This window comes from Cavia porcellus, unplaced genomic scaffold (assembly GCF_034190915.1).
Source record: "Cavia porcellus strain 051 isolate PalLab524CR breed Dunkin Hartley unplaced genomic scaffold, mCavPor4.1 scaffold_30, whole genome shotgun sequence".
NCBI lineage: Eukaryota > Metazoa > Chordata > Mammalia > Rodentia > Caviidae > Cavia > Cavia porcellus.
The window spans coordinates 43,019,529-43,091,617 of NW_026947513.1; the positions used below are offsets into that span (position 1 = coordinate 43,019,529).

Consider the following 72,089-nt stretch of genomic DNA (forward strand, 5'->3'; position numbering starts at 1 on the left):
CTCTGCAAACATTTTGATCATTTAATCTTTGAGTTTTTTTTATCTGTAGCTTCTTATACCTTAATGTCTGCAAAATCAGATTTGGTGGAATTAAGGGTTTTGGGGGCATCTTATTGCCTTACATTCTCATGTTTCTTTTGCTTTTGCGTTGTGGAATTACAATCAGTTAGAGTAGGGAAACTGTCACTGCTGTAGAGATCTCTTTAGTTGGATTCTGCGTCCTGTGATGTGTACTTGAGTTTGGTTGTGTTTTGGTATTTATATTCTTTTGCAACCTATTCAGCACAGCATTTGATGCAACTTTCTTCCAGGGCCTTGATCTCCAGGACCACTCACAGAGTTAAGAATGCACCACAGTAATATTGATGCAAAGACAAACCAGATAACGGCACACAGTAAAAACCAATTCAAAACAACAACTGTGATAACATTAAAAATAGAAAAAAAATTCACAATAATAATAGAGTCAAAGATAAACCAGGTTGTAGAGGATCAGCCTATAAGCTTGTATCAACAAAGATAAAAAAAGACACAGAATTAGGTTAATATGTGTGTAGAAGTTCCAGGGGCTCTTATCTCTCTTCAACACAAAGCCCAAGAGCTGGTGCACCTTGATTTTACTTACTCAGACATGGGCATAAGCAATTAGAATGAAACAGTTCTCCCACTACCCATGGTACATATGCAGGGAAACAAAAGACTCTCAACTGTATTAATTTTCCCTGCAGAGTGTCAGCATCCACTCACATTGCCTTTCCCCCTAGTGCTCACAGAAGAGGTCAATTAGGCCTTAATCTTCCCGTCTGGTCTCTCATACCAGTTATTGACATATTGCAAGAACCAATAATAGCTACAACTATATCATCCTTTATAACAGAAAAGAGATCTGTAGTAATAATGCAGACACAAAGACAAATCAAATATTGACATACAGTAAATATTTATGAAAAGCAGCAATTATTGTTAACAATAGAAAAAACTCAGAAATAACAGTGTAGCGTCACCTAAACAGCTAAACATTAATAAAGCTTAATGTAATAGTAAAAATAGATGCGATGGAGAAGGGAGAAAATAGAAGAAGTAAAATTTGAAGAATGAAAAGGAAGATGAAAAAGAGTAGAGAACAGTCAGATAAAAGTCCAGTAAAAGAATGAAAGAAATTAATGGTGTTAGGTCAAAGTAACATGAAAAGATAAATATAAAAAGATAGAGTAAAAACAGAGAAAAGATAGGAGCAACCAAAAAAAACAAAGAAAAAGAGAAGTCCAAACAGATTCCTCGGCATGTTTGGGTAGGTAGTTTCTTTTGGGGGCTGAGGTACTGGGATGCACCTGATGTGGGTGGGGTATTGTGAGCTCCACTAGGTCCTATTTGTTTCCATGCCTGTTTCTGCCTTTGTGAAGGAGTCCTGCAGCGCCTTTCCCACAGGCTGTCATCAGTGGTGTGTCTGATGACACACCATGGTGTGTCTGCCCTAGGACTTGAGTCATCTGTGGCTCTTATCTCTGAGTAGCTCTATGGCTTGTGGGCTTATGAGGTGTCTCTTTTGTTTAGGAGGCTCCTTTATCCGTCCTTTGCAAGATATGGCCTCTGTGCAAGCTGAGGCTTCTTCCTGATCACACTGGCAGATGGGGACAGTAAACAGACCACTGACATTGTTCTGCAAGGTAACCAAGTAGTCATGCAAATGTGAAGTGTTCATTTTCAGACTCAACCCCTCAGAAAATGGCCAGTCTGGTGTCTTACCACAAAGTATGGGACTCTCTTATCCTTCACAGCCTGAGATCACTACTACTTAAACTTCTCAGGGTATCTGCAACTAGCCTGCTCCTTCTCTGTGACTGTCTCCTGTGGCCATCTCCCGCCCAGTCACTATGGGAGGCTATGGGAGGGTGACCCCAGAGGCCCTAGGTTGTATTTGTTATGTGATATCTGATTCCAGAGCGGCTCAAGTTAAAACCATAAACTGCTTCCCCAAGTGGCTTCTGATTATGTCACTCTCAAGCAGTGCAGATACTGCAGTGAATTTCTTCTTCAGTTCTGTTCTGGCAAATGGGAATCACTGTCAGAGTAAAACTGTACACAGCATTTATGGTGTAAAGCAAAATGCATTTTGGGGATTGGGGCTGATGGCCCCTGTTTCTCCTGAGGGCTGCAGAGCTGTCTGGCTACTTTGTGTTACAGAGCTCGGCGCTGCTCCCAGGAAGCTGGAATCAGTTCTCCGGATGCCTCACTTCTCTTGGTGTTGTACTCAGCTTCTCTGTGCTTTCTAGTTTTCTTGTTGGTTCTTTCCTAATTCCTGGAGCTATATTTTTTCTTCACTAATTTGAAGTTTTCCAGGTGTCTCAATTGTACGTCACAAAGTAATTGCATTTTGATATTAGTCTTTACTCCATCATTTTTCATCTCCTATTCTTTAACTTTTATAATTCTTGGGTTATTTTCTAGAGTTACTCATGAGCTGTTGAATTAAGTTTTCATAATTTCTTGTGAGTGATCTTACTTTTTTGAATCAGTGATCTACTAAATTAATTTTGTCTTCCAGTTCTGAAATTCCATCTTATGATTGCTTGGCTTTAAATAGTGTTTTTTATTTGCAGAATTTCTATTTAATTCATTTGCGTGACTTTTAATTTTTACTAAAATGGTCACATACAGCCTACGTTGTGTTCTTTAATTCAATCAGCTGCTCATGTTTTCTTAAACTCTGTGAACATCTTATTGCATAAATTCTTTTTCGATTATTTGTATCCTCTTTGAGCTCTTTGAACACTTTGTGTATTTTCTTATTTTTGATCTTGTCCACATTTTAAGCCTTTCATTCCTGAGTTCTTTGCCTGAACCATCCTTCACTTCCATATCAAGGAGATCAGCTTTTGGAGAGTCATGAATTTTTTGTAGCATCTTACTGTCCTGTTTTCTTACGATTCTTGTGCTTTCCTGTTGAATGTTGTAATAAAATGGCCTGGAAAACACTGATGCTAAGTGGAGACTCCTGGCATAAAACTGCAAGGAGAGAATAGCCGGCAGAAGTACTGACATCCAAAGAGCTAATCATATTTTAATATGCAGTTCAGAGTTTGTTCAGCAAGATTTACCTTTTCCAGTAACCTAGGAACACAGATTAATGTGGTAGAGAGGCCTGAGAGATCGGCAATGAAAGAAAAAGGAATCTAAAAACTAGCTAAGGAAGGGGATCAAGAAATGGGTGGAGAGAGGGAACCAAGAGGGAATTAGGACGTGGTATGTACAGGCGCCAGCTCCCCACAAACAATGTCAATACTATGTACTACACAAAATACTCAAAAACCAAAAAAATTAAAAATAGATAAAAGAAGAAAAATTGAGAACACAAGGACTAAAAGCAAGCAAAACCAGGCAAAAGAAAGAAAGACATTTCTGAGGATATTCTTTTGTACCCACTAAGCAGGGTGAAGGGGAGGGACTGGAGGGGATATGTGAGCGGGTGGAGGTTACAGCCACACTCGGCTTCTCAGCCGGGAGATGTGAGCCTCCCAAGGCGGCCTGTTCATGAGAGCTGAGCTGAAAGCAGCGCTGCCTCTCACCCTACCCCCAGCTCACCACTGGATTTCATCTGACGGGCTTCTCTTTCAAGTTGCCCCCTCGGATCAGGTCTTTGTTTGCCCCAGTTGTTATCTGATTACGCATGGACTTTGGTGAGCAGATCCTGAGCAAGTCATGAGCCTGCAGCCCACCAAGGTGGTCAGTGCCTAATTTATTCTCTCCAGAACTGTGTATTGAAAACACGTGCTGAACAGTAGCATGTGTACTGAAGGGGTACAGAGGACAAAGGCAGTCTTTGCCTCATGGAAGACATTGAATGTCATGGCTTATTAGATCATATTATACCCTTATTTGGTGTAATATTTTTTTAAAAAAGAGACTATAGTGGAATAAAAATTATTAGATTTCATTGCACGTAGCAAGGGGATGCATGCATTTTACTGAGCACACATGGAACTATGATATTAATTTCTTATTGTGGCTTGTTGTTGAAGTAGAAAAACATCAGAAAGTGTTTTTCATAAAAGTATCTTCACAGTAATTATTAGTGATGCTTTACTGTATTCTGGGCAAAATCAAAATCAGAAGTAAACTTACCTTCATTACTATTATTCTTTGGGATGTGCTGGAGGTGGAACCCAAGGCCTTGGCCATGTCAGAGAGAGAAATTCTATAAGCATGATGTGACTGGGGAGACCAGTCTGTGTTCTGAATTAGAAATAGCTGCTGACGGAAGTATCATTTATTCACTATTTCCTTTAGAAACATGATGGTAAATGTTCAGCAAGTTAGTCTAATTGCTAAATACTCTTTGTCATAATTTTTTAAACAAATGATTAACTGCTTTCAAAATAGTAGTTTTCAATAGGGCATAATAGTAGCCCAAGAAAACTTTTGCCAGTTCCTATGGGTATGTTTAGTTATCATAATTTGGGGGAAGGGTGTGTTAAGGGCCTTCCGTAGGATGCTGCTAAATATGCTACAACAAAGATATCATCCCTTTCACAGAGAATTTCCATGCCGAAATGCCAAAAGCAACAAAGTTATGCAATCTTGCTTCAGAGTGACACAATAGTTGATTTAAAAATTCACACTTCTGACCAAACATGGACTCCATAACGTTGCTTGCAGAATGCTCTGATCACCAACTTTATTAGATTTAAAGCGATATATCTACATTTACTTACACGCGGCCCAAGATTAGATGTTGCATACACAAACCAGTTTGTAAATATGTGTTTTATAACTCTAATGTCATTTCTTGAATCTTAGCACTAAAAGTCAGAATTAAATCCACCTCACATAGCAATTTACATACTCATGTATTTACATGAAGAAGCGACCGTGTCCCGAAGTAAGGTCAGAGAATTGGCAGCCAGCTGCCTGACTGAATCATTTAAAATTACAACCTTAGGCAGTTCCTCATTTAACACCATTTCAATAGCTTTTTCTGAAAACTTCGTAGATCCAATGACTAACTAAATGTAGGCAACCATAAAGATACTTTCTAAGAAAAAAGACATGTTTAATTAGCTCCTGAGCTCAGGATCATTAGGGACGAAAATAACTGTGGCTTCAACAAGCCGTTTATGTTTCCTGGCTTCAATTTTTTTTAAACCACAACATAAGTATATGACTTGTGCAATTCTCTCTAAATTTTAAACTTTTGCAAGGCTAAATTGTGGGTAAATTTTTTGTGAATAAGATATGAATCTCATTTGGATTACTCTAGCATTATTCTGTCTTCTCAACAGGACCTGAGGGAGATGATGAAGCAGTTCCATTGTCCGGTGGTTTGATGTTTACTTGTGCTGTGTGAGTGAGTGATAGTCAGCCCGCAAGCCCTGGTGTGTCACAGGCACTGCCAAGCAGAGAGCAGTGTTTCTATGAGGCCTTTTTTAGTCATAGTGTGGAATATAGACAGCTAACTCTCTTAAGGACTTCAAGAGACACTGAATTTAGAAAGTATGTTTTTTCTTTTTCCAGTTTGTTCCTGCATTTTATGTGGAAAGTACCCAAAATTTTATATTTATTTTTAAATGTAATTTTTTAATACACTAGAGTTCTAGGATTGCAGTAGGCTCAATTGATAGGGGTTAATTGGTAGTAGAAATACAAAGGCTAAACTTTTCCTTTTTATGTAAAAGAAGTGTTCTTTGACTCTTCTGCTATTAGTAAATTTTTAATTATTTCCAGCCATTTAACTTTACAGTAACAGTGGTCAAAAGTTCTGCATACTGATTAAGATATATAAGTGCATCTTGAAATTTTGTACCTTTGTCTTGGACTCATAAAAGTTATCAGCACCTTCCCTCAAATCTTCATAACAGAAATACACTTTATTAAACAATAATTGTGCTGATAACTATGTTTTCTCTGAATAGATCTGTAGTTTGGTGTGTGTGTGTGTATTTTAAAAAAAGATCACAAAAATATTTAGAGGTTTCTTCTTTCAGACTTTGTTTCCTACATATACAGTTCCCTATAAAAATGCCTAAAATGCTTTATAAGTCGCAAATTTACTTCTTGTGGTAGAAAAATAATTTGAAAAACATGGAAGAATAAGGAAAACGAAAAAAATGCATTTGTGGGTTCTAGAGAAAGTACAGAGACTTACTGAGTTTCCTGAACTCTTTGAAAGTTCTCACTGACACCCCGGGCCAAGGCACTACAAGAATTCCACGGACTATCTTCAGACATTTGTACTACATCTTGATTATTCCCCAATTTACTTGTTTTAAAGAGCTGAATATTCCAGCTGTAGCTTCCAAGCTGGGATAAGCTGACCCCTTACCTTACAAATAAAAAAATCTTATAAATTAGCTACGGACTACTGTTTAACCAATGAGACCCTAAAATAAACCACACAATGTGTTTCCTGTTGCCAAGTTGACCCTTAATCTCACTCTGTTTGTTCCACATGCTTGAGTGTGTAGATTCCATACGCGTGTGACCTGCATACAGCTCTTTCTTTTTAACTTGTGTGATGAGTTAGAGGCCTGTTTTTGCAGCAATCCAGCGTCGGTAATACGTCACGTCTGTGTAGACTCCAGGTTTGTTCTTTTGGCCGCAGTTGTCTCCCCAGCTCACAATCCCGATGAGATACCAGGTGTCTGTATTGTCTCTTACAACTAACGGTCCCCCAGAATCGCCCTGATGATGAACAAGAGAAAAGAAACACAGAAGGAGAATCAACAGAAAATAGGATATAATAGATGCCTCAACAAACAACATTCCTTACAATATGAGAAATATGGAAACACACATGATCATTAAGAACCCTGTACTGAGCATTAAAATGATACTGGGCTACCTGAGGTGAGGCTGGATGGTTATATTGCCGTAAGCACCCTGAGGTTTATAGCCTGCATTGGTTTATCAGTGTTTGTCAGGCTTCACTGTGAACAGAAATCCCTGTGTGGTTTCTTAAAGGCAGATCTGGAATGCTCATGTCTAAAGGTCCAGTGGGTGCAGGACACGACCCAGGACCTACATATTAACAAGCACCCCAACTGGCTGCAATACAGGACGTCTGCAGAACGCTGGTAAATCTTGAGTTTAGACAGATTACAGCTCAAGTGGTCTTGCTGCTTCCTTCCCTCCTCTCCACTAATTCTCAGTTCCTCTTAATGGAATAATTAATCACTCAGGAAAAATTCAATGAGCAAGGAGATTTCGAGGCCCTCCTCACTTGGACACATAAGCGCTAGACTGGTGATATCAAGCAGAAAGCCATGAGCGCCAGACATGGGCACAGAGGTGAGAGGAGCAAACACAGCAGGGTGGGCTGAGGAGCACACACATGCACAGAGGAGGGGAGCTCCTTTAATCAGAAACTATGAAATGATAAGTAATATAAATACAAAAAGTATTTAAATATGTAATAAAAACCGAATGACAATAAGATAGTGACCTAAAATATGTGAATATAAAATGCACATGGGTAGGGGATGGGCAACACCGTTCACGGGGGGATTTTGAACGTGGGATTACGTCTCCCTGGCTGTGTCAGGTGGGGTGTCTCCCTCACACCAGCCTCCAGCCCGACGCTGGGCCACGGGGCCAGTTCTGTGTTCACCATGGTCCTCTCTTTAGTTTATCGTTATTATTCCCAAACTTCCTGGTAAACTCCCGCTCTTCTCTAAGTGCTTGTACAACTGCAGGCACTTTTCAGCTGTGTTCCTGTTAATCACATTATTTCTCACAATCACATTTATTTCTCATGATCTTTTTCTTTCAAGCACTCTTTCTTAGGTGTCTCTCATGTTGCCCATGATCTATCTGCAGTGCTGGCACAAAGTGCAGCCCCTCAGGCTTTGTGAACAAATAAATGAGGTGACTTTATGGGATGGACAACACAGTGATCATGGAAGATTGTGGGCTAATTTTCCCTGTGTTATACTCCTAACTACCTGAATTTAAAGTATACGTTCCCTGGAGAAAAAAATGCTCAAAACACACCTACAATTTTCTGGAACGATCTCAAATAACGTTTTAAGCAAGCTCTCCAGTCACTGCTGGATGGTGGTTACAACTAGCGGGTCTTTCCTTTCATCAGCTTTGGACTCAACTAGAAACAGGACCAAAGTCACAAACCTACCCTAAGTGTGAAAACTTTTCATTTCTGGTTTTCATATCTGTAATTCTGTTTCTTTGTGTCTTGTCTGGCTAGACTTCTGGTAGAAGTCCTGTATGTAGGAGAAGGGATTTGTTGACTTCTACATCAGAATTTGGTAAGTGTAAGGATGACATCAGCACACGGATTTATTTCTCATCAGCAGACTAAGGCTCCCTCCTCAGGTACCCACCGGCAGTGCTGTGTTCCTGTTTTTGATCCTTGGGCCTGTCATTGCCCTGACGACTCTCCTATTTTCCTATGACAAGAGCTCATTCCACAGGCAGGCAGGAAGCTTACTTCTACTCCTTAATCCAGGGACGACTTTGTATGTTCTCCAGGCCTTGCTGAGGGATATCCAGAATGTGGCTTTTGGAATTCTCACAGCCCACCTCTTACAAGGCTCCCAAAGACAACGTTCACTAGTTTCTTGCTGAAGTCCTGGTATTCTAGCCACCTCTCTTTACATTCTTGCAATTGAGAATGGACACGTGCCCAATACTGCCTTGCAGAGCTGATTTACTATGAAACGCTCCACTCCTCTGTGACAGGGGCTGCCCTGCTATGGGGGGCTCTAGGTCAAGCTTTGTACTTCCTGATACCAATACCACGTCCAGCATTTCACCAGGTAGAGTCACCTCCTTGGAATTTTTCAAGAATCTCATATTAAAAAGCAAGTGCCTCCAGGAAGAAAACAACTCACACCTTTTTCATGAAACATGCATGCTGGACAGATTCTGGAAGACAGAAAAGTCACTGGGAAGAACTCTAGGATGCTGACAAGATGGCCTGTCCACCTTCTCATAATTACTTAGACTTCTTGCCTCTGTTCCTTGCTATACTGAGACCCAGCAGAGGACTTGGGTTCCCTCAACCATGAATTACAATTTCACATCTTTGTAACAGTGGCTGGTCTTTTTCTTTTTTCTGTAATATTCCTTCCATTTTCTGTAATGGGGTAAGTGCTGTTTTTCTTTATTCCTCATTAAAATACCATTTCTCTGTCTGAGACTCTGAGGTTCCAAAAATATTCCCCTTATGGAAAAAGTATTTGCTCTCCACTGTTTTATTTATGGTGTCACCTCCCAGTTAGCCACTGCATATAGTGGCTCACTGTTTAGAAAGTGAGACCTTGGAGGAAAGAGACTCTCCTTTATTAATCCTTAGATTTCTCATTATTAAGAAATTTTAATGTTGTTGATGAGTCTGTATGATAGCATCAAAGAAACTCTCCTAACTTCATTTTGCTTAATACAACACTGAAAAATATGTTTGTATTGTGAAACTCATAGTTAAAACCTTTGGAGCTGGCATGATATTTGTATTTTGTACTAGAATAAGGAACACAGAATAATTCCAGGGACAGATAAAAATTTTGAGATAATGTATGGGATCACTTCCCCTCTTTCACCTACCCTGCATGCATCATAAATTCCTTCCAGATATCCAGCACAGAACATTCCAAATTTTATATCGTTGCCATACACAAATGGTTGCTTGCACACAGCATTACTGATGGTCTTCACTCTGGCTTCTCGAAGACTGTTTTGGTATTCTCCTTAAAAAAAAGAAAACAGTTTTAGTACTTTTAGTTAGTATCCTTAGTTAATGAAAGCCAGTAACTTTTTTTAGTCTTCTTCATTATAAAAGTGTCAACTCAGTATAAAGTTAATATAACCAGCTTTAGAGAAGAAAATCTAAATAAAGTATGGCACATTTAATGATATCTTATCATATTTTTGTAAATACTATATGCAAGCAAAAAATGTGGTCTCCTTGTTGTAAAATCTTTGTCTCTTTACTTTAAAAATAGTTTATTTTGACAGCATGGCATTCCACTTTTCATGAAGTTTGTACTTATGGTTCACACTGTTCTCATAAACTTTGAATTCTTAGTGTTCTCTCTTGCTCTCAAGAAATGAATATCATACTGTGTCCATTTATTTTATGCTTTACATTTCATAAAGAGCTTTCAGGTATGTAATGGCATTAAATAACAATGGCTTTGTCTCTTGTGTAAGTTTGGACTTCCAGGTTATAAATCAGTTTATGACAAGCATATTCAATAGAAAACTAAGAATAACAAAAGCATTCTGAGGTTATTCAAACCCAACCAAACTCTGGCGAGGAAATCATGACAGTCTCCTTGGCAGAATTCCAAGACATGCCCCAAGATTGCTGTGTGATTCCCATTTCCCCCAGTGTGGGTGGGAATCTGTAAATACGATGGGTATCACTGTCTGTGAGGTGAATTTTCTGGGGCAGAGATGTGGGAATTTTGCACCTGTAATAAGATCCATGGTCTAATTTACTTTGAATTAATCAAGTGGGAGGTTATCCGAGGTGGGTGTGAGCAAATCAGTCAGGTAAGGCTTCCCATCAATTGTCTGGAACTTCCCTACAGTCAAAGAGGCTTTTTAAATGGCATTTAGGAAGCAAGTGCCATGAATGCTATTCCTTCAGCTGAAGGAATGAAATTTTGTCAAAAAGCAGTGATCTCAGAGGGGAGCACAGCCGAGGCCCCTTCCACCAATGCCATGACTGGAGCCTTGTGAGACCCCAAGTAGAGGGTGTACCCAAGCTGTGGCTGAACTGAGGCACAGACACTGTGAGACAGCCGTGAAGAGTGCTGTTCTAAGCTGTGAAATCTGCCGTGCTTTATTTATACAGTGTTGGAACGGGGAGTGAATATTCGCACCATTTCTAGAATCCCAAGAAGATCATTTTGAGATTCATTTCTGGAGAAGTGTTTACAAATACATTTTTATAACTGCTCCAAAAATATAAATGCAAAACCCAGAAATATGCTAAGGAATTTTAAAGCTTATTCTGTTCTTTAAATACACATTTTTTGGGGTCTACTGAATCACCAACTTACCAGCACTTAAGAGGCTGAGGCAGGAAGATCATGAGTTCAAAGCCAACCTGGGCTACATAGTGAGCTCAAGGCCAGCCTGAACTGTTTAGTGTGATCCTGTCTCAAAACAAAACACCAAAAAAAAAAAAAAAAAAAAAAAAAAAAAAAAAAAAAAGCATGTCCTGTGTTGAAAAGGGTAATGTAAATAAAAATTTTCAGATGATGATGTGAATTTTTAACTTTTTCAGCAAATTGGTTAATGATATATATTCCGAATTAGAAAAAACAAAGCTCATAAATTCTGGATGTCCTTGAACTCTTATACATCATGGAAGTGTTTAGTAATGTTTCTTAAAAGTGTTGATTTTGTTGCAGAATAAGCCTTTAAAATTTATTTATGTATTGGAAACAAGGTCCCACAGTAATTCAGAATGACCTTGAGTTCACTATCTAGGCTGACCTAGAGCTCACAACCATCCTCCTGCTTCAGCCTCCTGACTGCTGGGATTTCATGAATGTGCCACCACATCTAGCTCAGAAAATGAAGTTTCTATCCATCAATTTTTCTATTATTTTCAAGTTTATTCATTTCTACTTTCATTATTTCTTACCATTGTTTGCTTTACTTGTCTTTGTTTCTTGAGGGGGGAATTTAGCTATTGATTTGAGATCTTTCTTCTTTTTTAATGTAAGCATTTGCTACTAGTTTCTGCCTTTATTTTACTGTCTCCTGGACAGTAAAATGGAATTTAGTTTTCATTTCAGTCTATGTATTTTAAATTTTTTTCCTTGATACTCGCTTTTTGTTTATGTGTGTGCTATTTAATTACTAAGCCTTTGAAGATATTCCTCTTATCTTTTTGTTACTAGTTTTTGCTTTGAATTCATTAATGCCAGAGTATATACATTGTGTGATTTCAATTCTTTCATGCTTGTTAATGTTCGTTTTATGACTCTGGACATGGTCTGCCTTGGCGAGTGACCCATGGGTGCTTGTAGTTCATGTTTTACTGCTGTTTTGGCTTTGAATGTTTGACAAATGCTAACATTTGGAATGGAATATAAACTCTATTGTTATTAATGAGTTATCATGGCAGATATATCTCTGCACTAATCTTAAAATAATGCCACAAAATGATTTTTCCTACCAAGCCATAGGGAATTTTCCAGGTTCCTCCTATTTCTGTGAAATCGACTGCAAACTCTATCATAAGATGAGTACTTCATAGAAAGTGCAGACAGATGAAGCATTAGGTTTGCCTTTCTATTGTAGTGAAACTGATGTACAATGGGTACTATTTCTGTGATTAGCAATATGACCTTAAAGAGAGTAATGCGTACTCAGCACCTATGAGATGTGTGCAAACCATGCAGGGTATCTGAAGAAAATACAGACCATGACAGCTATTTCTGACTATCTTATTGAAGGGCAATCCTAGTTCTTTAGTGGATACTGAGAGATAGAGGTTTATTCCTTAAAATTTGCTATATAAAAACGAATTATATAAAGTTCTATATGCACATTTTGCCAGTTTCAAAGGCTCCCTTTTCATTTCAAGCTCATAGATCATTTTTTTTTTTTTTTTTTACTATCGGTATGCACGTGCTCCCGGGCACAACTGCGGAATCCAGAGTAAGTCTTAGGAGAATATCTGATAACATTCCTTAAGTACAATATTATTTTTTAGGTGATTAAGTTAGTGTATCAAATTCAATCGTTTTAGAAAGGGTAAAATGTTTTGCTGATTTATCTCTACACTAGTCTTATTTATAAACACCCTTCACCAGCCTTTTCATTATTAAAGCGCATTTTCCTTTTTGGGATCAGAGTAGGAGGGTCACTCCATCGGAATATCGCGGGCCTGCTGTTAGCCACCTTCGCCACTGCGTGGCGCCAGAACTCTGTCCCCTGAAGCAACCTGGCAAGGACCGGACCCAGCAGCGCTGGAGCTCCACCTCCGCTGGTGCTGGCTGTCTGCAGACAGACTCTGGCGTCTATGGATTTCTGAGTTACCAAGATCAAGGGTGGAGCTGGTTTGCCTTTGTTTCTAGTTTGGTTCATCTGAGTCGAGTGGTGTGACTTGCAAGAGAAGAGCGCTAAGGACCTCACAGGCAGGCAGGAAGGAGACACCCACCGCCGTAGTGCAGCGAGCCGAAGCCGGTGATGTACACGGTGGAGTCGGGCGGGAGCGAGGCCGAGGTCCCCGGCAGGCAGATGCGCCGCACGTCGTCCGTGAAGGTCACTTTGGAGGACAGCTGCACCACGGCGATGTCGTACTCTTTGGATGGGGAGCGATACCGCTCGTGGACTACGATCCTTCTGACGTTTCTTTTCATCAGGGGAGGTTTTATTGTTGTTCCAAAACTGACGGTCCACTGCCGCGGATTGGCACCTCTGGAAGAGGTTAGAGATACACAGAAGCCGTGAACTGTGCGTTGGAGAACCGCGGTTCCTGGCTGCCACTTAAACTTAGTCTATTTTTAGTATTTGGAAAGTTTAACTATAGTTGGCAGATTATGGATAACATTATATGCAGTATATGGCACTTTAGAGCTTAGATTTAACACCAAGTTACTGAATTTTAGATCTGTAAAGTACACACAGTAATATTGAGGAGCCCTTCAGCAAATACTCGTGAGTATCCGTGTGGTGAACAGCGCCACCGTGCTGGGGACAGAGAGGTGATCAAGAGGATGGTTTCCAGCGTATAGGACCCATTAGATTCAAGCGTGCAAAAAAAGAACAAAACGAATTAGAAAGGAGACAAACAGCTTCAGCAATAAGGGTTATGAATAAAATATTAGAAAATACAGAATGTACAGAGGAGAAAGGTTTTTGTTTTGCTTTTTTAATGACACATTTAGGCTGAGACTTGGCTGATGAGGCCCCTGCATAAGGAGAACAAATTTCCAGGCAAACACCCTAAAACCTTGTGCCAAGTGGGTGCTTTGATGTAGGACTTAAGGGGAATGAGGTGGGAGAAATAGGCATGGGTCAGAGTGTCTCTAAGACACGATGAAGTGTTTATAGAGTTAATTCAAGCAATAAGGGAACCCTGTCTGTATCTTTGAGCTGGGAGTTGTGAAATCTTTTACATCTCAAGTCAGGTGAGGTTCTTGCCAGATGCTGGTTATCAAAGGTCAAGAGCAGAGGTGGCAAAAACCGTCTGAAGATGCCTGTGATTATCCTCTCAGGATGACCGAGTGTGCTTGACTTCTAGCTTGGGTGCTTGAACGGCTGGGGGATCACAGTACACTCAGGAATTAGATCGTTTAGTAATGATGGAGATCATCTGACACAGATTTTGTTTTCTTCATAAGGAAAATAAGTCCTGGATACATTAAACCACCCAGGTTACATCATGTGTGTCTGTCTCACTCTGCTCTTTTCCCTAGAGGACACACTCTGCCATCAAAATACACTTGATAATGACATTGACATGTTTAACTGATTAATTAGCTAACATCATGAATGAAGGGTGAGCAGAAACAGATACCAGCCATTTGAAACTTCTCCCAATCCCTGCATGTCTTACTGGTTAGCTTTAGCCAGAAAAAGAACATATAAGCGTATTAATAGGGTTAGTCTAATTTTGAAATTGCTAATTGTTCAGAGATTATTATTTAAAAATTTTATCTTCTTATAACCTTTTAGTGTACATAATTAATCCAATGAAAAAAGCTAACTAAAGATGGTTTGTAAAGATAATTGATCACGTAGCATATGAATCATTAGCTTGCAATCATTTTTGTATTTTACAGTTGTAAAACTGTTTCCTCAATGAAATCATGTCTAGACATAAATCAAAACTTGGGGAACTGGAAACATAAAGATTAGACTTTGAATTATATTTACGCAAGTGGGAATGACCGATCTAGAACTTTTGTAAAATAGTCCAATAATATTTAATATTGCTTGTGTTTTATTACATTTGCATAAGGCAAATCTTAAAAAAAACTTTCATAAAAGATCCTAAATCAGGATTAAAAATAAGTTTTCTAAACTTTTAACTTGAGGCTACATCACTGAGATGGAAATTAACGATGACAAACAAAATACACGGGTATTTTGTTTCCAAAGTCAGGTGTAAAAATTCAAATGGTAACAACTGGCCCGAAAGAGGTCCCTTAGAGAATAATTGTGGTAGAACTCCTTATACAGCAGCTTTATGTCTTTTTAGTTTTATGTGTCTATAGGAATATGTTGAGTTCTGTCCTCCTTTGCTCTGTTTCTCCCTCTAATATAGAAAGGATAGGAATACATGTTAAGACTCATGCTTGTGTAAAACCTATAAACAGTTTATGAGAACTGATCTTATGACACATGATGAAATGAACATACTTTGAAGGAAAGAAAGGGGCACTGCAGTACCCAGTGCTGATTCCAGAGTGTTATGATGTGAAATCCAGCAATATTATTAATGTTTGTTCAGAAGGATTTTAATCTAATAAGTTTTGTTAGGTCTCAACATAAATGAAGATATGGATAAATGCATACATGTCTAAGTGTACAGAACTGATAACCATATTACTTAGTTTTCGTTGGATAGCTGAACAGAACTGTTTGCAATCTCCCTGGTTGAATTCCCATTTGTATGTTCCACTTTTGTATCTTGAAAAACTATTTGTGGGAGGACAACATGTATACATCAACTAGTGAACTAGTGATTTATTACTGTTTCTTTCTTTTCTTTGAAAGTATGTACTATTTCTGTCCCCCCTTTTGTCTTGTCTTTCTTTAAATAATAATTAAAAAAAGAATAATCTTGGAATTTTTTGATTATTATTAAAAAATAAATGTCATAAATTGTCTTGTTTAACTCAATAATAGACTGAAGTAATATCAGTCTCAGGGTAGGATAGGTTCAAAAACTTTATGTAATCTCGTGAATCCAATGTTTGAAAGATGAATTTTGGAACCAGAAAGATGTATGTTTTCAATTCCAACATTCTCCTTCACCATATGACTGTGAACATTTTTTTTTGAGTTTTCTTGTCTGTCTCAGTGAAAAAGAGCTTACCAAACTAGGCTTATTTAGGATAATGGATGTAAAAATTATCTGAAGCAAATTTTGAACACTTGGCCAAATGTTTATAGCACAGTGGACTTTGGCTGTTGGTGCTAATGGTTACAAAACTATTCTTAAGGAATGACTGTCCATGCTTGAGGTCTTAGGCAGATGCAAGCGTGTTCTTCATCCTGTAAACTCTTTCATCTTTGAGCAGCTATGCCTGTCCTTTCTTGGTTCCCTAATTCTCTTCCACGAGACGGCACTTCAGATCTACTAATACAATTAATTATGTGTATCATAGCTTTCTCAGGATAATATTTTAATCTCCTGAAATTAAGAGACCCATTATCAATTTTTTCATCAGTCAAAATTCTCTAAGAGAATTTCAGTTCATCAGTTTCTCCAGAAGTGTGTTGTCCAGGATTGAATTTACCGTCTTGGGTAAGATCTTACCCAAAGAGTCTAACATCTCATTTCTTCTTAGCTCTAATTATTTTAAGTGCAATTTAGATCACACTGCAGTCTTGGAGACAATAGATTCCAAGTGAACTGTCTTCTTACAAAGTTTCCTAAGTACTTTATTATACATTCTTGCTTTCTGTACTGCTTTTCTTTTTTTCACCCAACTTTGAGCCTTCCATTTATACTTATTAACTAATCATTCACTAATTAATCATTTTATTCTTGATCATTAATCTGACACAATTAAGAACTTGTTAAAGTTTACATTTTTGTTAATCAACACATCCATTTCCCTACCAAAACTTCCACATCATCTGCCCATTCTGGCATACACACTGTCCAGGGCATACAGAGATGAGATATCTTAGGTGGGCTAGAGAGTGTCACCAGTATTTCAGTAGACATTCCTAACTGTTGATTAGAATTGTTTTGTGAGTAGCTCCAATTTTAAAGGATTTCATATGTCAGTGCTATACATTTGATTGGACCAGTTGTGTGTTAACTGCTAAATTACCAACTTCCCACATCCATTGAAGATACCAGTTTCACTCTGCAAGTAGTATGATTATTTCTCATTAGCACAAGATGGACCTACGTGTTTGGCAGCAACAGACACTAGTAGTGAGTGGACGTATTGTTTGGGAAGGGACTAATTTTACATGTCATTAGACTATAGTTTGTGTTAGGATGACTTCTGCTTTCTTTAATTAAAACTATGAGGACTTGACTGACAAATACTAGAGCAATGATTACTATCTCCTCTATTCCCTCCAGCTTTTCCAAATACGGGTGCAAATATGACGTTATTTTAGAAAAAAATCCTGAAAGTTTTTCTTATTTTACTTCAGTAATATTTGGGACATTGACTATCATGCAGAACTTGATAAAAGTCTGACTTTTTTAGAAGTACAAGGATCCGATTTAGGGCAACACCTTACCTTTTAAAGCAGTGTGCAGCAGTGACAAGCCATGTGTTACTAATCAAGGTGGCCCCACACTGATGGATACCGTCATGCTGAAGAGAAGCTTGCCAAGGCCAGGCACCCTTGGGTGCAAGTTCTCCAGACATTATTCTGTTGACTGCTAGTGGCGCAGCTCGTTTACCACAATCTGAAAGATAGGATATTATTAAGTTATAGGAAATGACCAGTTTTCGATGCAGAGAACCTGAGGACTGTAGTGCAGCATTTAAAGCTACTGTTGTGTAAGCATGCACTCCATCCTGTCCATCTCTGTATTTCCAGATGCACTATTTTGCTTACAGTATGCCTTAGTAGAAGTAGGTGTGTGTTGCAGACTGAAGCTTTCTTAAACTGTGAAGGACTGACACTCTATCGGTAGTAAAGTCAGCCCTGTAGACTCGCAAAGTCAGTTCTCTAGTCATCCTGATGGCAGTTACTAAGATTTTGTTTCCTTCTTCCAGGTGGCTCAGAGGTGTTCTGGTGACATGAAGTCCTCATGGGAAGAACGACTCCCTCTGGCCTGTTTGTCAGAAGTCCACCGTTATAGTTTGAGTTTAAATGCTGCCCTCAATGCCTCATGCAGTCATGGAGGCAGCTGAATCCAGCACTTGTGATTGGCTCATTGTCTAGTGCTGGGACTGGTGGTGTGAGTGCTGTACTCCCCAGGCTTGGGGAAGCAGCGTGCAATGCAAGGGAGGAAGGAGACATGTTCCTCCCTTCACCCTTTTTACTTTTGTTGCTTATGGCTGTCACGAATGATTCCCCTTAGCCGTGCCATCCTGCCTTGGAGCCTCAGTACCAACTAAAACCTTGGAAAACTCTTAGATGAATAAACCTTTCCTTTATTCATTTTCAGTGTCAAGTATTTTGTCTCAGTAATGAGAGATAAATAACCGAGACATCCACTCTTCTGTTTTCTTTCCTAAGGGATGATTTTGTTCTAAGGTGCATGTGGGTTAATGTAACACAACTAGTTTCTCACTCTCCAGGATGAAAGTCTCCAAGTTTACAAGCAAACATCGAGCTGTCTATTGAAGGGAATGTACTCTCTCACACACATCACACTTAGGATGTCTGCTAAGAATCACACCTATTTAGAGCACAATATGAACTAAGAAATGATAGGTTTATTTCTTGCTCCACCTAATTAAATATCAAAAGGAAAATTCATTTGACTGGTATGGATTACACTCCAAACATGGCCTGGCCAGCTAGTTTTGAAGTTGAGTTGCTCTGCCATTACTCTACTTAAAACTACCATTTTTCCTCATCTGCAGGAACAAAAGAACTTCCCACTTCCAGGCTTGCTCAGTTAATTCATTCCCTTTCTGAAATGTTTGAGACCTTCAGTGACAGCTCATTGTTCTCCTGATAAAGCAAAATATTTCACTGTGGTTCTGGTCCTCAATTACTATTAACCACATCCCATCTCATGGCTGCCAGCACTGCATGTCCTGGCAGTGCTGATGCTTTGCCAGTTACAAGAGAAGACTAATTCCTCATTTTCCCAAAGACATTTTTATAGACGATTTCCTATGCCCAGGCACCTGCCACTGGTCACTTGTTATATGGCCTTGCCTCTGCCCTATTTCCAGGATCATGTTTTGTCTTAAGATCAGGTTAACAGACAAAGGACTTTTGTCTAAAACATATAAAGAACTAAAAAAAAAATCAGACCCCCAAAATTCAAAGATCCAGTCCAAAAATGTCCATCTGAGATGAATACACAATTCTTAGATGAAGAAATACAAATGGCAAATAAATACATGAAAAAATGCTCATCATCATTAGTCATTAGAGAAATGCAAATTAAAACCACACTGAGATTTCATATCAGCCCTGAAAGAATGGCCAGGATCAAGAAAACCAACAACAACAAATGCTAGAGAGGCTGTGGGGAAAAAGGAACTCTGCTCCACTATTGGTAGGAGTGTAGACTGGTACAACCATTGTGGAGGTCAGTCTGGAGATTTCTCAAAAAGCTGGGATTGAAGTCCCATTTGTTCCAGCTATTCCACTTCTAGGCATATTCCCAGAAGAACTGAAAACATCATACCACAGTGATATATGTGCACCCATGTTTATAGCAGCACAATTTGTAATAACCAGATCTTGGAAACAACCTAAGTGTCCATAAACTGAGAAATGGATAAAAATTTGTGGTACTTTTATACAATGGAGAACCACTCAACTATAAAAAATGATCACATTGAGATATTTATAAATAAATGAGCACAGCTTGAAACCGTACTCATAAGTAAAATAAATCAAACTCACATGTATACATACCGAGTAGTTTCCCTAGTGTAAGAAATGGTAAGAATACATAAAAGTATGTGGTAAACATGATTACCCATTATATTGTTTTGAAGCCTTATAATGTTTTCATTCATTAATTGGAATGGTTCTATTCTGGGTTGTTTGATTTTATTGTCTGTGATGGTAGAACAGTTATTTTGAAGGAAACAAGACAATATAATAGGTAGTGCTAGTTTAATATCATCTTATTTTGAAGTCCCATCAAGCTTTTGTTCTTCTGTCTCCATCAATTTATCATGTTGTATCTTATTGGATTTTATTATATGTGATAGTATAAACAAAAACTTTTATAGACAAGGAGATAATATAGTAACCATTTTCATCCTCTGTTAGTTGGTTCTGAATACCCTGTAATACTTTCATTCTCTTGAATGATTTTACACTGTCTTGATATGTTTGATGCTATAGTATATGAAGTTATACTCAAGTATTTCAAGGAAAGAGACACTATGGTAGCTATTGTTATGTCGGGTTGTCTTGTGGTGAAACACTATGTTGTTTAAATTGTTCTGACCTGTTTTGTTATGTCCTCTTTTATTTCAGATAGTCTGGTTTTTAAGTTCCCAGATTTACTCATTATTTGCAATTATGCACAGTATAGCATGTAACTTGTTGGAATTTCCACTATTTCACCATCTAGGTTCTTCTGCCTCACCACCTAACAAAGACAGTGGATTAAGCACTTGACAGGTTCCTCCTTCCTGCTTGGGAGAGGTTCAGAGTTTTACTCCCTGAGTAGCTGACTCTGTCACATCAGTAAACTGCTGCCTGTTCTATTACCTTGGAGTTTCACTCCTTGCTGAGGTTTCCTCAAGAGGAATCAATCAGCTTTGAAGCTGGGCACACAAATCACTTGATTTGATTCTCATAAATGTGGTGCACACTGGGATTTGTAAGGGAAATTCATACTTAGCTATTTACTGGAAGCAGATGCAAAGGAGCAGCTTAGTGTCTGAGGGTTAACAGGTTTCTGTCTAAGCAGATTCCTCAGAATTCTCAAAGACTAATGTAAGGGATGGATTTCCTAGAGACCAATATCATAGAATTTATAAAATGGGCTTGAATACAGAGTGCTTTTTAAAAGCCTCTCAAGAAATTAGCGATCTAAGCTATTTTTAATTAGTACATTTCCTAACCTTTTTGGCTTATTGTTACATCTTCGAAGTTGACTTTTTCTACTTCATTGGGATATAGAAATTTATGGACTGTATATAGAGAGCACAGTGATGGTCCCTGGTAAACTTTACTCCTCTGCAGTTGAGGCAGGTGAAGGTGGTGTAAAGAGCTAGAGCAATCAGAAGAGGGAGAAGTGGAATGATGAGTAAGGGGTTCCAGGAACATTCTTCCTAGTTTAGTGACGTTTAAAGCACTATTTATCTGATGGCTTCTGTGGCTCCATAGTTGGTCTACCACTTTCTCAAATCCTCATAGGAAAGAAGCTAACAAAAACTTCATAACATGACCATATGCAAATCTATCCTTTGTGCATATGTGTGTAGGGTTGTGGGTGGAGTAGGAGAGGTCAAATTTGAACTCAGGTCCATGCGTGTGAGGTAGGTACCCTACCAATGAACTCCAGCCATTTTGATGTTAAGGTAAGGTCTCACTTCATTGCCTAGGCAGGTTTCTCACTTACCATCATCTTGCTTCAGCCTCTTGAGTAGCTGGAATTGTATGCCTACACCACCACAATCAGCCGATCCACACTTTGCAAAGGCAATAAGTGTGGTGGGTTTTTTTTGAAAGATCCCCTCCGCAATACAAGTATTGCTCATCCCTTGCTATTTTCACCTGCTTAATCATGGAGGCAGTGAGTGGTTGGGTCAGATTAACCCTCTAGTGGTAATAAAAGCTTGTCTTTATTTTGGGACGAATGAGAAATCACTTCATATGCCAGACCTGTTCTCACTAGAGAATAGGAAAATCTAGAACTATCAATTCCTTAAATTATACTTTTCCATGTTAATTCTATTCAAACATTTTAAATTTTTGTGATGCTGGAACTGTAACTCAGGTTCTTGTGCATATTAGCAAGTGTTCCACCAAACTGAGCTACATTCCTAGCCCTCCTCCATGTGAGTTGTAGTTATTATTTGGAATGAAAACAAGGGCACAAAATATGAACTTAATAGAGAACTTCGCATCCCATAGAAAGCCACCTACTTACCATTAACTTGAACTGATGAGACATTTACTTGCAAGGCTCTTGTATTCCTTATCTTCCGATTCAAGATGCTCTGGATTTCCTTCTCTCTCACTGCCCTTTGCTCAGTGGATGGGAACTGGAATGCCATGATGATGTCAGCTGTCACACTGTCTCCCTCTGGACTATGACACACAAGAGAGAGGTCCATATTCAAAGAGTGACATTCCATGACCTAAGTTTTAGGTCTACTGGTTGGGGACCTACATAAAACAGCAACTCCCTTTTCTACATAAAATACTTAAAGAAAACAATAGTGTCTTCCAAGATTAAATGTGCCATTTCTTGAATTTTTATATAAACAAGGTCACCTTCCTTCACCCGTGGAATGGAGTTTTTGCATACATTTAATATAGAAAAATTGTTATTAGAAGTTCTCATAAATTCTAAATGAATATATGTTTATCTTCCATCTCTTATTTTTATACAATAAAATATCTATGTTAGCTACACAAGGAAATCTTATCAATTCTGAGATATTTTACCTATTGCCATCCATTTAGTCCTGAGATAGGAAGATATACATAATTACAATTGAATGTCATAGTGGCATACAGATAACCTTAAATCACAGTAATTAACACTGGTCACTAGATAGACTTTCTCTGGACCACCACAAGAATTACATAATGATAAGAGCTATAAATCTAAAGTAATTCTTAAAACTGTGATAATGTTGGAATGCTATGATAAATCAGAATTTGAAAACAGAGTGCGTAAAATCTAGAAAGTTTCAGCATTCACACGCTTTTACAGCTCTTAAGTAATCCAAATAATATTTAAAGTCTTGCAGAGTGGTCCAGGAAGATGGTGGGACAATAAGCAGCAGAATAAACAGCCTGTCTGAGAAAAACAGTCCAGATGCTGGAATACAGCATCATGGGGAAGATAAGAAAAAGGAAATGGTACCCTGGACCCAGGAAGAACCTAAAGTGAGAACTGAGGGAAAAGTAAAAAAGAAGAACTTCAATGAAGAAGAAGGTAGCAGCTGGTGGTGCCTTTACTCAGAACTGGACTCACTGTGCCAGAGGAGCTATTGGAATCTGGGGGTGCATGGCTGCTGTGATGGTAGTGGCTGGTGTGCCCAGAGGCCTCTGCAAAAAGACTGGCAGTGGAAGGGAGCAGTGGACATGGCAAACTTTACTGGCTGGCAGTGAGAGCAGAGGGTTCAGGTCTCCCATGGGAGAGAGCAATTGGCTGGAGCCATTTTGGATCTGGCCCAATAAGCTTGGAACCAGAACTGTGGCTGGTTCCCTCCATGAGCTCCTAGCTGGGAGCAGACTGGTAGAAATGAGCCCAGCCCCAGTGCACATTCCAGCAGCCATTGCTGAGGTTTCCCACCATAACCAGCTCAGCCTGGAGGTGGCACCCAGCTCCACTCCTATGATTAAGAAGTTTTCTAATATTATTTCTGCAAATAGACTTGCAATGTTATTTGTCTTGACCTCTGCTTTTTCATTCATACTCATTATTCTTAAGTTATATTTCTTTTGCTTGTCTTGCAACCATTGAATTGTTACTTTCTCATTCCTTGTTAATTTTAAGAGATCTTTCCTTTCATGATTGCAAGCTGCAAGCTTTCAAGGTTTGAAAGTCTATCTTTAGTTTCTTTCAAGCAGGTTTGCCAGCTTTCAATGGAGTTTTTAATTTCCTGGCTATCTCTTTGAATCTATTTCATGTATTCTAAATCTTTTTTATATTATTCATTCCATGTTTTTCTCATTTTCCTATGCTCCTCTATTCTTCCATCTATGTCTTCTTTAGAGGTGCTCAGCAATTCTTTTATTATGTTTGCATTTCTTCTTTTATCTGAGATAGCGTTTCTGTTCTAATTTCTTTTATAGCCTTTACTTCAGTTGCCATCGCTTCAGAAACTTCAGGTGTGCAGCTCCCAATCTCTTCCATGTTTACATCTCCTGCACCAGCTCTGCTAGGGTTGGAGGCCAGAGACTGTCATTTGCTTCTTCATCTTGACATATTCCTGGGATCCTCTGGACAAGCAAGTAGTGGGGTCCTAGGCACTTCCCACATAGGCTACAATTGCTCCAAAGTGTGACTGGCTGCTTCTTCTGGCCAGTGCTGGCTATGGGTATCTGATGGTGGCCATTGGCACTGGTTAGGGTTGTCTTCTGCTTTTCCAGACTGTTCACTAGTGGCTGGTGCATGCAGAGATGAGGCAGGGCATTTTAGCCATAATCACTAATATAGATGGGCTCAATTCACCAATAAAAGAAACACTGGCAGAGTGGATCAGGAGACAGGGTCCATCAATATGCTTTATACAAGAAACATATTTAACCCAAAAGAGGGTTCATAGACTGAAAGTCAAAAGAGAGAGATCAATGTTCCATGTGACAGGGAACCAGAAAGAAGTGGGGGTAGCTTGCCCATCAGCTACAGAGTGGACAAGAGAGTCATGGAACTTTTATACAATGGCAAGCTACTCAACTATAAAGAAAGATAACCTCAAGACTCTTGTAGATAAGTGGATACAACTTGAGATCATGCTGATGGGTGAAATGGTTCAGAGTCATATGGGTGAGCATTGTGGTGTTTCCCTAGTACAAAAAAAAAAAAACTAAAGGAGTTAGTGGGATCCAAAATGCACAACACATACTGTGAAAGTAAAAGGGGAAAAGTGTCTAAAAAGGGAAGGCAGTGGCCATTATTAATCTATTATCCCTATTTGAAACCCATATTGTTCTGATTGTTCTGTTTAATTTGGTTTTATTCTGTTTTGGTTTGGCTAATTTTATTATTATTATTATTATTATTATTATTATTATTATTATTTGTTTAAAGAAAGACTAAAAACAGTAAATTGGTAGATATATATACTTTCAAAGAAAAAAGTAGTAAATCACTAGTTGATGTTTACATATTGTCCTCTTACAAATAATTGTTCAAGATACAAAAGTGGAACATATAAGTGGGAATTCAAACAGTGAGATTGCAAATAGTTCTATTCACTATCTGACAAAAACTTAGTAATATGGTTATCAATCCTGTACACTTAAACATATATGCAGTTATCCATATCTTCATTGATGTTGAGGTTAAACAAACCAAAGTAGACTAAAATCACTCTGGACAAAGAATAATAGTATGCTGGATTTCACATCGTAACACTCTGGGATCAGCACTGGGTACTGTGTAGTGTCTTTTTTCCTTCAAAATATTCATTTTATCACGTGTTGTAAGATCAGTTCTCATAAACTGTTTATAGGTTCTACACATGCATGAGTCTTAACATGTATTTTTATCCTTTCTATATTAGAGGGGGAAACAAAACAAAGTAGGACAGAACAAAACATATTTCTATAGATACATAAGATGAAAGACATATAAAACTGCTGTACAAGGAGTTCTACCGTGGTTACTGTGTTATCTTTTGTTATCTTCAATAGAATTTTCTCTATCATGAGATATAGTATAACTGAATATATCAGTACATAACAGTATTGATAGAAACACAACTTTGTAGATAGTGTAAAACTTCAAAAACAGATAGTAATCAAACCAGAATGGGTATCATAGTGAATCTTATCATTTTCAGTGTAGTTGTCTATACTCTCAGACTTGATACCATCAATTATAATAGTTTTGAATAAAATCTGTCGATAACAAACAGCAATCAAACAAACCAGATTTAATTAAGATCACATGATACAACAGTATAAGTTATACAGGGCTCCAGATCGAGTTAGTAGGAAATTAAAGATGATTACTGTCCTATATTCTGACATTTTTGGGATGGTTTTCTGTGCCCTCAGATCTAGTGCTTGTAGACAAACTGGGACACAATAAGTTCTCTCTAAGCAGAGTGGTGTGAGTAATATGGGTTTTGATTCCTGATACACTATTAATAATATCTTCTGCTGTCTTTTTTAAGACCACTTCTCCCCTTTCACTCCCCCAGGGAATACTATGCGTTTTTGGGTCTCACCAACACCCTCAGTTTTAAATGGCAGGGGCAACCTGCTATTTACCTAAATGGTTCCAAACCTTCTCCCTCCTGGACTTGATCTCTAGTTGTATTCCTTTACCTATTAAAGCCTGTCTTTCCCACCTATCCTCAAATACCAGTCTAGTTGCCTCTATTACTCTCTGGTTCTCCATCACATAGAGCATTGTTTGCTCATATCTGATTTTCAGTCCATATACCCTTTTTCAGGTTAATTATATTTCCTATAAAGAGCATCTTGGTGGACCCTACTTCCTGATCTACTTTGCCTGTGATTCTCTCATTTTTTAAATTTAGTGTATCAATGCCATCTATATTAGAGATTAGAGCCAACCTTCTCTGCCTCATTTCTGTTGTGCTCTTTTTCCATCATTAATTGTCTGTTTGTCTTCTTTATTTTGTTTTCTGCTCCATTCATTGAGGCCTCTCTGCCACTGTTCCTGGAATCCTGGTACTTTTTCTCTCTTTAGAATGTTGTACAGTATTCTCTGTAGAGTTGGATTGTGGTCACAAATTCCCCCAGTTCCTCTTTGTCTTTTTTCTCCATTAATTTCTAGAGATAGTTTTTCAGGGTACAGCAATCTGGGCTGGAAGTTATTTTCTTTCAGGGCTTGGAATACTTCACTCCAGGCACATCTTGATTTGATGATTTGTGTCCAGAAGCCTGCCATAATTCTGATGGGCCTTCCTTTATAGATTATCTGTTTCTTGTCTCTGGCATCTTTTAATATTCTGTTCTTATATTGAATTTCTGGAATCTTGATTATTATATGCCTGGGTGTGGCTCTATTTTGGTTGTAGGTGGTGGGTGGAGTTCTGTATGCCTCATACATCTCAATATCATTTCCTTTTCCTATGCTTGGGAAGTTTTCCTTAATTATTTCTGTGAATAAGCTTTGTAGTTCCTTTGTTTGTACCCCTGCTTCTTCATTCACATTCTTTATTCTTAAATTACAGATCCTCTTGTTGTCTTCTAGCCTTTGTATTGTTACTGCTTGTTTTCTTGTTATTTTAAAGAAATTTTTCCTTTCATGATCCCACATTGCAAACCCGTCCTCCAGTTCAAATAATCTATCCTTAGTTTCTTTCAAGCAGTTTTTCCAGCTTTCGAAGGAGTTTTTATCATTTCTTTGAACCTGCTTCATGTATTCTGCGTTTTCTTTATATTCTTCATGAAACAATTCTTCCCTTTTGTTTTGTTCCTCCATTCTTCCATCTGTGTCTTCCTGAGAGGTGCTTAGCAATTCTTTTATTAATCTACTTATATCTTGCTTTACTTAGTTTAATATTTCACTTTTGAACTCGCCTATGAGGTCTTGAATATATCTCTTTATGTCCACTGGTGCCGTGCTTGATATTGTGTTTGCTGTCCTCAAATCTCTTTTGTATTTACCTTTCCTGGATTAATATTCTCAGGTTTGGGAGCTGGGGACTTTTTCTTGTTGTTTCCTCTTCTCATACTGTTTGTTTCTTTCATAAAGGTGTATATAGAAGGCCCCAGTTTCTTTCTTGGTTGGTTATAATTCTTCTTCTGAAGCGTGCTGTCTAGATGATCCTGCCCACTTCAGGTTGCTATTGAGATGCAAACAGGGGCAGCGTATGCTGGCCCCTCTCCTCTGGGTCAGCGCTGAGTCTGTCACTGCATTTGTGTATGTAGGGTGTAGGGAATTGGTTTGGGCTAACATATTGGATATTGGCCAGGGGTGTGACCCAGGCCAAGCCCATCCCACCAATCCCATTTGAGAAGGGAGTAATTGACTGAAGTCACTGCTGCCCCTTGTTCTTGCCAGTCTGCCCGGTCCCAGAATGTCATCTGTTGGAGCTCCTTTTTCTGTGGAATGGTTTTATTACCAGCACTCACCACAGATCCATGCAGGTTCCCCACCAGCTCAGCTCTCTGTTTGGCTTGCCGGTCCCTGACTTCAGTGTGACTGCATTTCTGGTGATTCCAAGGAGAGTGATTTCAGGTGGCTCCATAAGTTGTGGCCGGGCCAATGTGCGTACCAGTGCTGCATCAGGGACACTGAGCCGTTAGCTGTTCCCAAGAGTACACCGGGAATGTATGTTTGATTGGTTCTTCTCATCTTAGTTTCTTTCTGGATTGAGAATATTCATCTCCCTCTTTTCAGGATTTCCCATATGCTGTGTTATTTTGAAATCTAAGTTGACTATCTCTGGGAGCCTCTGCAGCCTGATGCTATCTATCCACCATCTTTACTGGAACTTGGCTAATTTTATTATATTTGATGGCATGGATAGCTATTTTAAAGATAACAAAATATATTATGGTAGCCAATACTGATTTTCTATTAGCTTGTTTTGAAGCCCTGTATTGCTTTCATTGTTTTATTTTGACTGATTTTATTCCACTTTGTTTTATTTTTTTATTGTATCATGTTTGATGGTACAAGCAATAACTTTGAAGATAACAGGCATTATGGTACACATTGTGGCTTTACTATTATCTTGTTTTGAAGTCCTCACTGCATTCATTGTTTTGTTTTTATTGACTTTATTTTGTACTATTTTGTTTGATTTTATTATGCCTAATGGTATGGGCAACTTGTGTGAAGATAAGAGGCATTATGGTAGCCATTACTGATTTCCTTGTATTTTGTTTTAAAGTCATATACAATGTTCAGTGTTTTATTTCATTTGGTTTTATTCTCTTCAAAATAAAAATCCTAAAAAATAAATAAAAAGTCCTGCTGGACATTATTATAAGTAAAAATGTGAAGAACTTTAAATTCTAAGTAAATCTACCAGAAAGAAGCAGTAGTCTGTGGGGGAAGCAAAGTGATTGCTATTTCCTTCAAATAAAGCCATGTATAAACATGATTTTTTCTTTAAGAAGATGCGTTCAGGTTCATACAAGTTCATGTGCTTGTGTCTATGACATACAGGCTGTGCTATGTGACTTTCAAAATAATGCAAATGAAGACTCTGAGCTATTGCTGCCATTGATAGGAGCCTCTTCGTCTACCACAACCAAAGAATAGTTATTTCAGCAGGATCATCTTCTTGTCTGGGCATGCCTCTTGTCACCAGGGCTTCAGAACATGGAAACTTTTTTTTTTTTTTTGTACCAGGGATTGAACTCAGGCATCAGTGAGCTAAGTCCTTGGCCCAAGAGAATTCTTTTTTTTTTAGAACATGGAAACTTAAGGTCTCATTTTGTGGCTGATTATTGCCTTTTTAATACTTTGGAAATGACAAATCTCTTGAAAAGCATACAACTTTGTGTGCACTGCTGATTTTCTTGGTAGTATGGGCTTGGCAGATTTGAGATCTAAATTCCAAACCTCACAATCAATTCCTAGAATTTAGTTGTGATTGTGTGACTTGGCATAATTGTCCCTTAGGGAATTCAATACATCACTTTCCCTTAGCCTCAAATTATTGAATATTTTTTAAAGTCAAAACTGGTGGTCAGCCCTGTGTCTTGAGACTAAAGTGGAGGTGATGTTGATAAAAATCCAGCCAAGAGCCAAGTCTATAGAGACACATAGTTAGTAAGGGATCCTCTGTCCTCTGACCTTCAGGATCACGACCACCTTTGACCAAACATACGTACGTCAGTCTGACTACTTGATTCTTGACATAGTGCTTGTTTAGAGCAGAATCAATAAATATCTCATCCACCTGTTACAAAAAGAAAGAAACTATGTGTTAAGGAGATATTATATAATAGGGCCATATCATTAAATAAACAAATGTTAAAGCAACAGGAAATGTTTTCAAAGGAGTAACACATTTGAATCAGAGATTTTTCACCTTCACAATACAACAGACTTATCTGCTAAATTAAAAACAAATTACACATTCTGGGGCTCCTGTCTCTGATTTTTGGTTTCAACTGATTGGGTGAGGACTGAAGCACTCATATTTTAAAAAATCTTCTCTGAAACTTCTGATGATTGGTACAGGTATTTGGAATCAAATATGTCATCTGAACATTTTTTAGATTGGGAAGAGGTGAGGAGAACCTTGACTCCATTCTGGATTTGATCCTCTTGTGCTGCTCATGAACTGAACCACCCTGGAAAAAGTATTGAACAAATTTGAGCCTCAGTTTCCTGACTTATAAAAGCAAAGATACTGATATGTCACTGACAAGGCAAAGACTGAACATGTGCAAATGGCTGAGTATGTTTTTACAGGCAATCGCTGGTGGGTCTCTAGCTCTCCTACTGGTGTCGTAAGTCTTAGCTTTCTTAAGTATCTTTAAAGGAGTTCCAACTTGCAAGGAGGAGGCATTAGGAATATAGGAGAGAGAAAGATTTTTAAACTGTGGATTGTGGACTTTTCATTTAATAAGAAAGAAAGAAAGAATGTAAGAAAGAAAAAGTGAGGTCATGTTGGAATATCAGATCAAAGCTATGGCACTCAGGTTACAAGACCCAGGAAGAAGAGGGGAAACAACAGCTCTTGCTGTCAGGCACACTGGGGTGCTGTTATTCACAAGACCTAGAGTTTTCTGTAAAGGATTCCCTCATATCTACTTGGTGGCAACAGCATTATCAGAATGCAGGACTGGTGGTTACTGTTGAATAAATGAGCTAGCTGAATGTGAAAAGTAAATAAATAAATCCTGAAGGAAGGGAAAGAAAACCAACTCTTATTTCAACACACACACACACACACACACACACACACACACACACACACACACACAGAGGGAGGCTGTTTCAGTACCAAAGAACAAGTTAGGACTTCTTTTTAAGTCTATCAGGAATGCATGGATCTTCATTAGGAGCCAAAATATTTGTTACCTAGTTTTACTCTCATGGTTACCCTGTGAAATAAGACTCAGAGTCTTATTTTTACTAAAAGCCTCAGAGACATTTTGTCAGCTTACAGGTTTCATAAATCAACTGAGACTTAAATCCAGGTCTTTGCTCTGTAAGGTCCATTTCTCTTTCCACTCAGTTACACTGTCTCCTTGTTAGTGTAATGCAAATTTTATTTCAGTTTCTTTCCTTGAACAGCAATACATTTTCAAATAATTGACTTAAACAGTATAATATTTATAAAGATATATATTTGGTAACAGTCTTAAACATAAGATTTGGGCAACATTAAAAAATAAATTGTTAGTATCCAAAATATACTTTGATCTGTACTTAAATAAAGAAATCCAACGTTTGATCGTTTATGTGCTAAAAATGAAACTATTTCACAAGACATGTTTTTTTTTCTCAAGAGTAATATTGTTGCATTTAAATGTTACTCTCAAGAGTAACATTTCTTGTCACCTTATTTGTCTCTAGAAAGGACATCCAAAATAAAAGAAAAAAGGGAACCAAAATAAAAGGGGAGAAAAATAGTTTTAAAAAGATGAAAAGTAAACAGTAACTGGCTATAGAAAGAAGTCTGGTCTGTAATTAGCCCCCGGTAAGATCCACGCAGGGTTGAGTGTTGGCCGTTTGTAGCTCATTGGTAAAGGGGTGGGATTAAGGTTTTTGTTGGGCACAGGCGCTCAACATACCATACCCCAGCCGGGACTAAGGACCACGCCAGCTTCCGCAATGCGCTACGTCCCTCTTTAAATTAGCCAACCCATGCGCACCCCGCGCTCCACTCCATACTCAGTGGCAACTCCTGATTGGCCACAGCTGGATATAGTAGCCGGAGCCTGCATCCCATTCCCGCCCTGCTTCCTTGTGGCAGCCTGTGATTGGTCACAGCCAAATATATAAACCAGAGCCCGCGTAAATAAACTAGCAGTTAACTGTCGTCCACAAAAGCGTCTCCTGTGTCCTGTTTCATTGGAGCTGCGCCGGTCAGTTTTCCTCTGCGCGCAACATGGTGCCTACTGAGAAGAGTAGATTCTCTGGGAAAATAGGAGCTGAAACAGATACATAAGCAGTCTATGTGATCATGATAATTGAGAAGCTTCTTCCTAATTCAAATTCCAACCCTTTCACTGAATCAACCACAGTAAGTCTGGGATCAGGCTTAATTAGGGGTCTTGATGAGGGTAACACTTTGAGAAAGGAGGCAGAGGAATTGGTAAACAGGGTTCCTGTGCTAAGGAATACACAACACAAGGAAAAGTGAAGAAAATACGATCATCGACTATTGCCGCCTGGAGTTTATGCATAAATGAATTATTCTGAGGCCCAGAAATTATGTTTCCTAGTATAATAAGGTTAACATAATCAAAATATTTATTTCTGTCACTTTGATAGTATTCTAAGTTCCTAGCAGTTGTAGATAATACTTTAGAAAAAATTCAAATCTGTAAATCACTTTGCCATAAATGCATGATTTGCATCACCTAAGAGGATGAGTGCCATGTGCATCCCTCCTGCTTCACACTGTAAGGCATTTATACCTCAAGAGTGAGTTTCCTTGCGCTGAACAAAGGACCTCTTTTGAGGTCAGCGCCTCTTTCTGCCACTGGGTGGTTTTGAAATGCTGAGAATTGGACTCAGTTTAAGTTCTATGAGGGCAATTGAAGGATAGCTGGGTGTTTAATGAAAGAGTCAGGGAGAGGTTGACAACCCAGGTAAACAGCTAACACCCAGCTGCCCATCGCTGTCCATCCTGAAGCAGCTCTGTGTTCACAGGCTGCTGCCTTTCTCTCTCAGCTGCTTCCTGGTTCTTTTAAAACAGTCTTCCTGTTCCCACCATGGGAGTTTCTTGGCTGAGGCCGTGAACTTCAGATTCCTGTGCTATTAAAGACTGGCAGAGGGAAGATGAAAATTCCTGCTTCCAGCATAAAGACAGAGGAGCTCCTGAGAGCTGACAAATCCAAAACCATGCTGTGGAAACTTCAGATCTATTTACTGTCTCTTAATTGTAATGCGGGTATCACACAAAGGATGGGATGGAAGACACTTTCCAAAAGCGACCAATTTCCTTGACTCAGACTTCACTGAAGTTGCACTGCTGCAAGCCTTGAAACTCAAGGTGGAAACAGAGTGTAGTGAAATTGTATTTGAACCTCTGTTCACAGCCAGCCTGCTAGGTCTTCTGCACACCAGAGCCTTGCAGACCACCAGCATTTTTCTGTGCACATGCCTTTTGTAGGAATTTCTTTACTCTGTGATATCCTCCACTAACCTATTCTATGAGCTCTGCTTTGCTGAACCACATTATCCTTCACAAGCCATTGAAGATAACACCTAACTAATAATCACAGGAGACTTCTGTGTTCTCAGATTAATCTTTCCTCTTCTGAGTTTTTCTTATCCTTCTTGAAGCTTCTACTGCTTAGCATAGTTATTTATGTAAATATGGTATTTCCTTACTAAACTGCAAAGCCTTTGAACATAGAGATAGTGATTTACATTTTCATATTCTACAGAATCAGCATGATTCTTTGCATGTAACAGGCAGCATATCTCTGATTGAATGAATGAATGAAAGAAAATGAAGATGTATTCACAAGAAAGCCTCACATTTGCCAGGAAACTTTTATAATAGTTTGTAAGATATTTTATATTCAAATTGGTAGAAAGAGCGAGAGAGGAAAAAAAAAAAAAGAAAATTGTACGTGAGTTATTCAACGGGAAATTTTTCCTGTTGTGGCCATTTTCAGGAGTGTTTCCTTGTGGAAAGCTCTTATGAAGATACAATCTTCCTAAGAACAAGAATAATTATCACCATTATTTGCCAGCTGTGCACCAAGTATGAACACCTTCGCCTCTGAGCTCATTTACTTTTCACTTTAACCATCTGTAGGGAACTCTGTTATTATCCACATTATGTGGATGAGGAAGTGACTTGCCCAGATTGACAGCAGTGAGCCACGATCCAGGACTGGAGCCAAGCCCTCCAACTCCAGAGCCTCCTGATGGCCTCCTAATGCTGACGTTGAGTGAGCTCAGAGGGAAGGAGCTTCAAGAGCTCTTGCCCACGGCCAGGCAAGGAGAGCTGCCTAAGAGGAATTCTATGCATCGTACATTTTTTACTTCTTTCTTGTGCAGTTCCAAATAGCAGGTCATCTTTAACATCTTTGCCAACCTGAAAGTAACCTTGACCCAGTGGCTTCTTCTCAGTACAACTTTCTGCCACAGTGTTCACCAGAACCAAATCTCTTTGATGTTTGATCACTAGTGTTCCTGAACTATACGGTGGCACCGCGGTTCACCAACACTCTCCTTTGCAAATAATTTGGTTCACAAATGGAAGCATTTGGCAAAACATTGTTTTTGTTTGCAGACTTTGCATTGGGTTCCAACATGACTGTGGTCACCTTTCCCACACAAACACAAGTGTGGGTGGCTACTTTTTCCAAAATCATAGAACAAATTAAGTTTGTGAACAAGGTACCACTACTTACCTTTCTACATTCCTTTTTGTTTCTAAGTTCTTTGTACAATCCTAAATGCATAGCCTGAAAGATATTTTGAGGATAATTTGAGGTTCTTTTTCTGGTGTCTCCCTGAACATAAAATTGCTTGGGTGGTATTTTCTAGGGGGTGGAGGTGGGGGAAGAAAATCTAGTGTAATTTCCAGCTGTTGCTGTTGCTAATGCTGATAGTGGTGGCCACTGAAAGAAAATAATGTATCAGGAAATATGTACCTAATCAGGTATTTTGGGAGATGGCAAATGGGAGTAAAACCATACCCAGGATTCTTTGGCGACAAGGATCATGGGGAAGGAAGTATATTAAGAGCGTGGAATTTCACAGAACATTTATCTTCACAACCTAATCATATCATCAATCAGCTGTTACCTTGAGCACACTAACCTTTTTAACCTTGATTTAGGGGCAGTGGCCTTAGTCTTTCATTGGACAACAGTGGCTGTCACTGAAGCTTAGCTAAGATAATGAATAGAAGGCTCTCAGTGGGGTGAATGGCACTTGATATGGGGTTAGATATCACCATTATTATGGATTACACGTTTATAATTATCACATCTGTAGTGATCTTATGATTTTAAATATTTTTGGTCTTTCTAAAACTTATTCTTCAAGTGAAGCTCTCCCTCTATCAGTGTTACTCATTCAGATTCAAAAAATCAGAATAAAATAAAGTCATCTACCTACTTGGAAGAATCACTGATTATGGAGAATCCTCAAGTTAAAATAGTTCTTTTTTGGGGGGCAGGTACCAGGAATCAAACTCAGGACCTCACACTTGCCAGGCAGGTGTTGTGCCACTGAACTAAATCTCTGGTCCTTTTCTAAAATGATGAATTTTTGACTGTATAATGACATAAAGCCCCACACACCAGTCAAACTCATAGTTTTATTTTTGGATGTTGTTCTTTTCCTGGGCCCAATGTGCTGTATATATGCTCTTGCAATTCTGAGCAATGATACTCCACAACATACTATCTTTTAGCACTTTTTGATTGCAAGTTTTTAATAAATTATATGAGCTATCTAATACTTTATGATGAAAGAAGCTTCATATTAGATGAGTTTGCCCACCTGCAGGCTAATGGAAATTCCCTGACCATGTGTAGGGTAGATCAGGGTGAGTTTAGGCTAAGCTCTGATGTTTTTGACTGATAGTATTTTAATGGATTTATTGAGAGGTGACCTGGCCATAAGCTGAGGAATATCTTCATGGTGTCTGGTTATCGGAGTGTTCTCTGGGGAAGTCTCTGAGAGAGGAACCATGTCTGTCTCTCCAACTCAGGGAACCTGGCTGAGTGTTGGCAGCAGAGGAGCATAAACTCATTTTTGGGTCTCCATTTGCATTCAAATCAGTAAAGCCCAAACTATGAGGAAGAACAGGATATGCAACCTGTCTTTCCTGGTCACTTAATTAGCATCCATAGAGAGGAGAGCAAAATCTGGTTTTATAAGGATTTAGCAACAATAAGCAGGAGTGGCCGGAACCCATCCTGTGTTTCTTTTAAAGCAAACTTGGTGGAAGGTGGGGAGAGAAGAGCACCTGTCTTACTGAGACAAGAATGAGATAACACAAAGCTTTTCCTGATCATGGGAACCTTTAGCGATCTTTTTATTTGAAATTCTTTTGCACTTATTGTCCTAGGCACACAATTTAATCCGTAATGGTAATTATGTCATGCTGTTCCATCCCAGGCATATTACTCACATCTCTGAAAAGTGACCCAGAGTGGGAGCCAAGAAGTTAAATGACTTTAATAGTCACACCATATGCTAAATTATCAAGTGGGTTGTATTTGAAAACTGGGTAATTAAATAGTGTCTGAAATTACCTTAATTTGTTGCAAAGAAATATTAGTGTTATTGTTTCTTTTTTGTAAGGATCCTTTTGGTTTGTCTTATACTCTGAGTAACTACTTTGAAGATAAAAACATAAAGTGTAATAAGTATTATTATTTTCTTATTATTTGATTGTAAAATTTCGGATTTTTTTCATAAAATAAATGGATATTTTGAAAACTAGATCAGTATGTAATGTCACATTCAAAGGTGTTCTTAAGGTACATTAAAGAAAATATAAAAAGAAAAAATATAAAAGTCATAGAAACAATATAGCTATTTCATGAATTATAAGGAGAAAAGGCTTCTTTAAAATCTTTCAAACTAATTATAAGACAAAGAATTGAATATGATTACTTTGGCATTATGAATTAGTTTCATGGTCAATATTATAAGGCACAGATAAGTAAAATGTCTATAAGCAATATGCTATTAATATTGTGAATATATAAGGAGCTCCTACAAAGTGATGAAACAAAATAAAAAATGGCTAATACAAAAACAAGTGAAGAATATGCTCAGGTGATTTATAGAAATGAAAGTTTAAAAGGCTGGTAAATGCAGATAATGAGGTACAAGCTCATTAGTAATTAGAAAAGATGCAAATCCTGTCAGGAGTAAGATGCTACTTTATGTATATTGGGCTGTCAAATAATAGTACGAAAAGAAAAATAAAGCCAAATGCTAGCAATTGCTGTAGGTAGAATGCTTATGCAAACCCCAGAGTTTCTGAAATCCTGTCCAAGGTGATAACATAGGAACTGGGATCTGGGTATGTAATTTGCTCAGGTAGACAGGAAGTGGGTGTCTGTTTTGTGGTCCAGGAAACACCTGATCTGCTAGTGCCTTGTTGCAGGGCTTCTGAGACTCCAGGACTGTTTGAAATAAATGTTTGTTGTGTAAGTCACGCTTTTGTGATACTTTTGTTACAAAGCACCAAAGAAGACCAGAAGTACACAGTGAATTCAGTTATTCTTAAAAGCAATCCTGATCAGTTAGTCAAATTAAGTATCTGCATGCACAGTGACCTAGTCATTTGCTTCCAGAAGTACTTGCACAGGGCCATAGGAGATAAATAGGAGTTTGCTTGTGGCAGAGCCTCTTGGGGCAACAGGCATTTAATGTAGGTAGAATATTACTGATATAAACTATGACTCATCTTGCAGCCGTTAATAGTAACAAGTTAGAAGTACACTTTGCAACATGGAGAGATCTTTACAATGTAATTCTGAGTAAAATGAAAAAAAGGATGTAACAAAAATGATTTATATGTAGGAGGTAAGTTTATAGTGAAGAGACCAAGAAAGCTCGTTCCATCTGCTGCTTCCCCTCCCCTTCTCCCTTCAAATCCAACTAGGTTAAGTTTTAACTTCCTAAAGGCCATAAAACAAAGGCCTGAGGTAATAGCTCCTGACATCCTGGGTCTTCCCTATCCGGTAGCCCCGTCACAAATTGTGTTAATTGCATCAGATTGTATTAGATTGTACATTCTTTACAAAAATAGCTTCGTTTATATCATAGTAATACCTGTAACTGTAAATGTGTGTCTTCCTTTTACTCTGGGTAAAAGATTGATATGTTAATCAATGCTCTCTGTAAAGAATTGTAAAATCTTACCTAATCGATATGCTAACCATTGTTGCCCTCTACAAATAGAACGGTTGTGGTGCTAAAGTATGTGCAGCTCCACCCCCACAGGAACCAGTGTTCTTAAACAGTTAAGACAAACAGTCTTAACCTAAGACAGATCTCTCAGTCATGAGACAAACGCCCATTCCTAAGAAATGCCACCCCTTCTAGGGAGACACTCCCTTGCCCCACTAAAAAACCCAATCCCTTAAGGACAGCTCACCATCAGCTCTGCTCTAATCGCTATGATTGGCTTCTGTAACAACGCTTGCTTGCTTTGCTGTTTTAGGCCTTAAAAGGCACAGCCCTGCTCGAGTAAGGGGTTCTCCATTTCCACCTGTTTGGAGGACCCCGTGTACACGGAATAATAAAAACCCCATTGTTTTTACATGAGAGCGAGGCCCTTGGAGTCTTCCTTGCGACACCGGTCTAACATTTTGGAGGCCCCAGCGAGATCAAAGTGAGATCAGACTTCCTCGCAGAGGGAGACCCCAACGGCACCTCTCTGGGGTAAGTAGTACGGCCGGTTTTTGTTTACTTTCATTTTGGATCAATCCGCCGTTTCCTTTCGCCCCAGGCCGAACTCCGGCTCTGCTTCAGGGGCAAATTCTGTTCTTGGGTGATCGGGGGACGCCCCACACAGTTTTCCATGACTCACCGTCTGCGATAGAATTTTCCTATCGGTCTGGGGAATTTCATTCCCAATCTGTGGTCCTTCTGGGCCAATCTGGGGAATTTCATTCCCAATCTGTGGTCCGTCTGGGCCAATCTGGGGAATTTCATTCCCAATCTGTGGTCCTTCTGGGCCAATCTGGGGAATTTCATTCCCAATCTGTGGTCCGTCTGGGCCAATCTGGGGAATTTCATTCCCAATCTGTGGTCCGTCCGGGCCAATCTAGAGGCACCCCCTAAGGTGACTCGTTTGGTGTGAAACTAATGCGTGAGAGTGAGGTGGCTGGCCTGTTTGTCCTGTCTGTCGTGGCTGTTGTGATTGGTTATTTGTTGTGTCGTGTGTATGCTAACCACTCTTTGTCTTCAAAACACCATGGGACAAACGACACCATCCCCATTGTCCCTCACCCTCGACCATTGGTCGGAGGTTTGAGAGAGGGCTCACAATCTCTCCTTACAGGTTAAAAAAGTAAATGTCAGACTTTCTGCTCGTCTGAGTGGCCTACATTCTCCTTGGGTTGGCCACCAGAGGGAACTTTCCACCATCCCCTCATCTTAGCAGTTAAGAACATCATCTTCCACCCCGGACAAGAGGGCCACCAGGTCGCCTACATCTTGGTATGGCAGGACCTCAGGGAGGAGCCCCCACCGTGGGTAAAACCCTTCCTTCCTCCGCCCTCTCCTTGGTTGCCTGTTTAAACTTGTTAAGCTCCCTTTATTTGTGTCTTTAATGTTGTGACACCTTGTTTAATATGTAAGACTTCAATTGATTGCTTGCAACCTCAGCATGCCTTTTAAAAGGAGTATTTTTTTCTCTCTGGTGAAAATGTAAACATGTGCACATATATATGTATATCTATGGTTGTTAAGAGTCATGTCAACTTTGCCAAGTAAAAACCAGGCGGTACTATATTTGAGCCAGTTAAAAGGTTACAGTTTTGTTTTTAAAATACAGCATTTTTATGTGGTAAAAAGACATAAAATAAGTATGTTTTGGACTACTAGAAGGTGACTTCAAGGGTTTTGTTGAGAGTTTTGATGTTGTCTGAGAAGTGAGAAAAAAGGTAATTGACTGGTAATAGTAAAAAGAGGGACAAAGAGAGTGGTCTTTAAGTAAAGGTGTCTGGCTATGCCAGAATGTAAAAAAAGATTAAAGCTTAGTTTGAGAGGTATTATTGTAAGTTGTAGAAGGCTCAAGAGGATGTGAATTTTATTTGTCTTGGTTTATAGTACTACAAATAACAGGTTTGACAAGAAGTAAATGTGTTCAGAATTTGACAGTATTAGATCAGTTTTGGTAAAAGTATTCATAAGATTGTACTTTGCTGCAAAATGTTTCCATTAAAATGAGATGATAGGTGATACTAGAGATAAGATACAAGTTCTTACATGTACTGTGAACATCTGGGAGATTATGCAGCACAATTTTGTTACCTGTGAAAAAGCCCTTTTTGTTAAGAATATAATTTTAGTAAAATGATGGCCTGCCACGTGACACCCTTGGACAAAAAGCAGTGTGCCATCCAGATAAAGCCGGCTCTCTGACACGGAATGCCAAAACCATGTTCTCCTTTTGTGCCACCCTGACTGGACATCCAGAGGTAAGGAGGTTTCCCAGTATCGCCAGTTGTTCTCTTTGTAACTCAGTCGGCCCCACATGTTAGACAAAAATTACAAAGGTTTGAGAGGTTTAAAAAAATGCCCCTCAGCCAGTTAATAGAGATAGCACAAAAAGGTCTTTGAGAACTAAAAAATTTACAAAAAGATAGCCAAGGTGTTATGAGAAAAAACTTTTAAAAAAAACAGACGAGAGTTTCTGGGGGCAGTTGGATACTGTAGGCTAAATTTTACTGAAAAGCTTGCCTCTATATGACTCCCATAAGGGCAAAACTAAAAATTCGCTGAACTGGACTGATGAATGTGAACAGGCCTTCCAGCAGCTCAAGCGGACCTTGACAGAGGCCCCAGCCCTGGGACTCCCTGACGTTACCAAGCCTTTCATCTTGTTCATAGATAAACTCAGGGACATTGCCAAAGGAGTCCTAACTCAGGACATTGGCCCTTGAAAGAGGCCTATAGCCTACCTCTCCAAAAGACTTGATCCAGTAACAAGAGTATGGCCCCCTGCCTTAAAATACTAGCTACTGTGATAATGTTACTTAAGAAAGCAAAAAAACATGCTTTGGGCAAGTGATTTCTGTGGTAACCTCTCACAGTTTAGAGACTCTTATCAAAACCCCTCCTGAAAAAAGGCTCTCAAATGCCAAAATTCTACTGTCAAGCCCTGCTTCTAGACCCAGAGTCAATGATATTCAAGACTTCTTCAGCTTTAAACCCAGCCACCCTTATGCCTGATGATGACCTGGAGAAACAAAGGACACCTCTCCATGAGTGTGCTGACATCCTCAAACTGCAGCGGAACCTACAGGCTGATCTTACTGACCAGCTTTTGGGAAATGCCAACATCTGTTCGATGAAAACAGCTTCATCTAAAATGGCAAACGAGTGGCCGGGGCAACAGTGACCACCAAAAAGGAGGTACTCTGGGTTAAACGGGTAGAGCCTGGCACTTCTGCCCAAAAGGCGGAGCTTGTTGCTTTGACTGAGAGGCTAAAACTAGCCACGGAAAAGAGGGTAAACATTTTTTTACTAAAGATACCCCTTTGCTACTGTACATATACGTGGAAGCCATCTAAAAATGCTCCACAGATTCTAGATTTGCTGGCAGCTGTCTGGCTGCCTCAATGGGTTGTTATTCCTTACAAGGCTCACCCAACCGGAGATGACACTGTCACCTTAGGAAACAGTTTGGCAGATCAAGCCACTTAAAAAATAACAACCACATCAGAGGGGTCAACCAAAAAAGTAACTGCTCTGATACTAGTCCTCTGACCTTGTCAGAACCAGTCTACACACACAAAAAAAAGACCTACAGTTGACATCTCAACTTGGAATAAAGTCTCCCACCCCAAGGGGCTAATACCAGTTACCTGATATACAAGTACGGTTACTGGAGACACTAGGGCAGGAGCTGTTATACCGGGCTCGCCAGACTACTCGTTTAAAAAAAACTAAACTTGTGGATTTGTCCAGAACTCAGTATTTTATTCCAAAACTCTACAAACTGACCACCTCTTCGAGCTCTAGATGCCCACAGTGCTTGTTAGTCAACTCAGCCAAGAGCTCTGCGCTAGAGACCACCTAACATCAAAAAATTGTTCCAGGAGAACATTGAAAAATAAACTTCATAGACATGGTAAAACTTAATTTACAGGGACACCGCTATCTCTTGGTATTAATAAACATTTTTACTGGCTGGGTAGAGGCTTTCCCTACTAAGTCTGAGTCAGCCATAGTGGTAGTTAAAAGGCTATCACATGAGATCATACCTTAATTTGGCCTCCCACTATCAATGGGGTCCGATAATGGCCTGGCTTTCATAGCCCAAGTCACCCAAAAGTTAGCCCAGGCATTTAAGATTAATTAAAACTCCACTGTGCCTATCAGCCACAAAGCTCAAGACAAGTAAAACGTATAAACCAAAGTCTCAAGGACATTTTAGCTAAGCTGTCTTCAAAAACTGGCGATAATTGGATGAGCCTTCTTCACTTTGCACTGTTAAGAGCTAGATATACCCCATATGTTTTTAAAATTTCCCCCTTTAAAGCCATGTTTGGGAGGCCCCCGCCATTGGTTCCAAGATTGTCAGAAGACAAATTAGCTAAAATTACTAATTGAGATCTTAAGTCCCTACAGACACTCCAACCTGTGTTGGCCTGGATCCACCAGCTGTTTAGACAAAAACACTTAGACCCGCCTTCAGAGACCAAGGCCCCAGGGACTCCAGTCTTGGTTCGATGTCACCACCATGACTCCCTCGAACCCCGCTGGAAAGGACCTTTCACTGTGGTGCTCAGTACCACCACTGCCATCAAGGTAGCAGAAAAAACTGCGTGGATTCACTACACTCATGTAAAGCCACTGGAAACAGCAGACAACGAGGGACATACTCAGTGGACTACACAACAGACTGGTAACCCTTAAAGTTAAAAATTGACTAAAACATAGTTAGATTATGCTGGTCATAAACTGTTTTAGCTTGCTTGTTTTGATTTTAATAACATTGATGCCGACCTTACATGGCGGCTTTGGTCCCCCTGTAAGCAAAAAAAGACAATTGTTAAAGATCTTTATATGGAAGCCCCCTTTAGAAAATGTAAAACAAAATTCTCCCCTATCTCCTTCCCTTAATAGGACCATTAGTGACCTTAATCCTAATCCTAGCCATTGCCCCTTGCCTCATTAACTGGATTACCCAATTCATAAGGGAACAAGTCTCTCAGGTCAAAGTAATGGTCATAGGTCAACAATATGAACCCCTAGCTACAACATACCTCTAAGATTAGAGGTCATCCACAAAAAAAGGGGGGAATGAAGAGACCAAGAAAGCTCGTTCCATCTGCTGCTTCCCCTCCCCTTCTCCCTTCAAATCCAACTAGGTTAAGTTTTAACTTCCTAAAGGCCATAAAACAAAGGCCTGAGGTAATAGCTCCTGACATCCTGGGTCTTCCCTATCCGGTAGCCCCGTCACAAATTGTGTTAATTGCATCAGATTGTATTAGATTGTACATTCTTTACAAAAATAGCTTCGTTTATATCATAGTAATACCTGTAACTGTAAATGTGTGTCTTCCTTTTACTCTGGGTAAAAGATTGATATGTTAATCAATGCTCTCTGTAAAGAATTGTAAAATCTTACCTAATCGATATGCTAACCATTGTTGCCCTCTACAAATAGAACGGTTGTGGTGCTAAAGTATGTGCAGCTCCACCCCCACAGGAACCAGTGTTCTTAAACAGTTAAGACAAACAGTCTTAACCTAAGACAGATCTCTCAGTCATGAGACAAACGCCCATTCCTAAGAAATGCCACCCCTTCTAGGGAGACACTCCCTTGCCCCACTAAAAAACCCAATCCCTTAAGGACAGCTCACCATCAGCTCTGCTCTAATCGCTATGATTGGCTTCTGTAACAATGCTTGCTTGCTTTGCGGTTTTAGGCCTTAAAAGGCACAGCCCTGCTCGAGTAAGGGGTTCTCCGTTTCCAACTGTTTGGAGGACCCCGTGTACACGGAATAATAAAAACCCCATTGTTTTTACATGAGAGCGAGGCCCTTGGAGTCTTCCTTGTGACACCGGTCTAACAATAGCATGTGCACATGAAACAAAAAATATTTTTGCAAGAATCAATATAAACAGAAGAATACTCATAAAACACAGAATAGTGCTTGTAGGGCAGCTATATAGGCTTATGCTGTGCAGACGGCAGAAAAGAAATTCATAATGAGAACCAGTGAGAGACTTTGTGGATGGCCCTGAAGATAACCCATTATCCTGTAACTCACTGTGACGCCTGCAGTACCTGCCCGCCTAGAAGCACACACTTAACTGAAACTTAGTCCTCTTTCAGACAGTTTCTGCTCCAGATGCACCTGATGTTTCGCAGTATTTCCTTGAAGACCTATGATACCCAGTCTGTTTAATTCAGTGAGGACAGATTTCTCAGCTAACTGAAAATAGCAACCATATAAAAGTTCCATATAAAATGTAAGCAAAACAGATTTAGAGTTTCTGAATAAAATAAAACATTTCCTATTATTCAAGCAAGGCAGGCTCTCTTTGGTGTTTTGTTTCTCTTTTCATTTTCTTTTCACATGGAGGAGGTCATGTGGGGTCACTTAGGATAAGAGGCATTGGGATATACGCAGGCTCTGAGCTTCAAGAACCGATCGCAAATGTTGCTGTCCAAGACACTCCGACCATCAAAGAATGGAAGGCTGTACATTCATCAGTAAACACTTACTAGTAGTTGGGGCATGAGACTGAAGGCAGGAAAAATGCACAATTTCATTTATCTGAAAACAGATACTATAAACCTGACCACGGTAGTATTGTAAGCATGCTGCAGACTAGTACTTTGCAGTCAAGGAACAGATGAGGAACTTTAAAAATTGGCAATTGGTTTGAGAAAGAAAATATTTTAGAAAAATTGTTTTGACTCAAATAAAGCATTGCAATCTGTCATTTCCTTCTTTTTATAATAAAGCCACGGCTGTGCTCCCTCAGAGTTAATCTGGGCTGTCTGTAGGTGCGGGCTCCTGGCATGGGGCAGAACATAGGCAATTGCGTGTCCTTGTCTGTGGGAGAAAGTCCTGCATTGGCGCTGTGACAAAATTGTTAGCATTTAATTTAAGCACTATATGATTACTGTTTTGTTTTTATAATACACTTGTGATGTATAAAATGACAAAATATTTTTGTCATTTTACATTTTAAAAATACTCTACATCTTAAAGTGTGGCCTTATTAAAAAATGGTCTCATAGATAACAAGTTCTGCTATTAGTAGAATTTTCTTTTTCTTTCTTTTTTTCTTTTTTGGTGGTTTTGAGACAGGTTCTAACTGTGTAGTTCAGGCTGGCCTTGGGTGCCCTGCGTTGCCCAGTATGGCCTTGAACTTGCAGCGATCCTCCTATCTCTGCCTCCAAATTCTGGGAGGCTGTATATTACCATACCAGCTGTAAGTAGGCTTTTTTACTATGTAATTATTGTGCTGGACTTGGAAGGACAGTGGCATAGGGTATCTTGTACCTGATTCTCTCATCTTTAAATGAGATGGTTGAGTTAGGAAACCACTCAGCCATTCATTTTTCAGATGGGCAGATCCTTATTCCCCGGCCTCCACCTGCTCATCTCACCAGATACTGATTTCGTAGCTCTGGGAGGTCCTGGGAATCTGTAAGATGCTTTCTGCATGAGTGGCCTGAACATCACAAACTTGGATCTAAGGGAAATGATCAAAATTCCTTTCAGTTTCTTTTTTATTACAGAAAGCATTTTTGTCTGACTTACCAAATTTTCACTTATCTTCTGTAGGTCCTTAAACTGGTGTGTGATCTTTTGTCCACTGTTGCTGCTGGTGAGGAGATCTGAGATTGTAAGGGTGCCCTGATAATATTCCATTTTCTCACCTGTGATGAAAACAAGAAGTAGGTCATGCAGGGATCTGGCCAATATCTCATGAGCTAAGACTAACTATCATGGGACCAATGTTAAGTCAACTCTATAGTGAACCTTTTTACAATTGAATTTAATAAAAATAATGAAAATAACAATATTTTGTGTTATTGATAATAATTGGCAGCTGTTGAGTGTGTACTACATGCCCTGCATTTCTGGGCACTTCGCTTGTATTCGCTGATGTGATCCTTGACTGGCTAAGGCTGGCGTCACTGCCTGTGCACAGATTACCAGCTTGCTCTCTGTTATACAAATGCAGGTGCCTGAGTAAAATTCTGAGCCATCATGAGGCAATGTGGGCCCGGAGCCCTCGCGGGGCTTGGTTGGAAGAAGTGGCCTTCTTGATTATGAATCCAGTGATACAATAGGGACCCAGGATGAGGATCTTCTAAACCGTGCATCTCTGGACCCTATAATGCTGTATTTGTCCCAATATTTTCTGTCATCAAATTTTATTCTCATGTAAAGGAAGCTGCTTCTTTTTGTTTTTATTTTTAAAATTTTTTGCAACCAAATGAACTGGTCTGAGTATCTTTTGACATTGGTGTAAACTATAGCTAGGAGTGTTATAGAGCCCAGGAATATGGTCTGAAATTGTGTTTATCTCCTAAAACTGGTATTGCTCACTTATGAAATCTGGGAAGGGTGACAACAGGTAAGATTCTGGGGAGCAGCCTGAGCTGGTCACTGCAATGCCCATATCCACGAGATTGGTATTGTGAGGATTTGTCAAAAAAAAAAAATGTTTTGTATGCAACACAAACACATGACTCATAAAAAGGGATTATTTGTGTAATTATAAATATATTAGGAAATAAAATATAACCCTGAATATTGTTTTGGAAAGAGTAAAGTATTTTTTTCTCTAATAGCAAGTGATGCTATTGTGTACTGACTGCTTATCCATCATTTTGAAATTCACTAGATGTGTTTTTTTTGTGTGTGTGTACTAGAAATGTTGCTAAGAGACCTAGAATTGGTCTTCAAGAATCAATTTTAATAACTAATTTTTTAGTTTTTAAATCTCAATATAGAGTAAATGATAAGAGTTGCTTACTATGAATTCTACTAGTGAATTTTGGACAATGATTATTTTCAACATTTGATGTAGATTCTTAAAAGAATACTAGATTTGGATCCTTATAGAGACAGGAAATTTTCTGCTTTGCTTAATGCAATATCCTGAGTACTCAGAAAAGTGTTTGTATGTGAAAGAAATTTTATGATGAAATGATGAAACATAGGATAACATATTCTAAATGGGGACAGTCATGAAAATAACAGTACATTTTCTTCTACATATATGAAAATAAACACTTATGGAAAAGTAAAATTGAACGGAGAGAAATTCCTAATTTTACCTACCAGGGTCTATGAAGCTAACCGGGAGGCCAATGGTCAGCCCCACCATGGTCAGTGATAGGATGAGGAGAAGGACAACCATCCATGGCTTCAGGGCTCTGCTCTGGGGCACAAATCCCACTGTCCTGCAAAGCACAAAGCCCTTCGGTTACTCTCACATTTAATAGCTACAGATTTTCTGGTTTTCCTTGGATAAATCCTTGTTCTAGCTTGCCTTTCACAGTTTTTCCATTTTGGTTGAGGGTACTTTGACATGAGGAGAGAAGTTAAAAACACCAGGATCTTGGAACGGTATTGCTGCCCCTGGTTCCTGTATCTACGACTATTTGGTGACTCATCCCTGGTGGTCAGGCTGGGTTTCCTTAGCAGTGAAGCCCAAAGTAACACACTTTTTTTGAAAAAGGATTATTCCTCCCTTCACCAATGCTTATTATAGAATGATTTCAAATATAATTTATTATTTATTTCGTTATAAAATTTTTTTGTTTATTTATTTTGGCCTTTTTGAGACAGGGTTTCACCGGCTGGCCTGGAACCCATGGCAATTATTTGCCTCAGTCTCTTGAGTGCTAGAATTTCAGTTGTGCACCACCATGCTTAGCTGTTTTAAATCTTTTCTTTTTTTTGTACCAGGGATTGAAGTCACGAATGTGTGCTTGCTAAGCGGGTGCATATGCTGCTGAGCTAAATCCCCAGCCCTAAATCTTTATTGTGAAAGGTTTCAGACACAAAAAGTGAGAATAGTATTAATTTCATATGTCCATAAACTCATTAAATTTTGTTATATTAGTTCTTTTTTTATTACCACATTATAATTTGAAAAGATATCAAGACTTTTCACCAAATCATTATTTTTTTTTTTGTCTTTTTCTTTTTTATTGGTACTGGGGATCAAACTCACGACTGCCTGCTTGTAAGGCAGGTGCTTATGCTGCTAAGCTAAATCTCCAGCCCCCCAAATCATTATTAATTAGAATGTTTCCAGCATAACCAGTATATTACTAGCACTCCTAAAAATTAGTAATTTTCCAACATCTTCTTGTTCTCAATCTATCTTCAAATTTGTTTATATTCCTCATTATTTTTACAGATGGTTTGTACCAAACTGATCAAATCAAAGGTCATGTCTTTTAGGACTCTTTTAATCTAAAAGAACACTAATTCTTTTAAAAATTTTGATAACATTTATTGTTGAAGAGACCAAATTAGTAGTCCTTTAGAATGCCTCTCCTTCTGGGCCTGACTGAAATCCTGTCACTTGAGATGCTGAGGCAGGAGAATTGCTGTGGTGCTGGTTAACTTGTTCTGCTCTCTCCCTTACTTCCTGCACGCTGGAATTTAGATGAAAGGCCTTGAATAGATTGGTTAAATTCATTCGTCAAATTAATTTTGTACCTCAAAAGTGGTACTTTGTACTTTATATTGCACCTATCAGGAAAAGAGGAAATTTTTAAAATTCTAGACAAAAAACACTGATTTTTTAAAAAACATCCTGTGATCAACAATTGTGCACATCACGTTGTATCAGGTATTGGTTTGCCTGAATGTTTTACAGCTAACTGGAACTTCTTAATGGGCTACATTGGTGTTTTTTTATCTTTTACCACTAAAACCTAATAAAGTTCTTGATACTGACTAAGACCTTTATGAATATGAAATAATAGGTTGCAAGAGAAGATACCTGATTTGTTAAGAGTCAAGTGGCTTGGGAGGGCTTAGGTCATCTTGACTTTGGCTTTTTTTTTTTTTTTTTTTTTTTGGTACCAGGGATCAAACTCACAACTTCGGGCTTGCCAGGGAGGCACTTATGCTGCTAAGCTAAATCTCCAGTCCTTAGCTCATCTAACTCTGCTGCTCCAGCTCTGCAACTTGCAAGTACAGTAAAGTTTTTTACACACTAATTTATCATTTAATTTTTATATATTAGTATCCAAAGTTATATTTTATTCATAGGATTTATTGCAATGCTTTGTGCTAAATGAACTTTTAATACATAGTAGTTAATTTACAGGAAAGTTTTCTTTTGAATATAAAACTCTTTCTCTCTTGGGCATAAGTAATAAATTTATCTAGTAAACCCAATGGAGCTTGAGAGGACTGAATTCGGCTGAGTATGGAAAACATTAACCACATGAGCCCAAACTGATGAAAAAAGTCATCTGGAGAAATGGAGAACTTGGGCTAGCACCCTATGATGACAAGATCTAATACACTCAAATGTAGCAGCAAGCAGAAGTCCCTCAGTGTGATGTTACTTAACCTCTTCAGTGGCCTGACATTGAAATTCAGAAATGAAGTGAATCTTAGAGACTGTTCAGCATGATGCAGTCAGCCTGCAAATGAAGAAATAGTCACTCAAGAAAGAGATTTCTCCTGTGTAAGCAGTCTTCTCAAAGTCAAGTCTAATCTTTACAGCACACACTTATTCTCAGTGTCAGATTGACTGTCTTTCTTTCTTCTTTTTTTTTTTTTTACTGCATTTGAGTTCTTTGATAATTATTTATGTGTTCACTCATTTACTTATATGTATTCAATTTTTGGACTCTTCATTTTCCCTGAGATTCTTATTAGTGTGACACTAAGTTATTGAAAAGCAGACAGGACCATTGGAAGAACATTTATAAGACTTAAAATCTATTTTGTGACCATTGCATAATTTTCTTAAGTTCAACAACTGGAAAAGGTGGATGAGTGTTCACACTCATTCTGTCTAGACATAAAAAGCCATAAGATTGTGGACTGTACAATGGAGCCATAAGCAGAAAAAACATGCAACACCCTCTGATTAGTTCAATGGCAGACATTCTGTCAAAGCCTCAAGAGGAGCCGTAAGCATGTGGGGGAAATGATGCCCAAAAACCTGGGGTAAAAAGCTTTCACTGGAGTGTTCATCCTTTGTAGAAAACCACTGGGAAATATAGTACATGCAGCAGAAGCTCACTCAAGCATTAGGTTAAACTCAGCTTCTTGAAGCCACATTGAGGTCCCAGTTGCTTTGCTTCCCATTAGTCCAAGCCCTCTCTCAGCCCCTGATGCTGGCCATTTTTTTTCTCTTGCTTCTTCAAAGCCAGAGACAGGGAATCATCCATAGGTCCAAGCTCTCACCACTGATCTCTCCCAGTAAAGCCCAGTCCCATGTAAGGCATCACCAGGGTAGGTTGGACTCCCAAGGGCAATGTCCTCCTCTTCGACTCAACAGATTTACATATTAATTATATCATTAAATTCTCACAATGGCACCTAGTTTACCTTTGATTAGATAACTGGAGAACGAATACACACACAAGTTCATAGGGATCTTGAAAATGGACAGAAATCATAGCCTTCAAAGAAAGCACGTGAAAGTAACAATGGTGGTACATGCCTGTAATCACAGAACTCACAGGGTTGAGATAGAGGGACCACCCCAACTTCAAGGTCAGCCTGAACTCCACAGTGAGACTTTATCTCAAAAAACAAAACAAAAAAAGCATGTGAGAATTAAATCATATTCTTTTAATTTTTCTAGGGAGAAGTAGTGAGGAACTCTTCTGTGTAAAGAGAATTTTATGATAGCTATTGAATAAAAAGAAAACTAAAGAGTATTTTACTCAGGTAATAATTGCAGGAGTACAAAGGAAACTCTTGGAAATTAAATTGGGAAAAAACTAAAAGTAATCCTCTTTTACAAGCTTATTGGCCCTCATCATTCTGTTAAGGGAAGAGGAAATACAGATGACTCCTATTCTGATCAATACAACATTTATCTCCATGAAATTCCATTTATCATGTCCATTACACCTTCATGAAGTTTTATTACTCTGATTTGAGAAGTATGTACTCATAGAATTTTTTCTAAGATGTGAGAAAATTGCTGATAATTAAATTTTGGTGGCTTTACTTTCTGCAGCCTTGCAAATTAAAAGACATATTTGAATAATATATAGAGCAGTATGAATTGTTAGCAATCTGCATTTCAGTGTTCAGATGCTTGGTGATTTTCATATACATGAGTTCAAAATGGGTTAAGCAAAGACACTGTGGTATCCCCACTCCCATGGGGATTCCCCTTTTCCTAGAAAGCCGCCCTCCAGGGGTGGCCCCTCTGGCTGATCCTCCTTCATCCACTTATCTTGTATCATTTTATCTACTACTTCGAAAGTTCCCTCTTTTAGAACTGTTTTTTAGTTTTCTTAAAGATATATTAGCATTATACAAGTGTAGATGCATGTGACTGTTAGGAGAATGCTCATTTGTGGATCAATTACACTTGAATAAGTCTTCATAGAAGAAGGAAGATGGAAAGCTGGTGGATCAATAAACAGCAAACTAACGAGCCTCTTTGAAACAGCTCAGATGCTGGAAAATACCAGCCTGGAGAAGACCAGATGGAAGGACAGGGTCTTCTCCACCCAGGAAGAAACTAAAGGAAAAAAAAAAAAAGAAGAAAAGCATGGACAGAAGGCTATAGCCAGACACACTCTCACCAGAGCTGGTGCCACTGTGTATGAAATGCTGCTGGAATCCGAAGAAGTGGGTTTGTGGTGAAGTTGGGGGTTGGCGAGCCCAAAAGCCTAAGTGGGAGGATGTGGACATGGAGGGGAGAGAGGGGAGAACAGCACCAGCTCAGAGTGTGGGGAACTTAGTCCTCCTGCAGGAGTGGGTGATTGGCTGGGCAACATTTTAGAGTTGGGCAGTATAAGCCTGGAACCAGAACTGTAGCAGCTTCAATCAGCCACTCCTAGTGCAGAGCAGATTGGTGAGAACTGCTTGAGTCTCACCCTTGTATGTGATCCGATATCCAAGGATGGGGTTTCCCTGAAGTTGTCCCTAACTGGCTCCATTTATGTAGCACACACTAATGTGGTGAAGACTCTCAGAGGTTAAGCAGCTCAGAAGGGGGGGGGTCAGCCTGCCTCCTCCCCTGCTTGTACTTCAGTGGTCAGCAGCAGACTGGGAAGGAAAGTAGTCCTGAGGCAGCATGCTCCAGAGTAATCATAACCGATAGAGGCAGTGCTGGGGACCCCTAATATCCAGAAACCACAAACAGGACAAGAGAGAGGAACAAAAGGCAGTCTCCAGCCTCCAAGCCAAATAGTACTGGTCCAAGAGAGGTAAACACAGAAGAGATTGGGGGTTGCACACCTGCAGTTTCTGAAAATGCAGCATCTGACATGAAAAATTATCTTTGTGACTTATTAAAAAACTCAAAACAGAAATACTAATACAAGTAAAGGAAGATATAAGAAAAATAATAAAAGAAATGCTAAGCACTTCTCAAGAAGAAACAGATGGAAGAATGGAGGGGCAGAGAAAAAGGAGGGAAACCTTTGATGAAGAATATTAAAAAAACTAGAATAAGTGAAACAGATTAAAAGAGACTACCAGGAAATTAAAATCTACATTGAAAGCTGGAAAAACTGCTTGAAAGAAACTAAAGACAGACTATCAAACCTTGAAGACAGGTTTGCAATGTGTGATTGTGAAAGGAAAGATCTCTTAAAAATAACAAGAAATCATGAAGTAACAATACAAAGGCTAGAAGATGTCAAGAGGATCTATAACTTAAGAATAAAAAATGTGAGTGAAGAAGAGGGGTAAACACAAAGGAAATATAAAGGATATTTACAGAAATAATTAAAGAAAACTTCCCAATTATAGGAAAAGGAAATGATGTTCACATATATGAGGCACACAGAACTCCAGCCAGCTCTAATCAAAATAGATCTACACCCAGACATATAATAATCAAGATCCCAGAAATTCAACACAAGAACAGAATATTAAAAACTGTCAGAGCAAAGAAACAGATCACCTATAAAGAAAAACCCACCAGAATCATGACAAAATTCTTGACACAAACCAAATCAAGAAGAGCCTGTAGTGAACGAAGTATTCCAAGCCCTGAAAGAAAATAACCTCCAACCCAGATTGGTGTATCCTGCCAAACTACCTCTCAGAATTAATGGAGAAACAAAATGCTTCCATGACAAAGAGGAATTGGAGGAGTTCATGACCACCAATCCAACCCTACAAAAAATACTGAAGACCATAGTTTCAGGAACAGTGGCAGAGGGGGCTCGCTGAATGGGGCAGACATTGGTATGAAGGAGAAAGGTAGACAATGACTAACAGAAAAATATCATGGCAGAGATGAGGTAGAGAAGGTTGGCCATAGTCACTAACATAGATGGCCTTGATACACTAATAAAAAGAAACACAGGCAGAGTGGATCAGGAGATAGGGTCAATCAAAATACTCTATATAAGAAATATAATTAATCTGAAAGAGGGTTTATGGATTGAAAGTCTAAGATGACACTCTATGTGACAGGGAACCAGAAAAAAGTGGGGGTAGCTCACCCATCAGCTGCAGATTGGTTGGAAAAATGTAACACTTTTATACAGTGGAGAACTACTCAGTTATAAGGAAGGAAAACCTTGAGGCTCTTGTAGGTAAATGGATACAACTTGAGGCCAAGCTCAGGAGTAAAAAGGTTCAGAACCACTTAGGTAAATGGCAGGTTGCCTCCTTAATCTAAAAACTAAAGGAGTTAGCGAGATACAAAATGTGCAGTGCACCCTGGGAAAATGAAAGGGGAGGAATTGTTTAAATAGAGAAGGCAGAGGACATTGTTAATCTTGTATCATGATTTGAAACCCATATTGTTTTCATCACTGTGTTTAGTTTGGTTATATTCTGTTCCATTTTGTCTAATTGTACTAGATTTGAGGGCATAGACAGCTATTTCAAAGATAGCAGGATATAATATGGTAACCATCTTTAATTTCCTATTAACTTAGTCTGAAACCCTGTATTATTTACACTGTCTCATTATGACTGATTTTATTTGAATCTGGTTTGTTAGATTTCAGTCTTGTCTTGATTGATTTTATTCGAATCTGTTATGTTGGATAGTATCAAGTCTGAGAGTATAGGCAACTACTCTGAAGACAGTAAGATTCACTAAGATACCCATTCTGGTTTGACTATTACCCTCTTCTGAAGTCCTATAATGTCTCCAATGTTTTGTTTTTATTGATTTTGTTTTGTACTGCTATGTTCAATTTTACTGTACCCGATGATGTGGGCAATTCTATTGAAGGTAACAAGAGACATTATGGTAACCACGGTAGATCACCTTGCATTGTGGTTTTAAATCATGTACTATGTCCATCCTTTTGTTTTGAATGATTCCATGTTGTTTTCTTTGTCATTTGGTTTTATTCTTTAAAAAAAGTCTTCATAGAAAATCTTTTGAAGTTCAAAGTGGACTGAGAGAAAAACAAATTGTTGCCCAACTTCCAAGACAACCTACAAGTTTACTCACCTCTTCATGTAACTTAAAAAAGGTGCCAGATGGATTCCAGGGAGGCAATACATGCAGAAAACTTCACTCCTTGTTTCCTAGCCTGGCACATGGCCATGAGGGGAAGTTCTACTGGAACCAGAGGCTCCTTCCTAAGAACCATGGTTCTAGGGGCCGGGGATATAACAGCACAAGCTCATGCCTGACAAGGGTGAGGTCCCCAGTTTGATTCCCAGGACTAAAATAAAATAAGAAAAAAGAACTGTGGTTCTGCTGAGCAGCTCGTCTTTTTGTTACAAGAAAAACAATCTTTTTGTGACCTTATGTACTTTGACATGTTAATGTCTGGCTTCAGATTTGCATGTAGCTTCACAAACTTAGAATCCCTTCTTCTCCCTCTGGAGATTCCACAATATTAAGAGGGCTAATATGGAGAGAAGAGGTTTTTGGAGAGGGCCAAACAGGAAGAATTAATGGCCACATGTGAAGGTGTCTGTAGTCTGACAGATTTTATTTACTTTGACACTGTTTGCATTCTGCCAAATGAGTTCACTATTTTTAATTCTTGCTAAGTGCACAGATATTTTCTTCTCCTATGGTGTTACAAGATTCTGAAGACAGCGTTAGTCAGTGTTCTCAAGTAATGAGGAGTGGGGCATTTTGCATATTCAAATGGATTTGGTGATAAATAGTTTAAGTAAAGTTAAATAGGATCCTCACTACTGACAATCGTTTGTTTTAAATCTATTATAAAGAGCATAAAACCTACCAAAATAAAACAGAATAAAGCCAATCAAAACAAACAGTGAAAGTGGTACAGAACTTCAAAACGAGATAATAGGAAACCTGAAATGGCTACCATAATATCTCTTGTTATCTTCACAATAATTGTCCAGACCATCAGACATAGTAAAATCAAATAAAACAATAAAACTAATCCAACCAGAACATTAAAACAAAACAATAAATCAGAACAAAACTAAACATTGAGAACAATATTGGATTTCAAAAACAAGACAAAGAACTCCCTCCCCCACCATATTTGCTATACTGCGTACTGTTATCCTCCTAATAGATGCTCAGACTACTGGCCTTAGGCCTGCAAAGTCAATAAAACAATATAAGCATTTGGTTATTTTTGTACCTCAGTAGTTATCAACTCAGCTGTCCTCAGAACCATGGTGGGGGAATGTTTCAGTTACTTTTTGTTTGTCCTGAGACAAAATGCCTGATGCCCAAAATTAGGGAAGGAAAGTATTATTTTTTACAGTTTTTGGAGGTTTCAGTTCATACTCAGTTGGCTCCATGGCAGGGTAGCATGGTGGGCTGCAGTTCACGGCAGCCACAGACAGCAAAGCACAACCCAGCAAGAGAGAGAGAGACACACACCTTCTTCCTGCCGGTAGCACTCACACCACCAATCCAAGAGCTAGACAACGAACCAATCACAAATGCATAATTGCATGGGGCTTGGGGGGCACTGACATAAACCATGACAGGGGTGTTTCTTGATTTTTCAGCCCCTGTGTTGGTCTGCTCTCAGAAGGGGTGAACTGGCTTATGTCTTCCTGGGCCCCACATGGTTTCCAGGGCTAAGGGAGGACAAATTGACTTCCTATTGTACTCCTCCCAGACCCAGAATGGCATCTCACTTCTGACAATCTTACATTTAATGATTCAAATGAGAGTAAAGATGGACAGATTCCTGTCCTGGTTTTCTATGTACTCTGGATACCAATATAATCGCAGTGCTTAGTTGACATCACCACCTCTTAGATATTTGGGAAAAATTTTTTCTGAATTGGAATGAAATCAAAGTTTTTCAAATATCATTTTCATGTCACCATGTGTTCTGATACTTCTTGGAATCTGGCATCTCACAGAACAGTCTCAGAGGTTGTCTGCATGTGTTCTCACCCATGTGATGTTCCATGGCATATTTTGTTGTTGAAAGGATTGACCAAAAAAGAAACACAGGACACTTAATACATTTCTCCTGTATCTGGCTCCCAGCTATGAGTGGAGAAGGTCAAAGGCAAAAAGAAAAATACAACATTGGATAAAATATCATTGTGATAAAATATCAATTTTCTATAGAAAAATGAAGATATTCAGGCTGAGCTGAGTTCAGCATCACAAAGAAGGTAAATTGAAAATCTGGAAAAGATTTTCAAGTCCTCATTTCTCTAGCAGAAGGGCTGGGGATTTAGCTCAGCAGCATAAGTGCCTGCCTTGCAAGCAGGCAGTCGTGAGTTCAATCCCTGGTACCGATAAAAATGAAAAAGACAAAAAAAAAAAAAAAAAAAATCCAAAAAAAAACTGTGTCCTCATTTCTCTAGCGGAATACCTTTATCCTGGTCCCGGGGATGAAAACTGGACAAACTAGGAGGGAAAAAAGAAATATGACTGAGAGAAGCTTAGGCTGGCAGAGAACATGAACTACAGGGGATGGGAGCGCCTTTCCCCCATCCGCACCAATGTGCTCCATCCTTCAGGTCCTTGTCTGATGAGCTCTCAGCTGTGCATGCTCATTGCCTCTGGCTGCTGGGCTGAATTTGTGCCACTTTCTTGAAGACTTATCTTTTGTCTAGTCTTAACCCAACCCTCATCATTGAAATTAACTTCAGGTCCTTATGTGTTCTAGGGCTGCCTGTCCTTACTCGGTGAACAAGATTTTTCTGGTGATATCTTAAGACAGACAAGATAATTCTCTTCCTCCTGAGATAACAGCTAAATATAGAGTTGATGAATTTATACTTTGCATTAGTGATAAAACATAATCGCAAATAGTTTAAATGAATGAAAGATGGTTGGACTGACTTCTAATTAGAATAGAATAATACAGCATGAGTCAGAGCCAAATCTGTCAGATCAAACTAATGAAATCCATATTCCAGTCCTTCCACTTAATAGCTCTGCAACGAGGCAAGGCATTGACTGTTCTGTGTCTTAGTTCCCCCATTTGTAAAATGGAAATAAAATTAATATCCATTTCATAGTATTTAATATAATATACATATAAAATGACCAGCACATAGTAAAAAAAATAAATGAATGCAAGCCATTATCAATTTTCTTGCTTTATTATTATTACACACTTAATATAAATCAATCATACTGAGAAAATTACTATTTCAATATGGGAATATATATTATACATAATTTTGGTGTCAGCTAAATTTTGTGTTCTGATGACATCTTGGAATTACTTCCTGAAAAGCCTGCATAGGTAAGTATCAGGAAGTCCCCAGGTTGTATCTAGTCAACAATAATGATGTGTTTTGCTGTGACCCAGAGTGACACAATCAAAGGAAGATGGTATTTAACAAGAATGATTTAAGGGAATAAAGGATTGACAAACAGAAATTGAACAAAATTCATCACAGAATGGTTCTACATTTTTCAACAAAATTATACCCGAAGTTGCTAAATGTGTGTGTGTGTGTTGGCCTTTTTTTGAGACAGGATTTCACTATATGGCTTAGGGTGGCCTCAAACTCCATGACAATCCTCCTGCCTCAGCCTCCTGAGTACTGGGATTACAGGCTTGCACCATTGCACCCAGCATGTGTGTGTGTGTGTGTGTGTGTGTGTGTTTAGGTTGAACACATTTTTGATACAAGTTGTAGTCTCATCTATTAAAGTTTATAATATATATATTATATACTAACAAATTACTTCCAAGGGATTATTAATTATTCTGATTTTTCTTTCTCTTTTGATCTTTCACTTATGTATCTATCTACCCACCTACCCATATTTGTTCTCCACAACCTTTTATGGAAACATCTAGACTGGATTTAGAGAGGTAGAGAGGAATAAGACATACATGCAATTCATAGCACAACATTTAATATTTTATCTCAATCACTGCTATTAGATTGAAAATGATGAAATATTGTATTATTTTCTGTAAATATTGGAAATAGCACAAAAACAAATTTTCTTTAGGTTAACAATTTTTAAGATTTACTTTTTTTTTGGTACCGAGAATTGAACTCATGCCCTCATGCTTGCCAGGCGGGTTCTATGCTGCTAAGCTATATTCCTGGACTGAGATATACTTTTTAAAATTCTAGGGGCTGGGGATTTAGCTCAGTTGCATAAGTGCCTGCCTTGCAAGCAGGTGGTTGTGAGTTTGATCCCCGGTACTGATTTAAAAAAAAAAGTCTTTTAGTTCTCCATCTTTTTGGTACAATTTTCTATTAAAATTCTGCTGTGCAAATAGGAACCTACTTTTTAGGGCCAGAAGACTCTGGCTTCAGATCAGGGGTGTGATTCTGATGTTTTGAGAAATCTCTATGAACTTCAGTTTTGTCACCTGTGAATCCGTGGTAATAACTACTGCCCAGATGTGGGAAGCCTCAAAGTGGATGAGTAAAGGACTCTGGCACATAGCAAGTCCTGCTCTGAGCTGGGAGTTCCCGTGCAGGTGATCTCATGTAACTGACGCTGCAGCATGATGGAGCAGGTCTTATTGTTGACAATTTGCTAATTAGGAACCAGAAGTTCAAACAGGAAGAGTAGCACAGTGACAGCTAAGGGTGCAGAAAGCCTTGCGGACTGCACTCCAAAGCTACTGTCGGGTTTGTTACCAGATGGCCTGGTTAAGAATACGAGAACCTTAGGTGGAATATGCAAATGTCACTCATATTGTTTGTGTATCATTAGTTGGTCAATTTCCTGTCATTGTTCAAGACATTTCAAAGACATACGTATTAATGTGCTGGAGATGGAAATGTGTGGATAGCTTTCTTGCAATCAGTAATTGTGATATGAGACAATTTGTTTCTTCTCCCTGTAAAATGGGCCTGACTTATATCAGGATTACAAAGAATAAATAATACATCAAAATGATTCATATTTAGTAAATAGATAACAAGAAATATCTGTTCTTATAATAATTACAAATAAGTCGCTACTCTGGAATTATATATTTATAGGGTCAGAAATTCCTACAACCTTAAGTTTCCATGTATTTTATAGATGTCTCTGCTGTTTTTCCCCTTGCATCTGCTAAATGTTATTCACTATATGCCAGGTGATTGGAAAAGGGAAGTACAGTCAAGAAGAGGATGTTATAAATTTACCTTTAAATCTCATTAATAAGCAGATGTAGTAGCTTATGCCCATAACCTCAGCACTCCGAAGGCTGACGTTCAAGGCTGCCCTGGACTTTTGAAACAGACTTCGTTTCAAAACAAATCAAAACAAAGCAAACCAAACCAAACCAAAACAATGATATGCACATATTTCAATCCATTGACCATAGAGAGAAACTTACAGTATGACTATCTCGGTGGATGTTTTACTCAGATTTTGAATTAAAGAACAGAGTTTTTTTCCCCTCTCAAAACTTGTCAAAAAAAAAAGAATAATCAAGAATAGCTGGTTAGTTAATTTCAAGTTTTGGCTTCCTTGTCCGATTGAAATTCTAGCTCTTCTTCTCATTAGCTTATGAAGTAAGGCTGATTACTTTTTCATCTATAAAGTATAATTAATTAATTAATTAATGTATATGTGGCAGACAATAGGCAGTATGAACTGATTGAAAATTAAGAATCAGGTAATATTTTACTGATTAATGAATAGTTTAGTAATTAGTAACCAGAGTTTTAGAAGGCATTAGATGTAGTCACCCAAAAGTCACTACACTAAAAACAACATGTATCCCAGAGAAAAGCCCACAGAGCCCATGGGGAGCAGGGTGTATGATCACGCAGACGAGGTGAACTGAGTGCAGACGTGGCTTCCACACCGTGTTTCTTGTAGAGAAACAGGAACGGTGAGGTTACTAGAGAACACATTTGTGAGTGAGGGTCAGTGGGACATAGGTGCCCTGGTAGTTTTTAGGCATTTGCTTTTCCTCAAACCTTTTACCAGACTGTGAGTGTGACCTGCCATCTTCCGCAGGTGCCTCTCTTCTGGAGTCATGTTCTATAGGTTTGGCTCCAGGGAACTGTGGTCACCCAGTACTACCCCCCTGTCTCCTTTAGGTACACAGCACCAGACACCAGCTTCGCTCCTAATTTTCCCTAAGCTGCAAACATTTCCATAAGTACACAGTGTTTATTAGAAAAGAGTGTTTTTGTTGCCTATCATTATTAGTATATTTTTAAAAATACTTGGGGAATATGAAATATGAGCAGTTTGAGGTCTTGTTTTTTTTTAAAAAAACCATTATTTCCATAAACTCGGGGTATAAATTTTCAAATACTATGAGTTTGAATAAATAAGCCAAATATTGGTGCTAGATATTTCATTCATCTGTTCAGTAAATATTTATGCAATACGGATTCTATGAGAAGCACTTAAGAACCTTTCTGAGTCTCTGTGACCACCTGAAGTTACTGTGTACCCTCTGATGCAACCGGCATTGGATGAGTGTGAAGGTCCAGAGATGTTAACTTAGTGACCGTGTTGTTTCCAGGACTCATCTCTGAAATCCCCTGGCTAGTGTTTCTGCCACCGAGAGAGGCAAGACAGGACTTTAAGAAATTGAAGAGTCAGGCATGAGAGCTGTCATTCTGGCCTCTGAAAGCTCTGTAGACCCAGAGAAGCACCTCAGCTTCCATCTTCTACTGTTAATTGCACCCGTTCTACTAAATTCACAAGGCTACTTAATGCTTAAATGAAAGGAAATGGTTTAAAATGTTTATAAAATTAGTATAAATAGTATAAATGTAAACAATGGAGAATATCATTGTGGTTGTTCAAAATCACTACTTTATTATGCATAAAGTTATGCCAAAAATCTTATTGTTTCCTCTTCTTTGCATTTGAGAAATCATTTGTGGAAAGAAATCCAAATAATTGGTGCTCTCTTTTTCTTCAGTATTTAACAGGAAAAATTTAGATTTTTTTCTCCAGTTTTGATCTCCTGTGCCCCATTCTCCCTTCAAGAAGTCTAGGGTCTTCTACAATGGAGGCAGGTACAGCTATTGACTTTCTAATCTGAATTAAAGCACAAGGACTGTCCAGGAAGTACTAGAAGAGAGAGCTACAGGAAAGGGAATATGGAACATAGATTTGGCAAAAGGGATGCTTGTTCTAGTACAGAGGACAACTTCCCTGCTTCAAAATCAATCAAGATACCAGACAATGTCAGTAACTTCTAAAACCCCAACTATTAATTATTGAATTTAGCAACATGAATAAAGCTGATGAGTTTTTATACAGAATAAATTGATTTTAAGCAGAGGTTAATTACTCCAGGTTACTATAAAAGTTCCAGAAATGCCACAAGCTGATTGAATCCACTAAGGATACCACACCAACCGACTCTGACACGAGGCATCTAGCCACTACCAGTAAGCAAAAGAGACCCAGACAAACAAGGATTCACTTACCGATACATCATCGACCAGAGGAGTGTGATCTTGTAGGTCTGCACCCACTGATCTCGACCTTCCTATCACCCTTAGAATATCTCTAGCTATATTAGGGAATCACCACTGCAAGAAATACGGAAACAAATTACAAGTAGTTGAAATGAAACTAGTTTGACAAGTCTGAACAGAGACACCTCAGCCTATAGAACAACATGAAGGAAATGTAGTCCCAACAAGAAATAGGATTTAGCTTTTTTGTTTTTTGCACTGACTATTTTTTTTAGGAAGAAGGAGTTAACTGTGAAGATCTGAGTGACAAGCATTTTTGGAACGCATTGTGATTAAGAGTTTAAAGGAGATTATGACTACACATACAAATATCTTAACAAAAGCCACATAAAAGCTCTCAATAAAAATAATCAAACATTCTTAAAAGCTGCGTTCATACTATAACTTGGGAAATAATCCTTAAATTCTTGTTAAGCAAGAAAATGAGTGAGAATCTCCATGTCTCACAGGGGCATGGTGAACTTAATAATATTCATAATTTATTTTAAAAACATCATCCAAGTATGGAGAAATGAATATCAAGCTAGATGTTCCCAAAGTGAATTACTATAAGCATGTATAGAGAAGCACTTATCAGAATTCAAAAAACCCCAAAAGTGAAGAAATATTTTTAAGGTATATGTGCTCTTCACAAATATTAAAAGCCTTAGAGATGAGACTGAAGCCTTGTTAGATGATGTCCTCATCATGATTTCTTTCATTGTCCACAAGTAACTGTGTTATTTGGGACTCTCTTTTCTCAAATATTCTAGAACATTCTACGCATCTATACACATGCACACACATACCTCTAGAAAAGTTATCTCAAGTTAAAAGCATCTTATTAAATGTAGCATAGACATTCTATACAATGTGGTTTTATTCACTTAATATTTTGAAGAACTTGCTGTTTTGGAAAACTTATTTATTCTGTTTAACTACTTGAACTAAAAAATATGATGTTTATCCTTAATATACTCTTATAACCAAACAGTACTGTTTAAAGAAATAAAAGTACTCTAGACGAAGGTTTCTGGCAGCTAGAAAAGTACAGTTGAAATAATCTTAATAAGGGCTTTCAAGCATCAGTGTGGCAAGATTCAAATTTGAAAATGAGGAATAATAGTAGTAATTTGTAACATATTGGTACAGTGAAAATGGGTTAAGATTTATAAAGTGTTTAGAATAGTACATGTTCAATGAATAGACACTTTTCAAAAGAAAGTACAAATGACCAACTAATACATGAAAAATAATGTTTAACATCTTTGACCACTAAAGAAATGCAAATTAAAACAATACTAAGATTCCATCTCATTTCTGAAAGAAGAGGCATTATTAAGAAATCAAATAATGAGCTGGACAGGCCAAGAGTATGAAGGAACCCTACACTGTCAAAGTGAATGTAAAGTAATATAACCATTATGGGGTTCAGTATGGAGATTTTTCAAAAAATTAAAACTAGAAATTCCATTTGACCAAGCTACTCCCCTATAGGTATCTTCTTGAAAGGGTTAAAGATTCATGTGACAGTGATACATGCATATCCATGTTTTTAGAAGCATAATTTTTAATAATTAAGACTTCTTACAGGTCTATATGTCCACCAACGGATGACTGGAGAGAGAAAATAAGATATTTATACACAATGGAATACTACTCTGCCATAAAGAAAGATAAATTAGTCATTTGTAGAGAAATAGATACATTTTTAGACCATAATGTTAAGTGAAATACTTCAGACACACAAACTTAATAATTGCATACTTTCTCTTATATAAGAAATACAAAATGTAAAGGACTAAAAAGATAAAAAGTAAATACTGGGAAATAAGGAGATCTTTTGCAAAAGGAAAGAGAACCAAGAGGTGGAGGAAGAGTGGAGGGGAGTGAAAGGTGATAAAAAAGAATCGCAATGTGTTATCTACTCGTACCAATTACCCTCCAGGAATGCAATCACTATGTACTGCAAAAATGTATATATAACAGTTAGAAAAGAATAGTGCTCCATGTAATGGAAGCAGCCCATAGATGCTGGCTAATTACTTTTTGGGTTTAATTCATCTGCAGATGTTTAAAAGAGAAAACGTATCTCTATTGCCATGTCTCTTAGCTTCCTGGGTCTTTGATAATAGGATGGTGGAAGGTTAAGTGGTTAATTCATATTCTGGAATTGACTAGCAGCTCTTGGAGGCGTGGCCAGCAGTCTTTTGTCATTTGAATCACCATTCTCATCACCTTTTATATTACACAGTGTTGTAGCTAATCTCTCCGATGTTCTGGGAATAAATATGTTAACTATTATGGTTGTCAACAGTCACCTTTTAGTACTCATTAAATAAGTTATTCCTTCAATTTATCCATCTAATTCAATAGATCTCAGTAATTCATGCATCCATATGCTATTATTTATGACTAAACTTGTACTTATAATTGAAATTTATTGTGAAAGTATCCTTTTAAAAATTGTCGACGTACCTCAAATACACTAAGCTACTGTCTAAATTAATGTGATATGATGAAACATATTATAGCACATAAAGGTTATTTAACGAGACACTAGCTATATAATTCTTTAAGGGAGACATATTTCTATGTTTGAGCTTTTATTCAACTATTGTCCTCTTTTGCAGGAGAAAATTCCAAAATTGATATAAGGAATAACTATTTGAAAATGAAATGGTGACAGACTTCAGGTAACTTTGTGGTCCATATATGCAGTAGCTCAGACTCTATCATCTATGTTTCAGAGACCCAATGTTTTAAGCATCACAGCCCAGTAATTCATTAGACAGAGTTGTTTCTCTGTTTCTATGGATGTTCCTATAATGTACTTAAAGGTCAGGCCAATTTTTACAATGTAGAATCATCAAACCAACAAAATCATTTCCATAGGTATGTCATACATTTGGTTTTTTTTGTTTTCAGTTGTACATTTTTGATGGTAAGAAAACTTCAGATGAATCCAGATTTCTGTGCTGTGTATCTATTCCCTTATACAAATAAGCAGGGTTGGCGAAAGGCAAACGAACTACTCCGATTTCCATTCCTGACTGATACTAAGTGGGCCCACGCCACAGGCAGTCACTCTGTATTCCTCGGCTGTGCACTCTCCACCTTTCTGGGCAACAGGGTCTCCCGTTTCAGCTTTCTTTCCTCCCCTCCATCTCCTCCATCCTACTCCTGTCTGGTGGGCTGGCTTCCTACAGCACTGAATTAACGTGTGGCTGCCTTACTGAAGCACCACAAATTGTGGATTAAAATAAGAAATGTATCATTTTACAGTTTTGAAGACCAAATTGGCAGGCGTGTGCTGCCCTGGAGAAACCATCTCTTGCTGCTCTGCCTGCTCTGGTGGCTCCAGAAATTCCTCGGGTTGCGCCCACCAAGTCTGCTCTTTGCCTCACCTTCCCATTGCTGTCCTCTCCGATCCTTCAGTATTCTTTCCTTTTGTCTCCTTTTAATGTCTTTGTTGTGATGAAATACACATAACATAAAATTTACCATTTTAAGTACCTTTAAAAGTATAGTTTTCTGATGTCAAGTACATTTATAGTGTTCTGCAATTACTACAGTACATCTTGAGCACTTTTTCATCTTCTCAAACAGAAACTCCATATTGGTTAAATACAAACTCTCACTTTTATAGGTCAGTGGACGCCACTTGAGATGATACTCATCAGTGAAATAATCAAACTTGCATGTGTAAACACTGTAAAGTCTCCCTAGTGTAAGAAGTTGAAAGAGTAAATAAGAGCTAAAATGTACAATAGATGCTGTGGAAGTGAAAGGGGAAGAAACTGCTCAAAAGGAAACAACAATATATATATATATATATATATATGCATCTATGCAAGATAGATAATTATATCACTAATCCCTATTAGTTCATCAAAAAGAATGGTTTGTATTTTTATTGTTTGATCACTTTTTCATGTCTATATCTTGTAATCTGAGCAACTACTTTGAAGATAACACCTATGCAATATATTAACCAATGTTAATTTACTATTTTGTTTTGAAATTCTGTATCAATCATTTTTATTCTTGTTCATTTTAAAGTTTAAAAAATGAAAAAAAAGGTCATTCCTCATTCCTCGCTTCCCTCACTCTCTGGTAACCACTGTTCTACTTTCAAGTTAAAATATTCTACTGTAGTTAATTCATCAAGTTAGTTAATTTGATTAAATGGTCCATATATATAATTTGACCGCTCTAGCGACCTTGTATGTGGGGAATCATATAGTATTTGTCTTAATGTGTCTGGTTAATTTCAGTTACATAAAATCTGTCACATTTCACAGCCAGGTCATGGTGCAAAGTGTGAGAGATTGTGTGGAGTTGGTGTCTAGTTCAAACTCAAGGGGCTCAGAGGGCTGCCTTCACCAAGACCCCTCAGCGTGAGTCCAGGAAAAGCCATACCCAAACTGAAGCTTCTGTGGCTTTTTATTGATAAAACTAGGAAGCAAGAACAAGGGACTAAGGAAGGATGTCTGTGTTTGGATTCATACAGGAATAGGGGAAGGATGGAGGGAGGTCACTGGTTTGCTCCACGATTGACTTTAGGGCCCATCTAAGTGATAAATCAGAGTATGGGGGAGAGGGTCAGAGCATTCTTTCCTTAAGGCAGTGTGCTTAGCTTGTGGGGCTTGTGGTCCCCAAAGTCCCTTATCTCTGCACGTTCCTCTCATGCAGACCTCTGGTCAATGCCCCACAGATCCTCAAGGTCATCTGTACTGTACCACATGCCTGAATTTCTTTGCTTCCTAGGGTTGAATAGTCTAGTGTCCCTGAGCTGTGCATCCTCACACTTATTTATTACTTTACCAATGGACTCTTGTAATTTCTACTATTTTTTGTGCATATTTGCAGTAAAACAATGATGTGAATTTTGTGGAGCCAATACATGCATCTAACGTGTCTTGATCATTTTCTTTTGCTTTACTTGCTTTTTCCCTCTCCTTCTTCCCTTTCATTATCTTTAAAACCTACTTTCTACTCAGCTCTTATTTATTTATTATTTTATTTTTTCAGGTAAGAGAAAACATGCAATATTTAACTTTCTGAGTCTGGTTTATGTTGCTTAGTCTGGTAATCGTGAGATCCATCCATTTCCTTTCAGAAGATAAGATTTCACTTCTTTTCATATCTCTCTTGTTTCTTTCTCTTGCCTGATTGTTCTGGCTGTTTCAAACATATAATGAACAGCAGTTGTGACACTCTTGTGAACAGAATAGATACTCTTGTTTTGTTGATTAAAGGATGTATTTTTAGTTTGCTTCCATTCTGTATAGTTCTGTCTCTAGGTTTTTCAAGTATGGTTTTTTTCAGTTGGAGGTAAGATCTTTATACATCTATTTAAGCCAGCTGCATCTGGGAATATGATTGTGTACTTTGTATATTTAATTCTAATTATGTGGCTTAGTATGTTTATTAGTTATTCTGTTCTGAACCATGCTTGCATCCCTGGGATGTATGGGTTTGTGACAAGGGGTTTCTGGGGATTGAAGTCAGGGCCTTAAACTGATCTACATCCCTAGCCATTTTTATTTTTCAGTTTGAGGTAAGGTCTCACTAAGTCACTTAAGTTACCTAGGGTGAGCTTGAGCTTGAAATCCTTCTGTTTTAGCCACCTGAATACTGAGATTTCAGGTGTGTATCACCATGTCTAACTCATAGTTTGAGATATTTTTAATGTCTTGTTGAATGATTTGAAAAAATATTACTAAGGATGTTTGAGTTTATGTTTCGTTATTAGGATAATGCTAACTTTATGAAAAGTTTGAGGAACACTGGTGATAGTTCTTCTCCAGAGGTATAGTAAAATGCAGTGGTAATTCACTGAGTCCTGAGCTTTACTCAGTTTGTAGAGTTTTGATTGCTGTATCAATCACATTGTTATTGATCTGTTTAGATTTTATACATCTTCTTGGTTTAATTTTGATAGGTCATATATGCCTAGAAATTCAGTTTTTTAAAAGATTAATCAATTAGCACAGTCGGAACTTTCAAAATAACTTCTAATAGTCTTTTATGTTTCAGTGGTTTCCTATGATTTTCTTTTATTTTTGTCTCTAATTTTGTTAATGGTGGCCTTCTCTCTCCTTTGGTAAGTTTAGCTAAGTATTTGTTAATCTTGTTTATCTCTCCAAAGAACCAATTCTTCAGGTCACTGATCATTTGTATTTGTTTTATACTTTTAATTTCTTTAATGGCTGTTCTGACCTGTATTATTTCTTTCTTCCTAATGGTTTTAGGATTTACTTGTTCTGGTCTTTTGACTATCTAAGACCTTGGGATGCATTTTTATTTATTTGGGAATACTCTAATATAGACACTCTGAGCTACTATCTTCTCTCTTAAAACTACTTTATTGTGCTCCACAGATTTCTATGTATTGTGTTTCTATTATTATTTGTTTTTAGGAATTTTAAAGTTTCTTCCTTGGCTTCTTCAGTGACCCACTGATTGTTACAGAATTCAATTCAATTTTTATGGGCTTTCACAATTTCTATGGTTTCTCTTACTGCTGATATCTACTTTCATTCTGTTGTGATTTGATAGACAACAAAATATTATTTCAGTAATTTTGCATTTATTGAGACTTGCTTTATGGCCTAAAACTGAGGTCTCCAAATTCTAAACTACAGCCCACAGTTATGGCATGTTAGGACTGGCCCACACAGCAAGAAGTGAACAACTTACTGAGAGAGTGAAGCCTCATCTGTACTTGTAACCACTCCTAACTGCTCACATTACCATGTGGAGTTCTGCCTCCTGTCAGTCAGCACTAGATTTCAGAGAAGTTTGAATTGTACTGTGAACTGTGCATGTAAGGGAAGTAGGTTTGGAGCTCCATATGGATATCAGATGCCTGATGATCTGAGGTGGAGCTGAAGCAGTGATGCTAGCTCTGTAGAGAGGGGGAAGAATATAGGTTAATATTGCCAGAGAGGTCTCACTATGCAGAAACTGGAATAAACCAACTACTGGAAGTCTCTTATCAAAGCCTTATTAATGAATCACAAGTAACTGAGCTTCATCTGTTGGCAGGATTCATAGTGGCAAGTGAGTTGATGTCCTTCAGTTGTAGAGTTGCATTTGATGGCAGGCTTTAACTCAGAGTCTGACACTTATTTTAGTCTGTTTGTGGCCTGCACATCATTTAGTTTACCACTTTCCTCTGTGTCTCCTCCCTACATTGAACACTTGCCTCAATTATAGTTTCAGTAAACCCATCAGTTAACCCCAGAAAAATGAGTGAAGAACAAATAATTTCACTGGAGAGTTTCTTTGAAAAGTGGGAAAATCCAATGATGAGACAGCAGAGATCCTAAGACTATCAACAAAAAGAAAGTTGATTTTAAAAGAAAATACTAAATCTTACTTAAGTGTCTGCTGTAATAGGTGATCCCCATTCTCCAATCCCATTTTGTATAATATGTGGCAACAAGTTATCCAGGGAAGTCATGAAATCTTCAAAATTGCTTTACCTTATGGAGATCAAGTGCCCTACACTCAGATAAGACTTTGGAGTTTTTCAAAAGAAGAACCTGAATGAGAAGAGCAGAAGTAATCATTGTTTACTATTCCTTGTCAAATGTTTCTGCACTGAGATTCTCATTCTTAGTAAGTGCTTTGTTACAGCTAAGAAACTTTACTATTCCAAGTGGTTGATTCTGCCTGCTGCTAAAGGTATTTGACATGAAATTTCAGCAGAGACTTCAGTTCAAAAGATTGCACATGCTTCTCTTTCCACCAATACCATAACTGAATTAATTCATGGACTAGAAGAGCATTTTGAGGCACGATTTTAGGAAGGATTAAGGAGTTATTATGGTGCACCATCCAGGTTGACTTGCTTACTAATGCTGACAACAAGGTGACAGTGTGTTTCATTAAAATTATTTTTCAGGAAGAAAAATATGTTTAAGAGAATGTGTTATGTTCACTTTTATTGCCAGCTGACACCACGGACTCTCTTCCTTGAAAATGTTCTAGTTAAGAAAAGTAAATTCAGGTCTCGGATAGTCAGAGACAGGTGAAATCAGTCAAACACAAATTGTGAGACCAAACTTATTCTCTGATGTTTTTCTCTGTCACCTGAAACTCTCCATGACAATGTGAGGTGCCCTCCTCTAGTCTACCATCCGGCCAGAGCATGGGTGGATCAAAAGTTAAGACATCACAATACTCTTTCAACCATTTAAAAATAGTACAAATATATTTACCTATGTACTCACAAAGAAAACATGTAAGTAGTACATTACAAAGATAAAACAAACTTCTATGAAGCTAACACCTAACATAATAATTCAGCATTATTAATAGCTTGAGGGAAAGAGTCTTCAAGCCTTTGGAAGTCTGAAAAATGAAAGAGAATTTAGAATTATTGGGAGTCCACTGTCAGCGACTTTGTAACTTGGGGCTACCGACAGAAGGGACGCTTTGGCAGGGAATATAGTAGGCCCTTTCACAGAACAGCTTGAGAAGGATGCTGCTTGGCGCATGAACTGAATGTCTGTGTCCTCTCTCCCTCAAGCCCGGAGCGCTAGACCCTATGCAGCTGCGTTTGGACTCAGGCCTGAGCTGGCAAGGGTTCAAGGAGGTCAGGATTCAGCAGGGTTGTCGCCGCCTTTAGCAGAGTCCCCTTGCAGTTATGGGAGGCAACAGAGAGGAGCTAGGTCGGGAAGAGATCTCCCTGCAGCACACTGACCCTGGTCCTGACCTCAGCGCAGACTGCAGAAGGGCGAGAAAATAAATTCTACGGAATCTTCACAGGTCGAGGTCTGTCTTTATGATTGCTGGAGCTGAGGAATAGGATCCAAGAGAACGTTCCCTGAGTGGGTATTTACAAGAAGTGACTTTAGGATTTTCTCTAACTCTAAATCTCCATTAAAAACCAAATACCCAAAAGCCTCAGCCAAGTCATATTACTGAAGCTTTCTTAAAAATCTAGTCAGTTTCTTTTTATCTCAAATGTTCTACCCTCTTTCTTAGTCTCTGCCTTTCTTAATGTTATCCTATATTATTAATAAATTGCTCTTTTTAAAGCTTTCGTTTTGGTTTCCATAACAAATGTTTTAAAAAATATGTATATTTTTTTCCATCTTGCTTCATTTTTCTTGAATACTTTTTTCTTTATGTGGCTGACCCATACATTTCTATTTATACTTGCTTTAATTTTTCTAAGTTCCTGCCTTCTCTTCTACCTCTTAGAATTCTATGTGAATTCTAAGTGACACAATTCAGTGTCTGTAAACATTGTTCTCTAAATGCTCTCCATGCGTTCCTTAACCCATTAATCTGTTTAATTGTCTTGATCTGTACATACTCTCCTCAGAATCTCCCCCCCATTTACATAAGAATCTCCATCCCACCTTTTTCCTGCCAACATTAAAATTGTGTCACAAAACATAAACAATGACCCAACTATTCCCTTCCTATATCTTCCTGAAAGAGTTAAAGATATCCCATTACAGTGATACATGCGTACCCGTGTTTATAACAGTATAATTTATAGTAGCTAAATTTGAGACATAGCCTGTATGTCCATCCACAGATGAATGAACAAAGAAGGCATATTATTCACATCTGCCATCAAGAAGGATAAACTTCAGTCATTTGTACAGAAATGGATGCACCTCAAGACCACGGTAAATGAAATAAGACACACAAGCTTAATTAAGTATCACTTGTTTTTTTTCTATAAGAAACCCAAATTATATATAAAGAACAAAGCAAAAGAACATAGGAAGCTGAGATAGAGAGATTTCTCAAAGGGGAAGGTGGTCAAGCAATGGAGGAAGGAAAGGGAAGGGAGAGGGAGGGATATAAAAAGAAATTGAGATGTGTTATGTACATGTACCAACTCTACACAAGGAATATAAGCACCATGTACTGCAAACATGTAGTAGCAAATAGCTTAAAAAACTGTTAATTTTTGGAGGAGGGGGATGCCCCAGTGGAGCCCTTAGTTCTGTTTGAATTTTATTTTGAAGTTAACTGTATAAATCACACTGAAGCAACTCTAGTGGTAGTGGACAGAGTATGCTTAGAACCGCTTACTCAGCAGCTCTGAGTCTCCTGGAAGACGGTGCCTGTGAAAGTGCTCATCCTCGGAGTTGCAGGGGGCACCACCTCCCTGCTCCATACAGAAGGCAGGATGTGGTTTGTAGTAGGTTGGATGGCAGGAATGTATTAATAATGTACTTACTCCAGTCAATGTTGCCAGTCAGTGTAGCTAGTTACAAGAATTTGTAAATAAATATGGGAATTTGTGTAAATTAAAATATTAATATCCAAAACTTTTTTTCAACTGCCCACAGTGCTGAGCTATGAAATCACACTGGTTATTTTACAGAGAATGCAAGGGCAATCTTGATGGCTTAACCTAGCAACTTTGACAAATTTATTCAAGTTGAGAAAAATCTCCCCCCTTTCTTCAATGATTAAATACAAAGATGGATCACTGATTCTCATCTAATCTAAAAAAAATTATACTGAGATAGAATTTAAAAGTCCCAAGCCTGAAGTATGAGACAGTAGAGAATTTCTGAGCCTCAGGGCATGGGCACAGGTAATTAGGCTGGAATTGACTCTTGTTC

The 72,089-nt window shown here is 38.4% G+C and overlaps 1 protein-coding gene across 1 annotated transcript; it reads right to left on the minus strand.

The window, feature by feature from the left end:
• Positions 1-5,594: 5,594 nt before the first annotated feature.
• Tmprss11a (transmembrane serine protease 11A) lies at positions 5,595-60,037 on the minus strand. The gene is made up of 9 exons (XM_063240553.1): positions 59,984-60,037; positions 46,819-46,957; positions 45,286-45,404; positions 29,494-29,561; positions 21,920-22,080; positions 17,410-17,581; positions 13,133-13,392; positions 9,556-9,698; positions 5,595-6,678 (listed from the first exon to the last, which is right to left on the minus strand). Exons 1-9 carry the CDS (start codon positions 60,035-60,037, stop codon positions 6,517-6,519), a joined length of 1,278 nt encoding a protein of 425 aa, XP_063096623.1. The 3' UTR covers positions 5,595-6,516.
• Positions 60,038-72,089: the final 12,052 nt, after the last annotated feature.

What these genes read in the sequence shown, in the direction of transcription:
- Tmprss11a (XM_063240553.1), bottom strand. Translation starts at nt 60,037, where the DNA reads ATGACTCCAGAAGAGAGGCACCTGCGGAAGATGGCAGGTCACACTCAC. An exon ending in GCTGCACACTGCTTTAAAAG is followed by an intron (nt 13,393 to 17,409) that starts GTAAGGTGTTGC and finishes AACCTCTTCCAG; the next exon opens with AGGTGCCAATCCGCGGCAGT. An exon ending in GAATTTATGATGCATGCAGG is followed by an intron (nt 6,679 to 9,555) that starts GTAGGTGAAAGA and finishes GTTCATCATCAG; the next exon opens with GGCGATTCTGGGGGACCGTT.